Source organism: Megachile rotundata, chromosome 4 (genome assembly GCF_050947335.1).
Source record: "Megachile rotundata isolate GNS110a chromosome 4, iyMegRotu1, whole genome shotgun sequence".
Classification (NCBI taxonomy): domain Eukaryota; kingdom Metazoa; phylum Arthropoda; class Insecta; order Hymenoptera; family Megachilidae; genus Megachile; species Megachile rotundata.
In genome coordinates this window covers 585,086-655,875 of record NC_134986.1, presented here as the reverse complement: position 1 = coordinate 655,875, position 70,790 = coordinate 585,086, and positions in this window count along the sequence as shown.

Genomic DNA, 70,790 nt, shown 5'->3' with positions numbered 1-70,790 from the left:
TGTCGGCCTTATGGATGTCGGCCTTTGGCATATCGACCGTTGGGATTTCGACCTTTGGGATTTCGGCCTTTAAGATATCGGCCTTTGGGATTTCTGCCTTTGGGATGTCGGCCATTGGGATATCGGCCTTTGGGATTACGGCCTTTGGGATTTCGGCCTTTCGGATTTCGGCCTTTGGGATTTCAGCCTTTGGGATGTCGGCCTTGCGATTTCGACATTTGGGATTTCGGCTTTTGGGATTTCGGCCTTTGGGATTTCGCCTTTGGGATGCCGGCTATTGGGATTTTGACCTTTTCTATTTCGACATTTGGGATTACGGCCTTTGGGATTTCGGCCTTTGGGATGTCGACATTTGGGATTTCGGCATTTGGGATTTCGGGCTTTAGGATTTCGGCCTTTGGAATTTCCGCCTTTAGGATATTGGCCTTTGGGATGTCGGTCTTTGGGATGTCGGCCGTTGGGATGTCGCCCTTTGGGATGTCGGCCTTTGGGATTTCAGCCTTTGGGATTTCGGCCTTTGGGATTTCGGCCTTTGGGATGTCGGCCTTTGGGATTTCGGCCTTTGGGATTTGGGCCTTTGGGATTTCGGTCTTTGGGATTTCGGCCTTTGGGATTTCGGCCTTTGGGATGTCGGCCTTGCGATTTCGACATTTGGGATTTCGGCTTTTGGGATTTCGGCCTTTGGGATTTCGCCTTAGGGATGCCGGCTATTGGGATTTTGACCTTTTCTATTTCGACATTTGGGATTACGGCCTTTGGGATTTCGGCGTTTGGGATGTCGGCTATTGGGATTTTGACCTTTGGGATTTCGACATTTGGGATTTCGGCCTTTAGGATGTCGACCTTTGGGATTTCGGACTTTGGGTTTCGGACATTTTAGGATTTCGGCCTTTAGGATTTCGGCCTTTAAGATATCGGCCTTTGGGATTTCGGCCGTAGGGATTTCGGCCTTGGTATTTCCGCCTGTAGGATATCGGCTTTTGGTATTTCGGCCTTTGGGATTTCGGCCTTTGGGATTTCGGCGTTTGGGATTTCGGCCTTTGGAATTTCGGCTATTGAAATTTCCGCCGTTAAGACATCGGCCGTTAAGACATCGGCCTTTGGGATGTCGGCCTTTGGGATGTCGGCCTTTGGGATGTCGGCCTTTGGGATGTCGGCCTTTGGGATGTCGGCCTTTGGGATGTCGGCCTTTGGGATGTCGGCCTTTGGGATGTCGGCCTTTGGGATGTCGGCCTTTGGGATGTCGGCCTTTGGGATTTCGGCCTTTGGGATTTCGCCTTTGGGATGTCGGCTATTGGGATTTTGACCTTTTCTATTTCGACATTTGGGATTACGGCCTTTGGGATTTCGGCCTTTGGGATGTCGGCTATTGGGATTTTGACCTTTGGGATTTCGACATTTGGGATTTCGGCCTTTAGGATGTCGACCTTTGGGATTTCGGACTTTGGGTTTCGGACATTTTAGGATTTCGGCCTTTAAGATATCGGCTTTTGGGATTTCGGCCTTTGGGATTTCGGCCGTAGGGATTTCGGCCGTAGGGATTTCGGCCTTGGTATTTCCGCCTGTAGGATATCGGCTTTTGGTATTTTGGCCTTTGGGATTTCGGCCTTTGGAAATTCGGCCGTTGGGATTTCGGCCTTTGGGATTTCGGCGTTTGGGATTTCGGCCTTTGGAATTTCGGCCTTTGGAATTTCGGCTATTGGCATTTCCGCCGTTAAGACATCGGCCTTTGGGATGTCGGCCTTTGGGATGTCGGCCTTTGGGATTTCGGTCTTTGGGATGTTGGTCTTTGGAATTGTAACCTATGGGATTTCGGGCTTTGGGATTTCGGCCTTTGGGATGTCGGCTATTGGGATTTTGACCTTTTCTATTTCGACATTTGGGATTACGGCCTTTGGGATTTCGGCCTTTGGGATGTCGGCTATTGGGATTTTGACCTTTGGGATTTCGACATTTGGGATTTCGGCCTTTAGGATGTCGACCTCTGGGATTTCGGACTTTGGGTTTCGGACATTTTAGGATTTCGGCCTTTAAGATATCGGCTTTTGGGATTTCGGCCTTTGGGATTTCGGCCGTAGGGATTTCGGCCGTAGGGATTTCGGCCTTGGTATTTCCGCCTGTAGGATATCGGCTTTTGGTATTTTGGCCTTTGATATTTCGGCCTTTGGAAATTCGGCCGTTGGGATTTCGGCCTTTGGGATTTCGGCGTCTGGGATTTCGGCCTTTGGAATTTCGGCCTTTGGAATTTCGGCTATTGGCATTTCCGCCGTTAAGACATCGGCCTTTGGGATGTCGGCCTTTGGGATGTCGGCCTTTGGGATTTCGGTCTTTGGGATGTTGGTCTTTGGAATTGTAACCTATGGGATTTCGGGCTTTGGGATTTCGGCCTTTGGGATTTCGGCCTTTGGGATGTCGGCCTTTGGGATGTCGGCCTTTGGGATTTCGGCCTTTGGGATTTCGCCTTTGGGATGTCGGCTATTGGGATTTTGACTTTTGCTATTTCGACATTTGGGATTACGGCCTTTGGGATTTCGGCCTTTTGGGATGTCGGCTATTGGGATTTTGACCTTTGGGATTTCGACATTTGTGATTTCGGCCTTCGGGATTTCGGGCTTTGGGATTTCGGCCTTTGGAATTTCCGCCATTAGGATATCGGCCTTTGGGATGTCGGCCTTTGTGATGTCGGCCTTTTGGATGTCGGCCTTTAGGATGTCGACCTTTGGGATTTCGGACTTTGGGTTTCGGACATTTTAGGATTTCGGCCTTTAGGATTTCGGCCTTTAAGATATCGGCTTTTGGGATTTCGGTCTTTGGGATTTCGGCCTTTGGGATTTCCGCCTTTGGGATTTCGGCCTTTGGGATTTCGGTCTTTGGGATGTTGGCCTTTGGAATTGTAACCTATGGGATTTCGGGCTTTGGGATTTCGGGCTTTGGGATTTCGGCCTTTGGGATTTCGGCCTTTGGAAATTCGGCTTTTGGGATTTCCGCCTTTGCGATTTCGGCTATTGGGATTTCCGCCTTTGGAAATTCCGCCTTTAGGATATCGGCATTTGGGATGTCGGCCTTTGGGATGTCGGCCTTTGGCATATCGACCGTTGGGATTTCGGCCTTTAAGATATCGGCCTTTGGGATTTCGGCCTTTGGGATGTCGGCCATTGGGATATCGGCCTTTGGGATTACGGCCTTTGGGATTTCGGCCTTTGGGATTTCGGCCTTTGGGATGTCGGCCTTGCGATTTCGACATTTAGGATTTCGGCCTTCGGGAGTTCGGCCTTTGGTATTTCCGCTTGTAGGATATCGGCCTTTGGGATGTCGGCCTTTGGGATGTCGGCCTTTGGGATGTCGGCCTTTGGGATGTCGGCCTTTGCGATGTCGGCCTTTGGGATGTCGACCTTTGGGATTTCGACCTTTAAGATAACGGCTTTTGGTATTTCGGTCTTTGGGTTGTCGGCCTTTGGGATGTCGGCCTTTGGGATGTCGGCCTTTGGGATGTCGGCCTTTGGGATGTCGGCCTTTGGGATGTCGGCCTTTGGGATGTCGGCCTTAGGAATGTCGGCCTTTGGGATTTCGGCCTTTAAGATAACGGCTTTTGGGATTTCGGCCTTTGGGATGTCGGCCTTTGGGATGTCGGCCTTTGGGATTTCGGCCTTTGGAAATTCGGCCTTTCGGATTTCGGCCTTTGGAAATACGGACTTTGGGATTTCGGCCTTTTGGGAATTCAGCCTTTGGAATTTCGGCCTTGGGATTTCGACATTTGGGATTTCGGCATTTCGGATTTCGGCCTTTGGGATTTCGGCCTTTGGAATTTCCGCCATTAGGATATCGGCCTTTGGGATGTCGGCCTTTGTGATGTCGGCCTTTTGGATGTCGGCCTTTAGGATGTCGACCTTTGGGATTTCGGACTTTGGGTTTCGGACATTTTAGGATTTCGGCCTTTAGGATTTCGGCCTTTAAGATATCGGCTTTTGGGATTTCGGTCTTTGGGATTTCGGCCTTTGGGATTTCCGCCTTTGGGATTTCGGCCTTTGGGATTTCGGTCTTTGGGATGTTGGTCTTTGGAATTGTAACCTATGGGATTTCGGGCTTGGGGATTTCGGCCTTTGGCATTTCGGCCTTTGGAAATTCGGCTTTTGGGATTTCCGCCTTTGCGATTTCGGCTATTGGGATTTCCGCCTTTGGAAATTCCGCCTTTAGGATATCGGCATTTGGGATGTCTGCCTTATGGATGTCGGCCTTTGGCATATCGACCGTTGGGATTTCGGCCTTTAAGATATCGGCCTTTGGGATTTCGGCCTTTGGGATGTCGGCCATTGGGATATCGGCCTTTGGGATTACGGCCTTTGGGATTTGGGCCTTTGGGATTTCGGCCTTTGGGATTTCGGCCTTTGGGATGTCGGCCTTGCGATTTCGACATTTGGGATTTCGGCTTTTGGGATTTCGGCCTTTGCGATGTCGGCCTTTTGGATGTCGACCTTTGGGATTTCGGCCTTTAAGATAACGGCTTTTGGGATTTCGGCCTTTGGGATGTCGGCCTTTGGGATGTCGGCCTTTGGGATGTCGGCCTTTGGGATGTCGGCCTTTGGGATGTCGGCCTTTGGGATGTCGGCCTTTGGGATGTCGGCCTTTGGGATGTCGGCCTTTGGGATGTCGGCCTTTGGGATGTCGGCCTTTGGGATGTCGGCCTTTGGGATGTCGGCCTTTGGGATGTCGGCCTTTGGGATGTCGGCCTTTGGGATGTCGGCCTTTGGGATTTCGGCCTTTGGGATTTCGCCTTTGGGATGTCGGCTATTGGGATTTTGACCTTTTCTATTTCGACATTTGGGACTACGGCCTTTGGGATTTCGGCCTTTGGGATGTCGGCTATTGGGATTTTGACCTTTGGGATTTCGACATTTGGGATTTCGGCCTTTAGGATGTCGACAATTGGGATTTCGGACTTTGGGTTTCGGACATTTTAGGATTTCGGCCTTTAGGATTTCGGCCTTTAAGATATCGGCTTTTGGCATTTCGGCCTTTGGGATTTCGGCCTTTGGGATTTCGGCCGTAGGGATTTCGGCCTTGGTATTTCCGCCTGTAGGATATCGGCTTTTGGTATTTCGGCCTTTGGGATTTCGGCCTTTGGAAATTCGGCCGTTGGGATTTCGGCGTTTGGGATTTCGGCCTTTGGAATTTCGGCCTTTGGAATTTCGGCTATTGGCATTTCCGCCGTTAAGACATCGGCCTTTGGGATGTCGGCCTTTGGGATTTCGGTCTTTGGGATGTTGGTCTTTGGAATTGTAACCTATGGGATTTCGGGCTTTGGGACTTCGGCCTTTGGGATATCGGCCTTTGGGATTTCGGCCTTTGGGATGTCGGCCATTGGGATATCGGCCTTTGGGATTACGGCCTTTGGGATTTCGGCCTTTGGGATTTCGGCATTTGGGATTTCGGCCTTTGGGATGTCGGCCTTGCGATTTCGAAATTTGGGATTTCGACTTTTGGGATTTCGGCCTTTGGGATTTCGGCCTTTGGTATTTCCGCCTGTAGGATATCGGCCTTTGGTATTTCGGCCTTTGGGATTTCGGCCTTTGGGATTTCGACCGTAGGGATTTCGGCCTTGGTATTTCCGCCTGTAGGATATCGGCTTTTGGTATTTCGGCCTTTGGGATTTCGGCCTTTGGAAATTCGGCCTTTGGGATTTCGGCCTTTGGGATTTCGGCCTTTGGGATTTCGCCTTTGGGATGTCGGCTATTGGGATTTTGACCTTTTCTATTTCGACATTTGGGACTACGGCCTTTGGGATTTCGGCCTTTGGGATGTCGGCTATTGGGATTTTGACCTTTGGGATTTCGACATTTGGGATTTCGGCCTTTAGGATGTCGACCTTTGGGATTTCGGACTTTGGGTTTCGGACATTTTAGGATTTCGGCCTTTAGGATTTCGGCCTTTAAGATATCGGCTTTTGGGATTTCGGCCTTTGGGATTTCGGCCTTTGGGATTTCGGCCGTAGGGATTTCGGCCTTTGGGATGTTGGTCTTTGGAATTGTAACCTATGGGATTTCGGGCTTTGGGATTTCGGCCTTTGGAAATTCTGCTTTTGGGATTTCCGCCATTGGGATTTCGTCTATTGGGATTTCCGCCTTTGGAAATTCCGCCTTTAGGATATCGGCATTTGGGATGTCGGCCTTTGGGATGTCGGCCTTTGGGATGTCGGCCTTTGGGATGTCGGCCTTTGGTATGTCGGCCTTTGGGATGTCGGGCTTTGGGATGTCGGCCTTTGGGATTTCGGCCTTTGCGATGTCGGCCTTTTGGATGTCGACCTTTGGGATTTCGGCCTTTAAGATAACGGCTTTTGGGATTTCGGCCTTTGGGATGTCGGCCTTTGGGATGTCGGCCTTTGGGATGTCGGCCTTTGGGATGTCGGCCTTTGGGATGTCGGCATTTGGGATTTCGGGCTTTAGGATTTCGGCCTTTGGAATTTCCGCCTTTAGGATATTGGCCTTTGGGATGTCGGTCTTTGGGATGTCGGCCGTTGGGATGTCGCCCTTTGGGATGTCGGCCTTTGGGATTTCAGCCTTTGGGATTTCGGCCTTTGGGATTTCGGTCTTTGGGATGTTCTTCTTTGCAATTGTAACATATGGGATTTCGGCCTTTGGGATGTCGGCCTTTGGGATGTCGACTTTGGGATGTCGGCCTTTGGGATGTCGGCCTTTGGGATGTCGGCCTTTGGGATGTCGGGCTTTGGGATGTCGGCCTTTGGGATGTCGGCCTTTGCGATGTCGGGCTTTAGGATGTCGACCTTTGGGATTTCGGCCTTTAAGATAACGGCTTTTGGGATTTCGGCCTTTGGGATGTCGGCCTTTGGGATGTCGGCCTTTGGGATGTCGGCCTTTGGGATTTCGGCCTTTGGGATTTCAGCCGTAGGGATTTCAGCCTTGGTATTTCCGCCTGTAGGATATCGGCTTTTGGTATTTCGGCCTTTGGGATTTCGGCCTTTGGAAATTCGGCCGTTGGGATTTCGGCCTTTAAGATATCGGCTTTTGGGATTTCGGCCTTTAGGATTTCGGCCTTTGGGATTTCGGCCTTTGGGATTTCGGCCGTAGGGATTTCGGCCTTTGGGATGTTGGTCTTTGGAATTGTAACCTATGGGATTTCGGGCTTTGGGATTTCGGCCTTTGGAAATTCTGCTTTTGGGATTTCCGCCATTGGGATTTCGTCTATTGGGATTTCCGCCTTTGGAAATTCCGCCTTTAGGATATCGGCATTTGGGATGTCGGCCTTTGGGATGTCGGCCTTTGGGATGTCGGCCTTTGGGATGTCGGCCTTTGGGATGTCGGCCTTTGGTATGTCGGCCTTTGGGATGTCGGGCTTTGGGATGTCGGCCTTTGGGATTTCGGCCTTTGCGATGTCGGCCTTTTGGATGTCGACCTTTGGGATTTCGGCCTTTAAGATAACGGCTTTTGGGATTTCGGCCTTTGGGATGTCGGCCTTTGGGATGTCGGCCTTTGGGATGTCGGCCTTTGGGATGTCGGCCTTTGGGATGTCGGCATTTGGGATTTCGGGCTTTAGGATTTCGGCCTTTGGAATTTCCGCCTTTAGGATATTGGCCTTTGGGATGTCGGTCTTTGGGATGTCGGCCGTTGGGATGTCGCCCTTTGGGATGTCGGCCTTTGGGATTTCAGCCTTTGGGATTTCGGCCTTTGGGATTTCGGTCTTTGGGATGTTCTTCTTTGCAATTGTAACATATGGGATTTCGGCCTTTGGGATGTCGGCCTTTGGGATGTCGACTTTGGGATGTCGGCCTTTGGGATGTCGGCCTTTGGGATGTCGGCCTTTGGGATGTCGGGCTTTGGGATGTCGGCCTTTGGGATGTCGGCCTTTGCGATGTCGGGCTTTAGGATGTCGACCTTTGGGATTTCGGCCTTTAAGATAACGGCTTTTGGGATTTCGGCCTTTGGGATGTCGGCCTTTGGGATGTCGGCCTTTGGGATTTCGGCCTTTGGGATTTCAGCCGTAGGGATTTCAGCCTTGGTATTTCCGCCTGTAGGATATCGGCTTTTGGTATTTCGGCCTTTGGGATTTCGGCCTTTGGAAATTCGGCCGTTGGGATTTCGGCCTTTGGGATTTCGGCGTTTGGGATTTCGGCCTTTGGAATTTCGGCCTTTGGAATTTCGGCTATTGGCATTTCCGCCGTTAAGACATCGGCCTTTGGGATGTCGGCCTTTGGGATGTCGGCCTTTGGGATGTCGGCCTTTGGGATGTCGACCTTTGGGATGTCGGCCTTTGGGATGTCGGCCTTTGGGATTTCGGCCTTTGGGATTTCGCCTTTGGGATGTCGGCTATTGGGATTTTGACCTTTTCTATTTCGACATTTGGGATTACGGCCTTTGGGATATCGGCTATTGGGATTTTGACCTTTGGGATTTCGACATTTGGGATTTCGGCCTTTGGGATTTCGGGCTTTGGGATTTCGGCCTTTGGAATTTCCGCCTTTAGGATATCGGCCTTTGGGATGTCGGCCTTTGGGATGCCGGCATTTGGGATGTCGGCCTTATGGATGTCGGCCTTTGGCATATCGACCGTTGGGATTTCGACCTTTGGGATTTCGGCCTTTAAGATATCGGCCTTTAGGGATTTCGGCCTTTGGGATGTCGGCCATTGGGATATCGGCCTTTGGGATTACGGCCTTTGGGATTTCGGCCTTTGGGATTTCGGCCTTTGGGATGTCGGCCTTGCGATTTCGACATTTAGGATTTCGGCTTTTGGGATTTCGGCCTTCGGGAGTTCGGCCTTTGGTATTTCCGCTTGTAGCATATCGGCCTTTGGGATGTCGGCCTTTGGGATGTCGGCCTTTGGGATGTCGGCCTTTGGGATGTCGGCCTTTGCGATGTCGGCCTTTGGGATGTCGACCTTTGGGATTTCGGCCTTTAAGATAACGGCTTTTGGTATTTCGGTCTTTGGGTTGTCGGCCTTTGGGATGTCGGCCTTCGGGATGTCGGCCTTTGGGATTTCGACTTTGGGATGTCGGCCTTTGGCATATCGACCGTTGGGATTTCGACCTTTGGGATTTCGGCCTTTAAGATATCGGCCTTTGGGATTTCGGCCTTTGGGATGTCGGCCATTGGGATATCGGCCTTTGGGATTACGGCCTTTGGGATTTCGGCCTTTGGGATTTCGGCCTTTGGGATTTCGGCCTTTTGGGATGTCGGCTATTGGGATTTTGACCTTTGGGATTTCGACATTTGGGATTTCGGCCTTCGGGATTTCGGGCTTTGGGATTTCGGCCTTTGGAATTTCCGCCATTAGGATATCGGCCTCTGGGATGTCGGCCTTTGTGATGTCGGCCTTTTGGATGTCGGCCTTTAGGATGTCGACCTTTGGGATTTCGGACTTTGGGTTTCGGACATTTTAGGATTTCGGCCTTTAGGATTTCGGCCTTTAAGATATCGGCTTTTGGGATTTCGGTCTTTGGGATTTCGGCCTTTGGGATTTCCGCCTTTGGGATTTCGGCCTTTGGGATTTCGGTCTTTGGGATGTTGGTCTTTGGAATTGTAACCTATGGGATTTCGGGCTTTGGGATTTCGGGCTTTGGGATTTCGGCCTTTGGGATTTCGGCCTTTGGAAATTCGGCTTTTGGGATTTCCGCCTTTGCGATTTCGGCTATTGGGATTTCCGCCTTTGGAAATTCCGCCTTTAGGATATCGGCATTTGGGATGTCGGCCTTTGGGATGTCGGCCTTTGGCATATCGACCGTTGGGATTTCGGCCTTTAAGATATCGGCCTTTGGGATTTCGGCCTTTGGGATGTCGGCCATTGGGATATCGGCCTTTGGGATTACGGCCTTTGGGATTTCGGCCTTTGGGATTTCGGCCTTTGGGATGTCGGCCTTGCGATTTCGACATTTAGGATTTCGGCCTTCGGGAGTTCGGCCTTTGGTATTTCCGCTTGTAGGATATCGGCCTTTGGGATGTCGGCCTTTGGGATGTCGGCCTTTGGGATGTCGGCCGTTGGGATGTCGGCCTTTGGGATGTCGGCCTTTGCGATGTCGGCCTTTGGGATGTCGACCTTTGGGATTTCGGCCTTTAAGATAACGGCTTTTGGTATTTCGGTCTTTGGGTTGTCGGCCTTTGGGATGTCGGCCTTTGGGATGTCGGCCTTTGGGATGTCGGCCTTTGGGATGTCGGCCTTTGGGATGTCGGCCTTTGGGATGTCGGCCTTTGGGATGTCGGCCTTAGGAATGTCGGCCTTTGGGATTTCGGCCTTTAAGATAACGGCTTTTGGGATTTCGGCCTTTGGGATGTCGGCCTTTGGGATGTCGGCCTTTGGGATTTCGGCCTTTGGAAATTCGGCCTTTCGGATTTCGGCCTTTGGAAATACGGACTTTGGGATTTCGGCCTTTTGGGAATTCAGCCTTTGGAATTTCGGCCTTGGGATTTCGACATTTGGGATTTCGGCATTTCGGATTTCGGCCTATGGGATTTCGGCCTTTGGAATTTCCGCCATTAGGATATCGGCCTTTGGGATGTCGGCCTTTGGGATGTCGGCCTTTGTGATGTCGGCCTTTTGGATGTCGGCCTTTAGGATGTCGACCTTTGGGATTTCGGACTTTGGGTTTCGGACATTTTAGGATTTCGGCCTTTAGGATTTCGGCCTTTAAGATATCGGCTTTTGGGATTTCGGTCTTTGGGATTTCGGCCTTTGGGATTTCCGCCTTTGGGATTTCGGCCTTTGGGATTTCGGTCTTTGGGATGTTGGTCTTTGGAATTGTAACCTATGGGATTTCGGGCTTTGGGATTTCGGCCTTTGGGATTTCGGCCTTTGGAAATTCGGCTTTTGGGATTTCCGCCTTTGCGATTTCGGCTATTGGGATTTCCGCCTTTGGAAATTCCGCCTTTAGGATATCGGCATTTGGGATGTCTGCCTTTGGGATGTCGGCCTTATGGATGTCGGCCTTTGGCATATCGACCGTTGGGATTTCGGCCTTTAAGATATCGGCCTTTGGGATTTCGGCCTTTGGGATGTCGGCCATTGGGATATCGGCCTTTGGGATTACGGCCTTTGGGATTTGGGCCTTTGGGATTTCGGCCTTTGGGATTTCGGCCTTTGGGATTTCGGCCTTTGGGATGTCGGCCTTGCGATTTCGACATTTGGGATTTCGGCTTTTGGGATTTCGGCCTTTGGGATTTCGCCTTAGGGATGCCGGCTATTGGGATTTTGACCTTTTCTATTTCGACATTTGGGATTACGGCCTTTGGGATTTCGGCCTTTGGGATGTCGGCTATTGGGATTTTGACCTTTGGGATTTCGACATTTGGGATTTCGGCCTTTAGGATGTCGACCTTTGGGATTTCGGACTTTGGGTTTCGGACATTTTAGGATTTCGGCCTTTAGGATTTCGGCATTTAAGATATCGGCCTTTGGGATTTCGGCCGTAGGGATTTCGGCCTTGGTATTTCCGCCTGTAGGATATCGGTTTTTGGTATTTCGGCCTTTGGGATTTCGGCCTTTGGGATTTCGGCCTTTGGGATTTCGGCGTTTGGGATTTCGGCCTTTGGAATTTCGGCTATTGAAATTTCCGCCGTTAAGACATCGGCCGTTAAGACATCGGCCTTTGGGATGTCGGCCTTTGGGATGTCGGCCTTTGGGATGTCGGCCTTTGGGATGTCGGCCTTTGGGATGTCGGCCTTTGGGATGTCGGCCTTTGGGATGTCGGCCTTTGGGATGTCGGCCTTTGGGATTTCGGCCTTTGGGATTTCGCCTTTGGGATGTCGGCTATTGGGATTTTGACCTTTTCTATTTCGACATTTGGGATTACGGCCTTTGGGATTTCGGCCTTTGGGATGTCGGCTATTGGGATTTTGACCTTTGGGATTTCGACATTTGGGATTTCGGCCTTTAGGATGTCGACCTTTGGGATTTCGGACTTTGGGTTTCGGACATTTTAGGATTTCGGCCTTTAAGATATCGGCTTTTGGGATTTCGGCCTTTGGGATTTCGGCCTTTGGGATTTCGGCCGTAGGGATTTCGGCCGTAGGGATTTCGGCCTTGGTATTTCCGCCTGTAGGATATCGGCTTTTGGTATTTTGGCCTTTGGGATTTCGGCCTTTGGAAATTCGGCCGTTGGGATTTCGGCCTTTGGGATTTCGGCGTTTGGGATTTCGGCCTTTGGAATTTCGGCCTTTGGAATTTCGGCTATTGGCATTTCCGCCGTTAAGACATCGGCCTTTGGGATGTCGGCCTTTGGGATTTCGGTCTTTGGGATGTTGGTCTTTGGAATTGTAACCTATGGGATTTCGGGCTTTGGGATTTCGGCCTTTGGGATTTCGGCCTTTGGGATGTCGGCCTTTGGGATGTCGGCCTTTAGGATGTCGACCTTTGGGATTTCGGACTTTGGGTTTCGGACATTTTAGGATTTCGGCCTTTAGGATTTCGGCCTTTAAGATATCGGCTTTTGGGATTTCGGTCTTTGGGATTTCGGCCTTTGGGATTTCCGCCTTTGGGATTTCGGCCTTTGGGATTTCGGTCTTTGGGATGTTGGTCTTTGGAATTGTAACCTATGGGATTTCGGGCTTTGGGATTTCGGGCTTTGGGATTTCGGCCTTTGGGATTTCGGCCTTTGGAAATTCGGCTTTTGGGATTTCCGCCTTTGCGATTTCGGCTATTGGGATTTCCGCCTTTGGAAATTCCGCCTTTAGGATATCGGCATTTGGGATGTCGGCCTTTGGGATGTCGGCCTTTGGCATATCGACCGTTGGGATTTCGGCCTTTAAGATATCGGCCTTTGGGATTTCGGCCTTTGGGATGTCGGCCATTGGGATATCGGCCTTTGGGATTACGGCCTTTGGGATTTCGGCCTTTGGGATTTCGGCCTTTGGGATGTCGGCCTTGCGATTTCGACATTTAGGATTTCGGCCTTCGGGAGTTCGGCCTTTGGTATTTCCGCTTGTAGGATATCGGCCTTTGGGATGTCGGCTTTTGGGATGTCGGCCTTTGGGATGTCGGCCTTTGGGATGTCGGCCTTTGCGATGTCGGCCTTTGGGATGTCGACCTTTGGGATTTCGGCCTTTAAGATAACGGCTTTTGGTATTTCGGTCTTTGGGTTGTCGGCCTTTGGGATGTCGGCCTTTGGGATGTCGGCCTTTGGGATGTCGGCCTTTGGGATGTCGGCCTTTGGGATGTCGGCCTTTGGGATGTCGGCCTTTGGGATGTCGGCCTTAGGAATGTCGGCCTTTGGGATTTCGGCCTTTAAGATAACGGCTTTTGGGATTTCGGCCTTTGGGATGTCGGCCTTTGGGATGTCGGCCTTTGGGATTTCGGCCTTTGGAAATTCGGCCTTTCGGATTTCGGCCTTTGGAAATACGGACTTTGGGATTTCGGCCTTTTGGGAATTCAGCCTTTGGAATTTCGGCCTTGGGATTTCGACATTTGGGATTTCGGCATTTCGGATTTCGGCCTTTGGGATTTCGGCCTTTGGAATTTCCGCCATTAGGATATCGGCCTTTGGGATGTCGGCCTTTGTGATGTCGGCCTTTTGGATGTCGGCCTTTAGGATGTCGACCTTTGGGATTTCGGACTTTGGGTTTCGGACATTTTAGGATTTCGGCCTTTAGGATTTCGGCCTTTAAGATATCGGCTTTTGGGATTTCGGTCTTTGGGATTTCGGCCTTTGGGATTTCCGCCTTTGGGATTTCGGCCTTTGGGATTTCGGTCTTTGGGATGTTGGTCTTTGGAATTGTAACCTATGGGATTTCGGGCTTGGGGATTTCGGCCTTTGGCATTTCGGCCTTTGGAAATTCGGCTTTTGGGATTTCCGCCTTTGCGATTTCGGCTATTGGGATTTCCGCCTTTGGAAATTCCGCCTTTAGGATATCGGCATTTGGGATGTCTGCCTTATGGATGTCGGCCTTTGGCATATCGACCGTTGGGATTTCGGCCTTTAAGATATCGGCATTTGGGATGTCGGCCTTTGGGATGTCGGCCTTTGGGATTTCGGCCTTTGGGATTTCGCCTTTGGGATGTCGGCTATTGGGATTTTGACCTTTTCTATTTCGACATTTGGGACTACGGCCTTTGGGATTTCGGCCTTTGGGATGTCGGCTATTGGGATTTTGACCTTTGGGATTTCGACATTTGGGATTTCGGCCTTTAGGATGTCGACCTTTGGGATTTCGGACTTTGGGTTTCGGACATTTTAGGATTTCGGCCTTTAGGATTTCGGCCTTTAAGATATCGGCTTTTGGGATTTCGGCCTTTGGGATTTCGGCCGTAGGGATTTCGGCCTTGGTATTTCCGCCTGTAGGATATCGGCTTTTGGTATTTCGGCCTTTGGGATTTCGGCCTTTGGAAATTCGGCCGTTGGGATTTCGGCGTTTGGGATTTCGGCCTTTGGAATTTCGGCCTTTGGAATTTCGGCTATTGGCATTTCCGCCGTTAAGACATCGGCCTTTGGGATGTCGGCCTTTGGGATTTCGGTCTTTGGGATGTTGGTCTTTGGAATTGTAACCTATGGGATTTCGGGCTTTGGGATTTCGGCCTTTGGGATATCGGCCTTTGGGATTTCGGCCTTTGGGATGTCGGCCATTGGGATATCGGCCTTTGGGATTACGGCCTTTGGGATTTCGGCCTTTGGGATTTCGGCATTTGGGATTTCGGCCTTTGGGATGTCGGCCTTGCGATTTCGAAATTTGGGATTTCGACTTTTGGGATTTCGGCCTTTGGGATTTCGGCCTTTGGTATTTCCGCCTGTAGGATATCGGCCTTTGGTATTTCGGCCTTTGGGATTTCGGCCTTTGGGATTTCGACCGTAGGGATTTCGGCCTTGGTATTTCCGCCTGTAGGATATCGGCTTTTGGTATTTCGGCCTTTGGGATTTCGGCCTTTGGAAATTCGGCCTTTGGGATTTCGGCCTTTGGGATTTCGGCCTTTGGGATTTCGCCTTTGGGATGTCGGCTATTGGGATTTTGACCTTTTCTATTTCGACATTTGGGACTACGGCCTTTGGGATTTCGGCCTTTGGGATGTCGGCTATTGGGATTTTGACCTTTGGGATTTCGACATTTGGGATTTCGGCCTTTAGGATGTCCACCTTTGGGATTTCGGACTTTGGGTTTCGGACATTTTAGGATTTCGGCCTTTAGGATTTCGGCCTTTAAGATATCGGCTTTTGGGATTTCGGCCTTTGGGATTTCGGCCTTTGGGATTTCGGCCTTTGGGATTTCGGCCGTAGGGATTTCGGCCTTTGGGATGTTGGTCTTTGGAATTGTAACCTATGGGATTTCGGGCTTTGGGATTTCGGCCTTTGGAAATTCTGCTTTTGGGATTTCCGCCATTGGGATTTCGTCTATTGGGATTTCCGCCTTTGGAAATTCCGCCTTTAGGATATCGGCATTTGGGATGTCGGCCTTTGGGATGTCGGCCTTTGGGATGTCGGCCTTTGGGATGTCGGCCTTTGGGATGTCGGCCTTTGGGATGTCGGCCTTTGGGATGTCGGCCTTTGGTATGTCGGCCTTTGGGATGTCGGGCTTTGGGATGTCGGCCTTTGGGATTTCGGCCTTTGCGATGTCGGCCTTTTGGATGTCGACCTTTGGGATTTCGGCCTTTAAGATAACGGCTTTTGGGATTTCGGCCTTTGGGATGTCGGCCTTTGGGATGTCGGCCTTTGGGATGTCGGCCTTTGGGATGTCGGCCTTTGGGATGTCGGCCTTTGGGATGTCGGTCTTTGGGATGTCGGCCTTTGGGATGTCGGCCTTTGGGATGTCGGCCTTTGGGATGTCGGCCTTTGGGATGTCGGCCTTTGGGATGTCGGCCTTTGGGATGTCGGCCTTTGGGATGTCGGCCTTTGGGATGTCGGCCTTTGGGATGTCGGCCTTTGGGATGTCGGCCTTTGGGATGTCGGCCTTTGGGATGTCGGCCTTTGGGATGTCGGCCTTTGGGATTTCGCCTTTGGGATGTCGGCTATTGGGATTTTGACCTTTTCTATTTCGACATTTGGGACTACGGCCTTTGGGATTTCGGCCTTTGGGATGTCGGCTATTGGGATTTTGACCTTTGGGATTTCGACATTTGGGATTTCGGCCTTTAGGATGTCGACCTTTGGGATTTCGGACTTTGGGTTTCGGACATTTTAGGATTTCGGCCTTTAGGATTTCGGCCTTTAAGATATCGGCTTTTGGGATTTCGGCCTTTGGGATTTCGGCCGTAGGGATTTCGGCCTTGGTATTTCCGCCTGTAGGATATCGGCTTTTGGTATTTCGGCCTTTGGGATTTCGGCCTTTGGAAATTCGGCCGTTGGGATTTCGGCGTTTGGGATTTCGGCCTTTGGAATTTCGGCCTTTGGAATTTCGGCTATTGGCATTTCCGCCGTTAAGACATCGGCCTTTGGGATGTCGGCCTTTGGGATTTCGGTCTTTGGGATGTTGGTCTTTGGAATTGTAACCTATGGGATTTCGGGCTTTGGGATTTCGGCCTTTGGGATATCGGCCTTTGGGATTTCGGCCTTTGGGATGTCGGCCATTGGGATATCGGCCTTTGGGATTACGGCCTTTGGGATTTCGGCCTTTGGGATTTCGGCATTTGGGATTTCGGCCTTTGGGATGTCGGCCTTGCGATTTCGAAATTTGGGATTTCGACTTTTGGGATTTCGGCCTTTGGGATTTCGGCCTTTGGTATTTCCGCCTGTAGGATATCGGCCTTTGGTATTTCGGCCTTTGGGATTTCGGCCTTTGGGATTTCGACCGTAGGGATTTCGGCCTTGGTATTTCCGCCTGTAGGATATCGGCTTTTGGTATTTCGGCCTTTGGGATTTCGGCCTTTGGAAATTCGGCCTTTGGGATTTCGGCCTTTGGGATTTCGGCCTTTGGGATTTCGCCTTTGGGATGTCGGCTATTGGGATTTTGACCTTTTCTATTTCGACATTTGGGACTACGGCCTTTGGGATTTCGGCCTTTGGGATGTCGGCTATTGGGATTTTGACCTTTGGGATTTCGACATTTGGGATTTCGGCCTTTAGGATGTCGACCTTTGGGATTTCGGACTTTGGGTTTCGGACATTTTAGGATTTCGGCCTTTAGGATTTCGGCCTTTAAGATATCGGCTTTTGGGATTTCGGCCTTTGGGATTTCGGCCTTTGGGATTTCGGCCTTTGGGATTTCGGCCGTAGGGATTTCGGCCTTTGGGATGTTGGTCTTTGGAATTGTAACCTATGGGATTTCGGGCTTTGGGATTTCGGCCTTTGGAAATTCTGCTTTTGGGATTTCCGCCATTGGGATTTCGTCTATTGGGATTTCCGCCTTTGGAAATTCCGCCTTTAGGATATCGGCATTTGGGATGTCGGCCTTTGGGATGTCGGCCTTTGGGATGTCGGCCTTTGGGATGTCGGCCTTTGGGATGTCGGCCTTTGGGATGTCGGCCTTTGGGATGTCGGCCTTTGGTATGTCGGCCTTTGGGATGTCGGGCTTTGGGATGTCGGCCTTTGGGATTTCGGCCTTTGCGATGTCGGCCTTTTGGATGTCGACCTTTGGGATTTCGGCCTTTAAGATAACGGCTTTTGGGATTTCGGCCTTTGGGATGTCGGCCTTTGGGATGTCGGCCTTTGGGATGTCGGCCTTTGGGATGTCGGCCTTTGGGATGTCGGCCTTTGGGATGTCGGCCTTTGGGATGTCGGTCTTTGGGATGTCGGCCTTTGGGATGTCGGCCTTTGGGATGTCGGCCTTTGGGATGTCGGCCTTTGGGATGTCGGCCTTTGGGATGTCGACTTTGGGATGTCGGCCTTTGGGATGTCGGCCTTTGGGATGTCGGCCTTTGGGATGTCGGCCTTTGGGATGTCGGCCTTTGGGATGTCGGCCTTTGGGATGTCGGCCTTTGGGATGTCGGCCTTTGTGATGTTGGCCTTTAGGATGTCGACCTTTGGGATTTCGGCCTTTGGGATTTCGGTCTTTGGGATGTTGGTCTTTGGAATTGTAACCTATGGGATTTCGGCCTTTGGGATGTCGGCCTTTGGGATGTCGGCCTTTGGGATGTCGGCCTTTGGGATGTCGGCCTTTGGGATGTCGGCCTTTGGGATGTCGGCCTTTGGGATGTCGACTTTGGGATGTCGGCCTTTGAGATGTCGGCCTTTGGGATGTCGGCCTTTGGGATGTCGGGCTTTGGTATGTCGGCCTTTGGGATGTCGGCCTTTGCGATGTCGGCCTTTAGGATGTCGACCTTTGGGATTTCGGCCTTTAAGATAACGGCTTTTGGGATTTCGGCCTTTGGGATGTCGGCCTTTGGGATGTCGGCCTTTGGGATGTCGGCCTTTGGGATGTCGGCCTTTGGGATGTCGGCCTTTGGGATGTCGGCCTTTGGGATGTCGGCCTTTGGGATGTCGGCCTTTGGGATTTCGGCCTTTGGGATTTCGGCTATTGGGATTTTGACCTTTGGGATTTCGACATTTGGGATTTCGGCCTTTGGGATTTCGGGCTTTGGGATTTCGGCCTTTGGAATTTCCGCCTTTAGGATATCGGCCATTGGGATGTCGGCCTTTGGGATGTCGGTCTTTGGGATGTCGGCCTTTGGGATGTCGACCTTTGGGATTTCGGCCTTGGAATTTCTGCCTTTAGGATATCGGCCTTTGGGATGACGGCCCTTGGGATGTCGGCCTTTGGGATGTCGGCCTTTGGGATGTCGGCCTTTAGAATGTCGACCTTTGGGATTTCGACATTTGGGATTTCGGCCTTTGGGATTTCGGCCTTTGGGATTTCGGCCTTTGGAATTTCCGCCTTTAGGATATCGGCCTTTGGGATGTCGGCCTTTAGAATGTCGACTTTTGGGATTTCGACATTAGGGATTACGGCCTTTGGGATTTCGGCCTTTGGGATGTCGGCTATTTGGATTTTGACCTTTGGGATTTCGACATTTGGGATTTCGGCCTTGGGGATTTCGGTCTTTGGGATGTTGGTCTTTGGAATTGTAACCTATGGGATTTCGGGCTTTGGGATTTCGGCGTTTGGGATTTCGGCCTTTGGAAATTCGGCTTTTGGGATTTCCGCCTTTGCGATTTCGGCTATTGGGATTTCCGCCTTTGGAAATTCCGCCTTTAGGATATCAACCTTTGGGATGTCGGCCTTTGGAATTTCAGCCTTTGGGATTTCGGCCTTTGGGATTTCGGTCTTTGGGATGTTCTTCTTTGGAATTGTAACATATGGGATTTCGGCCTTTGGGATGTCGGCCTTTGGGATGTCGGCCTTTGGGATGTCGACTTTGGGATGTCGGCCTTTGGGATGTCGGCCTTTGGGATGTCGGCCTTTGGGATGTCGGCCTTTGGGATGTCGGCCTTTGGGATGTCGGGCTTTGGGATGTCGGCCTTTGGGATGTCGGCCTTTGCGATGTCGGCCTTTAGGATGTCGACCTTTGGGATTTCGGCCTTTAAGATAACGGCTTTTGGGATTTCGGCCTTTGGGATGTCGGCCTTTTGGATGTCGGCCTTTAGGATGTCGACCTTTGGGATTTCGGACTTTGGGTTTCGGACATTTTAGGATTTCGGCCTTTAGGATTTCGGCCTTTAAGATATCGGCTTTTGGGATTTCGGTCTTTGGTATTTCGGTCTTTGGGATTTCCGCCTTTGGGATTTCGGCCTTTGGGATGTTGGTCTTTGGAATTGTAACCTATGGGATTTCGGGCTTTGGGATTTCGGCCTTTGGAAATTCCGCCTTTAGGATATCGGCATTTGCGATGTCGGCCTTTGGGATATCGGCATTTGCGATGTCGGCCTTTGGGATGTCGGCCTTTGGGATTTCGACATTTGGGATTTCGGCTTTTGGGATTTCGGCCTTTGGAATTTCCGCCTTTAGGATATCGGCCTTTGGGATGTCGGCCTTTGGGATGCCGGCATTTGGGATGTCGGCCTTATGGATGTCGGCCTTTGGCATATCGACCGTTGGGATTTCGACCTTTGGGATTTCGGCCTTTAAGATATCGGCCTTTGGGATTTCGGCCTTTGGGATGTCGGCCATTGGGATATCGGCATTTGGGATTACGGCCTTTGGGATTTCGGCCTTTGGGATTTCGGCCTTTGGGATGTCGGCCTTGCGATTTCGACATTTAGGATTTCGGCTTTTGGGATTTCGGCCTTCGGGAGTTCGGCCTTTGGTATTTCCGCTTGTAGGATATCGGCCTTTGGGATGTCGGCCTTTGGGATGTCGGCCTTTGCGATGTCGGCCTTTGGGATGTCGACCTTTGGGATTTCGGCCTTTAAGATAACGGCTTTTGGTATTTCGGTCTTTGGGTTGTCGGCCTTTGGGATGTCGGCCTTTGGGATGTCGGCCTTTGGGATGTCGGCCTTTGGGATGCCGGCCTTTGGGATGCCGGCCTTTGGGATGTCGGCCTTTGGGATGTCGGCCTTTGGGATGTCGGCCTTTGGGATGTCGACTTTGGGATGTCGGCCTTTGGGATGTCGGCCTTTGGGATGTCGGCCTTTGGGATGTCGGCCTTTCGGATGTCGGCCTTTGGGATGTCGGGCTTTGGGATGTCGGCCTTTGCGATGTTGGCCTTTAGGATGTCGACCTTTGGGATTTCGGCCTTTAAGATAACGGCTTTTGGGATTTCGGCCTTTGGGATGTCGGCCTTTGGGATGTCGGCCTTTGGGATGTCGGCCTTTGGGATGTCGGCCTTTGGGATGTCGGCCTTTGGGATGTCGGCCTTTGGGATGTCGGCCTTTGGGATGTCGGCCTTTGGGATTTCGGCCTTTGGGATTTCGGCTATTGGGATTTTGACCTTTGGGATTTCGACATTTGGGATTTCGGCCTTTGGGATTTCGGGTTTTGGGATTTCGGCCTTTGGAATTTCCGCCTTTAGGATATCGGCCATTGGGATGTCGGCCTTTGGGATGTCGGTCTTTGGGATGTCGGCCTTTGGGATGTCGACCTTTGGGATTTCGGCCTTTGGAATTTCTGCGTTTAGGATATCGGCCTTTGGGATGTCGGCCTTTGGGATGTCGGCCTTTGGGATGTCGGCCTTTGGGATGTCGGCCTTTGGGATGTCGGCCTTTGGGATGCCGGCCTTTGGGATGCCGGCCTTTGGGATGCCGGCCTTTGGGATTTCGGCTATTGGGATTTCCGCCTTTGGAAATTCCGCCTTTAGGATATCGGCATTTGGGATGTCGGCCTTTGGGATGTCGGCCTTTGGGATGTCGGCCTTTGGGATGTCGGCCTTTGGGATGTCGGCCTTTGGGATGTCGGCCTTTGGGATGTCGGCCTTTGGGATGTCGGCCTTTGGGATGTCGGCCTTTGGGATGTCGGCCTTTGGGATGTCGGCCTTTGGGATTTCGGCCTTTGGGATTTCGGCTATTGGGATTTTGACCTTTGGGATTTCGACATTTGGGATTTCGGCCTTTGGGATTTCGGGCTTTGGGATTTCGGCCTTTGGAATTTCCGCCTTTAGGATATCGGCCTTTGGGATGTCGGCCTTTGTGATGTCGGCCTTTTGGATGTCGGCCTTTAGGATGTCGACCTTTGGGATTTCGGACTTTGGGATTCGGACATTTTAGGATTTCGGCCTTTAGGATTTCGGCCTTTAAGATATCGGCTTTTGGGATTTCGGTCTTTGGTATTTCGGTCTTTGGGATTTCCGCCTTTGGGATTTCGGCCTTTGGGATGTTGGTCTTTGGAATTGTAACCTATGGGATTTCGGGCTTTGGGATTTCGGCCTTTGGAAATTCCGCCTTTAGGATATCGGCATTTGCGATGTCGGCCTTTGGGATGTCGGCCTTTGGGTTTTCGACATTTGGGATTTCAGCCTTTGGGATTTCGGCTTTTGGGATTTCGGCCTTTGGAATTTCCGCCTTTAGGATATCGGCCTTTGGGATGTCGGCCTTTGGGATGCTTGCATTTGGGATGTCGGCCTTATGGATGTCGGCCTTTGGCATATCGACCGTTGGGATTTCGACCTTTGGGATTTCGGCCTTTAAGATATCGGCCTTTGGGATTTCGGCCTTTGGGATGTCGGCCATTGGGATATCGGCCTTTGGGATTACGGCCTTTGGGATTTCGGCCTTTGGGATTTCGGCCTTTGGCATGTCGGCCTTGCGATTTCGACATTTAGGATTTCGGCTTTTGGGATTTCGGCCTTCGGGAGTTCGGCCTTTGGTATTTCCGCTTGTAGGATATCGGCCTTTGGGATGTCGGCCTTTGGGATGTCGGCCTTAGGAATGTCGGCCTTTAAGATAACGGCTTTTGGGATTTCGGCCTTTGGGATGTCGGCCTTTGGGTTTTCGGCCTTTGGAAATTCGGCCTTTCGGATTTCGGCCTTTGGAAATACGGACTTTGGGATTTCGGCCTTTTGGGAATTCAGCCTTTGGAATTTCGGCCTTGGGATTTCGACATTTGGGATTTCGGCATTTCGGATTTCGGCCTTTTCGGATTTCGGCCTTTGGGATGTCAGCTATTGGGATTTTGACCTTTGGGGTTTCGACATTTGGGATTTCAGCCTTTGGGATGTCGGCTATTGGGATTTTGACCTTTAGGATTTCGACATTTGGGATTTCGGCATTTGGGATTTCGGGCTTTAGGATTTCGGCCTTTGGAATTTCCGCCTTTAGGATATCGGCCTTTGGGATGTCGGTCTTTGGGATGTCGGCCGTTGGGATGTCGCCCTTTGGGATGTCGGCCTTTGGGATTTCAGCCTTTGGGATTTCGGCCTTTGGGATTTCGGTCTTTAAGATAACGGCTTTTGCTATTTCGGTCTTTGGGTTGTCGGCCTTTGGGATGTCGGCCTTTGGGATGTCGGCCTTTGGGATGCCGGCCTTTGGGATGCCGGCCTTTGGGATGTCGGCCTTTGGGATGTCGGCCTTTGGGATGTCGGCCTTTGGGATGTCGGCCTTTGGGATGTCGACTTTGGGATGTCGGCCTTTGGGATGTCGGCCTTTGGGATGTCGGCCTTTGGGATGTCGGCCTTTCGGATGTCGGCCTTTGGGATGTCGGGCTTTGGGATGTCGGCCTTTGGGATGTCGGCCTTTGCGATGTCGGCCTTTAGGATGTCGACCTTTGGGATTTCGGCCTTTAAGATAACGGCATTTGGGATTTCGGCCTTTGGGATGTCGGCCTTTGGGATGTCGGCCTTTGGGATGTCGGCCTTTGGGATGTCGGCCTTTGGGATTTCGGCCTTTGGGATTTCGGCTATTGGGATTTTGACCTTTGGGATTTCGACATTTGGGATTTCGGCCTTTGGGATTTCGGGTTTTGGGATTTCGGCCTTTGGAATTTCCGCCTTTAGGATATCGGCCATTGGGATGTCGGCCTTTGGGATGTCGGTCTTTGGGATGTCGGCCTTTGGGATGTCGACCTTTGGGATTTCGGCCTTTGGAATTTCTGTGTTTAGGATATCGGCCTTTGGGATGTCGGCCTTTGGGATGTCGGCCTTTGGGATGTCGGCCTTTGGGATGTCGGCCTTTGGGATGTCGGCCTTTGGGATGTCGGCCTTTGGGATGTCGGCCTTTGGGATGTCGGCCTTTGGGATGCCGGCCTTTGGGATGCCGGCCTTTCGGATGCCGGCCTTTGGGATGTCGGCCTTTGGGATGTCGGCCTTTGGGATGTCGGCCTTTGGGATTTCGGCTATTGGGATTTCCGCCTTTGGAAATTCCGCCTTTAGGATATCGGCATTTGGGATGTCGGCCTTTGGGATGTCGGCCTTTGGGATGTCGGCCTTTGGGATGTCGGCCTTTGGGATGTCGGCCTTTGGGATGTCGGCCTTTGGGATGTCGGCCTTTGGGATGTCGGCCTTTGGGATGTCGGCCTTTGGGATGTCGGCCTTTGGGATGTCGGGCTTTGGGATGTCGGCCTTTGGGATGTCGGCCTTTGCGATGTCGGCCTGTAGGATGTCGACCTTTGGGATTTCGGCCTTTAAGATAACGGCTTTTGGGATTTCGGCCTTTGGGATGTCGGCCTTTGGGATGTCGGCCTTTGGGATGTCGGCCTTTGGGATTTCGGCCTTTGGGATGTCGGCCTTTGGGATGTCGGCCTTTGGGATGTCGGCCTTTGGGATGTCGGCCTTTGGGATTTCGGCTATTGGGATTTCCGCCTTTGGAAATTCCGCCTTTAGGATATCGGCATTTGGGATGTCCGCCTTTGGGATGTCGGCCTTTGGGATGTCGGCCTTTGGGATGTCGGCCTTTGGGATGTCGGCCTTTGGGATGTCGGCCTTTGGGATGTCGGCCTTTGGGATGTCGGCCTTTGGGATGTCGGCCTTTGGGATGTCGGCCTTTGGGATGTCGGCCTTTGGGATGTCGGCCTTTGGGATGTCGACCTTTGGGATTTCGACAATTGGGATTTCGGCCTTTGGGATTTCCGCCTTTAGGATATCGGCCATTGGGATGTCGGCCTTTGGGATGTCGGCTTTTGGGATTTCCGCCTTTGGGATTTCCGCCTTTGGAAATTCCGCCTTTGGGATATCGGCATTTGGGATGTCGGCCTTTGGAATTTCCGCCTTTAGGATATCGGCCTTTGGGATGTCGGCCTTTTTGATGTCGGCCTTTTGGATGTCGGCCTTTAGGATGTCGACCTTTGGGATTTCGGACTTTGGGTTTCGGACATTTTAGGATTTCGGCCTTTAGGATTTCGGCCTTTAAGATATCGGCTTTTGGGATTTCGGTCTTTGGTATTTCGGCCTTTGGGATTTCCGCCTTTGGGATTTCGGCCTTTGGGATGTTGGTCTTTGGAATTGTAACCTATGGGATTTCGGGCTTTGGGATTTCGGCCTTTGGAAATTCCGCCTTTAGGATATCGGCATTTGCGATGTCGGCCTTTGGGATTTCGACATTTGGGATTTCAGCCTTTGGGATTTCGGCTTTTGGGATTTCGGCCTTTGGAATTTCCGCCTTTAGGATATCGGCCTTTGGGATGTCGGCCTTTGGGATGCCGGCATTTGGGACGTCGGCCTTATGGATGTCGGCCTTTGGCATATCGACCGTTGGGATTTCGACCTTTGGGATTTCGGCCTTTAAGATATCGGCCTTTGGGATTTCGGCCTTTGGGATGTCGGCCATTGGGATATCGGCCTTTGGGATTACGGCCTTTGGGATTTCGGCCTTTGGGATTTCGGCCTTTGGTATTTCCGCTTGTAGGATATCGGCCTTTGGGATGTCGGCCTTTGGGATGTCGGCCTTAGGAATGTCGGCCTTTAAGATAACGGCTTTTGGGATTTCGGCCTTTGGGATGTCGGCCTTTGGGATTTCGGCCTTTGGAAATTCGGCCTTTCGGATTTCGGCCTTTGGAAATACGGACTTTGGGATTTCGGCCTTTTGGGAATTCAGCCTTTGGAATTTCGGCCTTGGGATTTCGACATTTGGGATTTCGGCATTTCGGATTTCGGCCTTTGGGATTTCGGCCTTTGGGATGTCGGCTATTGGGATTTTGACCTTTAGGATTTCGACATTTGGGATTTCGGCATTTGGGATTTCGGGCTTTAGGATTTCGGCCTTTGGAATTTCCGCCTTTAGGATATCGGCCTTTGGGATGTCGGTCTTTGGGATGTCGGCCGTTGGGATGTCGCCCTTTGGGATGTCGGCCTTTGGGATTTCAGCCTTTGGGATTTCGGCCTTTGGGATTTCGGTCTTTGGGATGTTCTTCTTTGGAATTGTAACATATGGGATTTCGGCCTTTGGGATGTCGGCCTTTGGGATGTCGGCCTTTGGGATGTCGGCCTTTGGGATGTCGGCCTTTGGAATGTCGGCCTCTGGGATTTCGGCCTTTGGGATTTCGGCTATTGGGATTTTGACCTTTGGGATTTCGACATTTGGGATTTCGGACTTTGGGATTTCGGGCTTTGGGATTTCGGCCTTTGGAATTTCTGCCTTTAGGATATCGGCCTTTGGGATGTCGGGCTTTGTGATGTCGGCCTTTTGGATGTCGGCCTTTAGGATGTCGATCTTTGGGATTTCGGACTTTGGGTTTCGGACATTTTAGGATTTCGGCCTTTAGGATTTCGGCCTTTAAGATGTCGGCTTTTGGGATTTCGGTCTTTGGTATTTCGGCCTTTGGGACTTCCGCCTTTGGGATTTCGGCCTTTGGGATGTTGGTCTTTGGAATTGTAACCTATGGGATTTCGGGCTTTGGGATTTCGGCCTTTGGAAATTCCGCCTTTAGGCTATCGGCATTTGCGATGTCGGCCTTTGGGATGTCGGCCTTTGGGATTTGGACATTTGGGATTTCAGCCTTTGGGATTTCGGCTTTTGGGATTTCGGCCTTTGGAATTTCCGCCTTTAGGATATCGGCCTTTGGGATGTCGGCCTTTGGGATGCCGGCATTTGGGATGTCGGCCTTATGGATGTCGGCCTTTGGCATATCGACCGTTGGGATTTCGACCTTTGGGATTTCGGCCTTTAAGATATCGGCCTTTGGGATTTCGGCCTTTGGGATTTCGGCCTTTGGGATGTCGGCCATTGGGATATCGGCCTTTGGGATTACGGCCTTTGGGATTTCGGCCTTTGGGATTTCGGCCTTTGGGATGTCGGCCTTGCGATTTCGACATTTAGGATTTCGGCTTTTGGGATTTCGGCCTTCGGGAGTTCGGCCTTTGGTATTTCCGCTTGTAGGATATCGGCCTTTGGGATGTCGGCCTTTGGGATGTCGGCCTTTGCGATGTCGGCCTTTGGGATGTCGACCTTTGGGATTTCGGCCTTTAAGATAACGGCTTTTGGTATTTCGGTCTTTGGGTTGTCGGCCTTTGGGATGTCGGCCTTTGGGATGTCGGCCTTTGGGATGTCGGCCTTTGGGATGCCGGCCTTTGGGATGCCGGCCTTTGGGATGTCGGCCTTTGGGATTTCGGCCTTTGGGATTTCGGCTATTGGGATTTTGACCTTTGGGATTTCGACATTTGGGATTTCGGCCTTTGGGATTTCGGGCTTTGGGATTTCGGCCTTTGGAATTTCCGCCTTTAGGATATCGGCCATTGGGATGTCGGCCTTTGGGATTTCGGCCTTTGGAATTTCTGCGTTTAGGATATTGGCCTTTGGGATGTCGGCCTTTGGGATTTCGGCCTTTGGGATTTCGGCTATTGGGATTTTGACCTTTGGGATTTCGACATTTGGGATTTCGGCCTTTGGGATTTCGGGCTTTGGGATTTCGGCCTTTGGAATTTCCGCCTTTAGGATATCGGCCATTGGGATGTCGACCTTTGGGATTTCGGCCTTTGGAATTTCTGCGTTTAGGATATTGGCCTTTGGGATGTCGGCCTTTGGGATGTCGGCCTTTGGGATGTCGGCCACTGGGATGTCGGCCTTTGGGATGTCGGCCTTTGGGATGTCGGCCTTTGGGATGTCGGCCTTTGGGATGTCGGCCTTTGGGATGTCGGCCTTTGGGATGTCGGCCTTTGGGATGTCGGCCTTTGGGATGTCGACCTTTGGGATTTCGACAATTGGGATTTCGGCCTTTGGGATTTCCGCCTTTAGGATATCGGCCATTGGGATGTCGACCTTTGGGATTTCGGCTTTTGGGATTTCCGCCTTTGGGATTTCCGCCTTTGGGATATCGGCATTTGGGATGTCGGCCTTTGGAATTTCCGCCTTTAGGATATCGGCCTTTGGGATGTCGGCCTTTGTGATGTCGGCCTTTTGGATGTCGGCCTTTAGGATGTCGACCTTTGGGATTTCGGACTTTGGGTTTCGGACATTTTAGGATTTCGGCCTTTAGGATTTCGGCCTTTAAGATATCGGCTTTTGGGATTTCGGTCTTTGGTATTTCGGCCTTTGGGATTTCCGCCTTTGGGATTTCGGCCTTTGGGATGTTGGTCTTTGGAATTGTAACCTATGGGATTTCGGGCTTTGGGATTTCGGCCTTTGGAAATTCCGCCTTTAGGATATCGGCATTTGCGATGTCGGCCTTTGGGATGTCGGCCTTTGGGATTTCGACATTTGGGATTTCAGCCTTTGGGATTTCGGCTTTTGGGATTTCGGCCTTTGGAATTTCCGCCTTTAGGATATCGGCCTTTGGGATGTCGGCCTTTGGGATGTCGGCCTTTGGGATGCCGGCATTTGGGATGTCGGCCTTATGGATGTCGGCCTTTGGCATATCGACCGTTGGGATTTCGGCCTTTAAGATATCGGCCTTTGGGATTTCGGCCTTTGGGATGTCGGCCATTGGGATATCGGCCTTTGGGATTACGGCCTTTGGGATTTCGGCCTTTGGGATTTCGGCCTTTGGGATGTCGGCCTTGCGATTTCGACATTTAGGATTTCGGCTTTTGGGATTTCGGCCTTCGGGAGTTCGGCCTTTGGTATTTCCGCTTGTAAGATATCGGCCTTTGGGATGTCGGCCTTTGGGATGTCGGCCTTAGGAATGTCGGCCTTTAAGATAACGGCTTTTGGGATTTCGGCCTTTGGGATGTCGGCCTTTGTGTTTTCGGCCTTTGGAAATTCGGCCTTTCGGATTTCGGCCTTTAGGATATCGGCCATTGGGATGTCGGCCTTTGGGATGTCGGTCTTTGGGATGTCGGCCTTTGGGATGTCGACCTTTGGGATTTCGGCCTTTGGAATTTCTGCGTTTAGGATATCGGCCTTTGGGATGTCGGCCTTTGGGATGTCGGCCACTGGGATGTCGGCCTTTGGGATTTCGACATTTGGGATTTCAGCCTTTGGGATTTCGGCTTTTGGGATTTCGGCCTTTGGAATTTCCGCCTTTAGGATATCGGCCTTTGGGATGTCGGCCTTTGGGATGTCGGCCTTTGGGATGTCGGCCTTTGGGATGCCGGCATTTGGGATGTCGGCCTTATGGATGTCGGCCTTTGGCATATCGACCGTTGGGATTTCGGCCTTTAAGATATCGGCCTTTGGGATTTCGGCCTTTGGGATGTCGGCCATTGGGATATCGGCCTTTGGGATTACGGCCTTTGGGATTTCGGCCTTTGGGATTTCGGCCTTTGGGATGTCGGCCTTGCGATTTCGACATTTAGGATTTCGGCTTTTGGGATTTCGGCCTTCGGGAGTTCGGCCTTTGGTATTTCCGCTTGTAAGATATCGGCCTTTGGGATGTCGGCCTTTGGGATGTCGGCCTTAGGAATGTCGGCCTTTAAGGTAACGGCTTTTGGGATTTCGGCCTTTGGGATGTCGGCCTTTGGGTTTTCGGCCTTTGGAAATTCGGCCTTTCGGATTTCGGCCTTTGGAAATACGGACTTTGGGATTTCGGCCTTTTGGGAATTCAGCCTTTGGAATTTCGGCCTTGGGATTTCGACATTTGGGATTTCGGCATTTCGGATTTCGGCCTTTGGGATTTCGGCCTTTGGGATGTCGGCTATTGGGATTTTGACCTTTGGGGTTTCGACATTTGGGATTTCGGCCGATGGGATGTCGGCTATTGGGATTTTGACCTTTAGGATTTCGACATTTGGGATTTCGGCATTTGGGATTTCGGGCTTTAGGATTTCGGCCTTTGGAATTTCCGCCTTTAGGATATCGGCCTTTGGGATGTCGGTCTTTGGGATGTCGGCCGTTGGGATGTCGCCCTTTGGGATGTCGGCCTTTGGGATTTCAGCCTTTGGGATTTCGGCCTTTGGGATTTCGGTCTTTGGGATGTTCTTCTTTGGAATTGTAACATATGGGATTTCGGCCTTTGGGATGTCGGCCTTTGGGATGTCGGCCCTTGGGATGTCGACTTTGGGATGTCGGCCTTTGGGATGTCGGCCTTTGGGATGTCGGCCTTTGGGATGTCGGGCTTTGGGATGTCGGGCTTTGGGATGTCGGCCTTTGGGATGTCGGCCTTTGCGATGTCGGCCTTTAGGATGTCGACCTTTGGGATTTCGGCCTTTAAGATAACGGCTTTTGGGATTTCGGCCTTTGGGATGTCGGCCTTTGGGATGTCGGCCTTTGGGATGTCGGCCTTTGGGATGTCGGCCTTTGGGATGTCGGCCTTTGGGATGTCGGCCTTTGGGATGTCGGCCTTTGGGATGTCGGCCTTTGGGATGTCGGCCTTTGGGATGTCGGCCTTTGGGATGTCGGCCTTTGGGATGTCGGCCTTTGGGATGTCGGCCTTTGGGATGTCGGCCTCTGGGATTTCGGTTATTGGGATTTCGACATTTGGGATTTCGGCCTTTGGGATTTCGGGCTTTGGGATTTCGGCCTTTGGAATTTCCGTCTTTAGGATATCGGCCTTTGGGATGTCGGCCTTTGTGATGTCGGCCTTTTGGATGTCGGCCTTTAGGATGTCGACCTTTGGGATTTCGAAATTTGGGTTTCGGACATTTTAGGATTTCGGCCTTTAGGATTTCGGCCTTTAAGATATCGGCTTTTGGGATTTCGGTCTTTGGTATTTCGGCCTTTGGGACTTCCGCCTTTGGGATGTTGGTCTTTGGAATTGTAACCTATGGGATTTCGGGCTTTGGGATTTCGGCCTTTGGAAATTCCGCCTTTAGGATATCGGCATTTGCGATGTCGGCCTTTGGGATGTCGGCCTTTGGGATTTCGACATTTGGGATTTCAGCCTTTGGGATTTCGGCTTTTGGGATTTCGGCCTTTGGAATTTCCGCCTTTAGGATATCGGCCTTTGGGATGTCGGCCTTTGGGATGTCGGCCTTTGGGATGCCGGCATTTGGGATGTCGGCCTTATGGATGTCGGCCTTTGGCATATCGACCGTTGGGATTTCGACCTTTGGGATTTCGGCCTTTAAGATATCGGCCTTTGGGATTTCGGCCTTTGGGATGTCGGCCATTGGGATATCGGCCTTTGGGATTACGGCCTTTGGGATTTCGGCCTTTGGGATTTCGGCCTTTGGGATTTCGGCCTTTGGGATGTCGGCCTTGCGATTTCGACATTTAGGATTTCGGCTTTTGGGATTTCGGCCTTCGGGAGTTCGGTCTTTGGTATTTCCGCTTGTAGGATATCGGCCTTTGGGATGTCGGCCTTTGGGATGTCGGCCTTTGCGATGTCGGCCTTTGGGATGTCGACCTTTGGGATTTCGGCCTTTAAGATAACGGCTTTTGGTATTTCGGTCTTTGGGTTGTCGGCCTTTGGGATGTCGGCCTTTGGGATGTCGGCCTTTGGGATGCCGGCCTTTGGGATGCCGGCCTTTGGGATGTCGGCCTTTGGGATGTCGGCCTTTGGGATGTCGGCCTTTGGGATGTCGACTTTGGGATGTCGGCCTTTGGGATGTCGGCCTTTGGGATGTCGGCCTTTGGGATGTCGGCCTTTCGGATGTCGGCCTTTGGGATGTCGGGCTTTGGGATGTCGGCCTTTGAGATGTCGGCCTTTGCGATGTCGGCCTTTAGGATGTCGACCTTTGGGATTTCGGCCTTTAAGATAACGGCTTTTGGGATTTCGGCCTTTGGGATGTCGGCCTTTGGGATGTCGGCCTTTGGGATGTCGGCCTTTGGGATGTCGGCCTTTGGGATGTCGGCCTTTGGGATTTCGGCCTTTGGGATTTCGGCTATTGGGATTTTGACCTTTGGGATTTCGACATTTGGGATTTCGGCCTTTGGGATTTCGGGCTTTGGGATTTCGGCCTTTGGAATTTCCGCCTTTAGGATATCGGCCATTGGGATGTCGGCCTTTGGGATGTCGGTCTTTGGGATGTCGGCCTTTGGGATGTCGACCTTTGGGATTTCGGCCTTTGGAATTTCTGCGTTTAGGATATCGGCCTTTGGGATGTCGGCCTTTGGGATGTCGGCCTTTGGGATGTCGGCCTTTGGGATGTCGGCCTTTGGGATGTCGGCCTTTGGGATGTCGGCCTTTGGGATGTCGGCCTTTGGGATGTCGGCCTTTGGGATGTCCGCCTTTGGGATGTCGGCCTTTGGGATGTCGGCCTTTGGGATGCCGTCCTTTGGGATGCCGGCCTTTGGGATGTCGGCCTTTGGGATGTCGGCCTTTGGGATGTCGGCCTTTGGGATGTCGGCCTTTGGGATTTCGGCTATTGGGATTTCCGCCTTTGGAAATTCCGCCTTTAGGATATCGGCATTTGGGATGTCGGCCTTTGGGATGTCGGCCTTTGGGATGTCGGCCTTTGGGATGTCGGCCTTTGGGATGTCGACTTTGGGATGTCGGCCTTTGGGATGTCGGCCTTTGGGATGTCGGCCTTTGGGATGTCGGCCTTTGGGATGTCGGCCTTTGGGATGTCGGGCTTTGGGATGTCGGCCTTTGGGATGTCGGCCTTTGCGATGTCGGCCTTTAGGATGTCGACCCTTGGGATTTCGGCCTTTAAGATAACGGCTTTTGGGATGTCGGCCTTTGGGATGTCGGCCTTTGGGATGTCGGCCTTTGGGATTTCGGCTATTGGGATTTCCGCCTTTGGAAATTCCGCCTTTTGGATATCGGCATTTGGGATGTCCGCCTTTGGGATGTCGGCCTTTGGGATGTCGGCCTTTGGGATGTCGGCCTTTGGGATGTCGGCCTTTGGGATGTCGGCCTTTGGGATGTCGGCCATTGGGATGTCGGCCTTTGGGATGTCGGCCTTTGGGATGTCGGCCTTTGGGATGTCGGCCTTTGGGATGTCGGCCTTTGGGATGTCGGCCTTTGGGATGTCGGCCTTTGGGATGTCGACCTTTGGGATTTCGACAATTGGGATTTCGGCCTTTGGGATTTCCGCCTTTAGGATATCGGCCATTGGGATGTCGGCCTTTGGGATGTCGGCCTTTGGGATGTCGGCTTTTGGGATTACCGCCTTTGGGATTTCGGCTATTGGGATTTCCGCCTTTGGAAATTCCGCCTTTGGGATGTCGGCCTTTGGGATGTCGGCCTTTGGGATGTCGGCCTTTGGGATGTCGGCCTTTGGGATGTCGGCCTTTGGGATGTCGGCCTTTGGGATGCCGGCCTTTGGGATGCCGGCCTTTGGGATGCCGGCCTTTGGGATGCCGGCCTTTGGGATGCCGGCCTTTGGGATGCCGGCCTTTGGGATGCCGGCCTTTGGGATGCCGGCCTTTGGGATGCCGGCCTTTGGGATGCCGGCCTTTGGGATGCCGGCCTTTGGGATGCCGGCCTTTGGGATGCCGGCCTTTGGGATGCCGGCCTTTGGGATGCCGGCCTTTGGGATGCCGGCCTTTGGGATGCCGGCCTTTGGGATGCCGGCCTTTGGGATGCCGGCCTTTGGGATGCCGGCCTTTGGGATGCCGGCCTTTGGGATGCCGGCCTTTGGGATGCCGGCCTTTGGGATGTCGGCCTTTGGGATGTCGGCCTTTGGGATGTCGGCCTTTGGGATTTCGGCCTTTGGGATTTCGGCCTTTGGGATTTCGGGCTTTGGGATTTCGGCCTTTGGAATTTCCGCCTTTAGGATATCGGCCTTTGGGATGTCGGCCTTTGTGATGTCGGCCTTTTGGATGTCGGCCTTTAGGATGTCGACCTTTGGGATTTCGGACTTTGGGTTTCGGACATTTTAGGATTTCGGCCTTTAGGATTTCGGCCTTTAAGATATCGGCTTTTGGGATTTCGGTCTTTGGTATTTCGGCCTTTGGGATTTCCGCCTTTGGGATTTCGGCCTTTGGGATGTTGGTCTTTGGAATTGTAACCTATGGGATTTCGGGCTTTGGGATTTCGGCCTTTGGAAATTCCGCCTTTAGGATATCGGCATTTGCGATGTCGGCCTTTGGGATGTCGGCCTTTGGGATTTCGACATTTGGGATTTCAGCCTTTGGGATTTCGGCTTTTGGGATTTCGGCCTTTGGAATTTCCGCCTTTAGGATATCGGCCTTTGGGATGTCGGCCTTTGGGATGCCGGCATTTGGGATGTCGGCCTTATGGATGTCGGCCTTTGGCATATCGACCGTTGGGATTTCGACCTTTGGGATTTCGGCCTTTAAGATATCGGCCTTTGGGATTTCGGCCTTTGGGATGTCGGCCATTGGGATATCGGCCTTTGGGATTACGGCCTTTGGGATTTCGTCCTCTGGGATTTCGGCCTTTGGGATGTCGGCCTTGCGATTTCGACATTTAGGATTTCGGCTTTTGGGATTTCGGCCTTTGGTATTTCCGCTTGTAGGATATCGGCCTTTGGGATGTCGGCCTTTGGGATGTCGGCCTTTGGGATTTCGGCCATTGGAATTTCTGCGTTTAGGATATCGGCCTTTGGGATGTCGGCCTTTGGGATGTCGGCCTTTGGGATGTCGGCCTTTGGGATGTCGGCCTTTGGGATGTCGGCCTTTGGGATGTCGGCCTTTCGGATGTCGGCCTTTCGGATGTCGGCCTTTCGGATGTCGGCCTTTCGGATGTCGGCCTTTGGGATTTCGGCCTTTGGGATGTCGGCCTTTGGTATTTCGGCCTTTGGGATTTCGGCTATTGAGATTTTGACCTTTGGGATTTCGACATTTGGGATTTCGGCCTTTGGGATTTCGGGCTTTGGGATTTCGGCCTTTGGAATTTCCGCCTTTAGGATATCGGCCATTGGGATGTCGGCCTTTGGGATGTCGGTCTTTGGGATGTCGGCCTTTGGGATGTCGACCTTTGGGATTTCGGCCTTTGGAATTTCTGCGTTTAGGATATCGGCCTTTGGGATGACGGCCTTTGGGATGTCGGCCTTTGGGATGTCGGCCTTTGGGATGTCGGCCTTTGGGATGTCGACTTTGGGATGTCGGCCTTTGGGATGTCGGCCTTTGGGATGTCGGCCTTTGGGATGTCGGCCTTTGGGATGTCGGCCTTTGGGATGTCGGGCTTTGGGATGTCGGCCTTTGGGATGTCGGCCTTTGCGATGTCGGCCTTTAGGATGTCGACCCTTGGGATTTCGGCCTTTAAGATAACGGCTTTTGGGATGTCGGCCTTTGGGATGTCGGCCTTTGGGATGTCGGCCTTTGGGATGTCGGCCTTTGGGATGTCGGCCTTTGGGATTTCGGCTATTGGGATTTCCGCCTTTGGAAATTCCGCCTTTTGGATATCGGCATTTGGGATGTCCGCCTTTGGGATGTCGGCCTTTGGGATGTCGGCCTTTGGGATGTCGGCCTTTGGGATGTCGGCCTTTGGGATGTCGGCCTTTGGGATGTCGGCCATTGGGATGTCGGCCTTTGGGATGTCGGCCTTTGGGATGTCGGCCTTTGGGATGTCGGCCTTTGGGATGTCGGCCTTTGGGATGTCGGCCTTTGGGATGTCGGCCTTTGGGATGTCGACCTTTGGGATTTCGACAATTGGGATTTCGGCCTTTGGGATTTCCGCCTTTAGGATATCGGCCATTGGGATGTCGGCCTTTGGGATGTCGGCCTTTGGGATGTCGGCTTTTGGGATTACCGCCTTTGGGATTTCGGCTATTGGGATTTCCGCCTTTGGAAATTCCGCCTTTGGGATGTCGGCCTTTGGGATGTCGGCCTTTGGGATGTCGGCCTTTGGGATGTCGGCCTTTGGGATGTCGGCCTTTGGGATGTCGGCCTTTGGGATGCCGGCCTTTGGGATGCCGGCCTTTGGGATGCCGGCCTTTGGGATGCCGGCCTTTGGGATGCCGGCCTTTGGGATGCCGGCCTTTGGGATGCCGGCCTTTGGGATGCCGGCCTTTGGGATGCCGGCCTTTGGGATGCCGGCCTTTGGGATGCCGGCCTTTGGGATGCCGGCCTTTGGGATGCCGGCCTTTGGGATGCCGGCCTTTGGGATGCCGGCCTTTGGGATGCCGGCCTTTGGGATGCCGGCCTTTGGGATGCCGGCCTTTGGGATGCCGGCCTTTGGGATGCCGGCCTTTGGGATGCCGGCCTTTGGGATGCCGGCCTTTGGGATGCCGGCCTTTGGGATGCCGGCCTTTGGGATGCCGGCCTTTGGGATGTCGGCCTTTGGGATGTCGGCCTTTGGGATTTCGGCCTTTGGGATTTCGGCCTTTGGGATTTCGGGCTTTGGGATTTCGGCCTTTGGAATTTCCGCCTTTAGGATATCGGCCTTTGGGATGTCGGCCTTTGTGATGTCGGCCTTTTGGATGTCGGCCTTTAGGATGTCGACCTTTGGGATTTCGGACTTTGGGTTTCGGACATTTTAGGATTTCGGCCTTTAGGATTTCGGCCTTTAAGATATCGGCTTTTGGGATTTCGGTCTTTGGTATTTCGGCCTTTGGGATTTCCGCCTTTGGGATTTCGGCCTTTGGGATGTTGGTCTTTGGAATTGTAACCTATGGGATTTCGGGCTTTGGGATTTCGGCCTTTGGAAATTCCGCCTTTAGGATATCGGCATTTGCGATGTCGGCCTTTGGGATGTCGGCCTTTGGGATTTCGACATTTGGGATTTCAGCCTTTGGGATTTCGGCTTTTGGGATTTCGGCCTTTGGAATTTCCGCCTTTAGGATATCGGCCTTTGGGATGTCGGCCTTTGGGATGCCGGCATTTGGGATGTCGGCCTTATGGATGTCGGCCTTTGGCATATCGACCGTTGGGATTTCGACCTTTGGGATTTCGGCCTTTAAGATATCGGCCTTTGGGATTTCGGCCTTTGGGATGTCGGCCATTGGGATATCGGCCTTTGGGATTACGGCCTTTGGGATTTCGTCCTCTGGGATTTCGGCCTTTGGGATGTCGGCCTTGCGATTTCGACATTTAGGATTTCGGCTTTTGGGATTTCGGCCTTTGGTATTTCCGCTTGTAGGATATCGGCCTTTGGGATGTCGGCCTTTGGGATGTCGGCCTTTGGGATTTCGGCCATTGGAATTTCTGCGTTTAGGATATCGGCCTTTGGGATGTCGGCCTTTGGGATGTCGGCCTTTGGGATGTCGGCCTTTGGGATGTCGGCCTTTGGGATGTCGGCCTTTGGGATGTCGGCCTTTGGGATGTCGGCCTTTCGGATGTCGGCCTTTCGGATGTCGGCCTTTCGGATGTCGGCCTTTCGGATGTCGGCCTTTGGGATTTCGGCCTTTGGGATGTCGGCCTTTGGTATTTCGGCCTTTGGGATTTCGGCTATTGAGATTTTGACCTTTGGGATTTCGACATTTGGGATTTCGGCCTTTGGGATTTCGGGCTTTGGGATTTCGGCCTTTGGAATTTCCGCCTTTAGGATATCGGCCATTGGGATGTCGGCCTTTGGGATGTCGGTCTTTGGGATGTCGGCCTTTGGGATGTCGACCTTTGGGATTTCGGCCTTTGGAATTTCTGCGTTTAGGATATCGGCCTTTGGGATGACGGCCTTTGGGATGTCGGCCTTTGGGATGTCGGCCTTTAGAATGTCGACCTTTGGGATTTCGACATTTGGGATTTCGGCCTTTGGAATTTCCGCCTTTAGGATATCGGCCTTTGGGATGTCGGCCTTTGGGATGTCGGCCATTAGGATGTCGACCTTTGGGATTTCGGACTTTGGGTTTCGGACATTTTAGGATTTCGGCCTTTAGGATTTCGGCCTTTAAGATATCGGCTTTTGGGATTTCGGTCTTTGGGATTTCGGCCTTTGGGATTTCCGCCTTTGGGATTTCGGCCTTTGGGATTTCGGTATTTGGGATGTTGGTCTTTGGAATTGTAACCTATGGGATTTCGGGCTTTGGGATTTCGGGCTTTGGGATTTCGGGCTTTGGGATTTCGGGCTTTGGGATTTCGGCCTTTGGGATTTCGGCCTTTGGGATGTCGGCCTTGCGATTTCGACATTTAGGATTTCGGCTTTTGGGATTTCGGCCTTCGGGAGTTCGGCCTTTGGTATTTCCGCTTGTAGGATATCGGCCTTTGGGATGTCGGCCTTTGGGATTTCGGCCTTTGGAAATTCGGCCTTTCGGATTTCGGCCTTTGGAAATACGGACTTTGGGATTTCGGCCTTTTGGGAATTCAGCCTTTGGAATTTCGGCCTTGGGATTTCGACATTTGGGATTTCGGCATTTCGGATTTCGGCCTTTGGGATTTCGGCCTTTGGGATGTCGGCTATTGGGATTTTGACCTTTGGGGTTTCGACATTTGGGATTTCGGCCTTTGGGATGTCGGCTATTGGGATTTTGACCTTTAGGATTTCGACATTTGGGATTTCGGCATTTGGGATTTCGGGCTTTAGGATTTCGGCCTTTGGAATTTCCGCCTTTAGGATATCGGCCTTTGGGATGTCGGTCTTTGGGATGTCGGCCGTTGGGATGTCGCCCTTTGGGATGTCGGCCTTTGGGATTTCAGCCTTTGGGATTTCGGCCTTTGGGATTTCGGTCTTTGGGATGTTCTTCTTTGGAATTGTAACATATGGGATTTCGGCCTTTGGGATGTCGGCCTTTGGGATGTCGGCCTTTGGGATGTCGGCCTTTGGGATGTCGGCCTTTGGGATGTCGGGCTTTGGGATGTCGGCCTTTGGGATGTCGGCCTTTGCGATGTCGGCCTTTAGGATGTCGACCTTTGGGATTTCGGCCTTTAAGATAACGGCTTTTGGGATTTCGGCCTTTGGGACGTCGGCCTTTGGGATGTCGGCCTTTGGGATGTCGGCCTTTGGGATGTCGGCCTTTGGGATGTCGGCCTTTGGGATTTCGGCCTTTGGGATTTCGGCTATTGGGATTTTGACCTTTGGGATTTCGACATTTGGGATTTCGGCCTTTGGGATTTCGGGCTTTGGGATTTCGGCCTTTGGAATTTCCGCCTTTAGGATATCGGCCTTTGGGATGTCGGCCTTTGTGATGTCGGCCTTTTGGATGTCGGCCTTTAGGATGTCGACCTTTGGGATTTCGGACTTTGGGTTTCGGACATTTTAGGATTTCGGCCTTTAGGATTTCGGCCTTTGGAATTTCCGCCTTTAGGATATCGGCCTTTGGGATGTCGGTCTTTGGGATGTCGGCCGTTGGGATGTCGCCCTTTGGGATGTCGGCCTTTGGGATTTCAGCCTTTGGGATTTCCGCCTTTGGGATTTCGGCCTTTGTGATGTTGGTCTTTGGAATTGTAACCTATGGGATTTCGGGCTTTGGGATTTCGGCCTTTGGAAATTCCGCCTTTAGGATATCGGCATTTGCGATGTCGGCCTTTGGGATGTCGGCCTTTGGGATTTCGACATTTGGGATTTCAGCCTTTGGGATTTCGGCCTTTGGGATGTCGGCCTTTGGAATTTCTGCGTTTAGGATATCGGCCTTTGGGATGTCGGCCTTTGCGATGTCGGCCTTTGGGATGTCGGCCTTTGGGATGCCGGCCTTTGGGATGCCGGCCTTTGGGATGCCGGCCTTTGGGATGTCGGCCTTTGGGATGTCGGCCTTTGGGATGTCGGCCTTTGGGATGTCGGCCTTTGGGATGTCGGCCTTTCGGATGTCGGCCTTTCGGATGTCGGCCTTTCGGATGTCGGCCTTTCGGATGTCGGCCTTTCGGATGTCGGCCTTTGGGATTTCGGCCTTTGGGATGTCGGCCTTTGGTATTTCGGCCTTTGGGATTTCGGCTATTGAGATTTTGACCTTTGGGATTTCGACATTTGGGATTTCGGCCTTTGGGATTTCGGGCTTTGGGATTTCGGCCTTTGGAATTTCCGCCTTTAGGATATCGGCCATTGGGATGTCGGCCTTTGGGATGTCGGTCTTTGGGATATCGGCCTTTGGGATGTCGACCTTTGGGATTTCGGCCTTTGGAATTTCTGCGTTTAGGATATCGGCCTTTGGGATGACGGCCTTTGGGATGTCGGCCTTTGGGATGTCGGCCTTTAGAATGTCGACCTTTGGGATTTCGACATTTGGGATTTCGGCCTTTGGAATTTCCGCCTTTAGGATATCGGCCTTTGGGATGTCGGCCTTTGGGATGTCGGCCATTAGGATGTCGACCTTTGGGATTTCGGACTTTGGGTTTCGGACATTTTAGGATTTCGGCCTTTAGGATTTCGGCCTTTAAGATATCGGCTTTTGGGATTTCGGTCTTTGGGATTTCGGCCTTTGGGATTTCCGCCTTTGGGATTTCGGCCTTTGGGATTTCGGTATTTGGGATGTTGGTCTTTGGAATTGTAACCTATGGGATTTCGGGCTTTGGGATTTCGGGCTTTGGGATTTCGGCCTTTGGGATTTCGGCCTTTGGGATGTCGGCCTTGCGATTTCGACATTTAGGATTTCGGCTTTTGGGATTTCGGCCTTCGGGAGTTCGGCCTTTGGTATTTCCGCTTGTAGGATATCGGCCTTTGGGATGTCGGCCTTTGGGATTTCGGCCTTTGGAAATTCGGCCTTTCGGATTTCGGCCTTTGGAAATACGGACTTTGGGATTTCGGCCTTTTGGGAATTCAGCCTTTGGAATTTCGGCCTTGGGATTTCGACATTTGGGATTTCGGCATTTCGGATTTCGGCCTTTGGGATTTCGGCCTTTGGGATGTCGGCTATTGGGATTTTGACCTTTGGGGTTTCGACATTTGGGATTTCGGCCTTTGGGATGTCGGCTATTGGGATTTTGACCTTTAGGATTTCGACATTTGGGATTTCGGCATTTGGGATTTCGGGCTTTAGGATTTCGGCCTTTGGAATTTCCGCCTTTAGGATATCGGCCTTTGGGATGTCGGTCTTTGGGATGTCGGCCGTTGGGATGTCGCCCTTTGGGATGTCGGCCTTTGGGATTTCAGCCTTTGGGATTTCGGCCTTTGGGATTTCGGTCTTTGGGATGTTCTTCTTTGGAATTGTAACATATGGGATTTCGGCCTTTGGGATGTCGGCCTTTGGGATGTCGGCCTTTGGGATGTCGGCCTTTGGGATGTCGGCCTTTGGGATTTCGGCCTTTGGGATTTCGGCTATTGGGATTTTGACCTTTGGGATTTCGACATTTGGGATTTCGGCCTTTGGGATTTCGGGCTTTGGGATTTCGGCCTTTGGAATTTCCGCCTTTAGGATATCGGCCTTTGGGATGTCGGCCTTTGTGATGTCGGCCTTTTGGATGTCGGCCTTTAGGATGTCGACCTTTGGGATTTCGGACTTTGCGTTTCGGACATTTTAGGATTTCGGCCTTTAGGATTTCGGCCTTTAAGATATCGGCTTTTGGGATTTCGGTCTTTGGTATTTCGGCCTTTGGGACTTCCGCCTTTGGGATTTCGGCCTTTGTGATGTTGGTCTTTGGAATTGTAACCTATGGGATTTCGGGCTTTGGGATTTCGGCCTTTGGAAATTCCGCCTTTAGGATATCGGCATTTGCGATGTCGGCCTTTGGGATGTCGGCCTTTGGGATTTCGACATTTGGGATTTCAGCCTTTGGGATTTCGGCCTTTGGGATGTCGGCCTTTGGAATTTCTGCGTTTAGGATATCGGCCTTTGGGATGTCGGCCTTTGCGATGTCGGCCTTTGGGATGTCGGCCTTTGGGATGCCGGCCTTTGGGATGCCGGCCTTTGGGATGCCGGCCTTTGGGATGTCGGCCTTTGGGATGTCGGCCTTTGGGATGTCGGCCTTTGGGATGTCGGCCTTTGGGATGTCGGCCTTTCGGATGTCGGCCTTTGGGATGTCGGCCTTTGGGATGTCGGCCTTTGGGATGTCGGCCTTTGGGATGTCGGCCTTTGGGATTTCGACAATTGGGATTTCGGCCTTTGGGATTTCCGCCTTTAGGATATCGGCCATTGGGATGTCGGCCTTTGGGATGTCGGCTTTTGGGATTTCCGCCTTTGGGTTTTCGGCTATTGGGATTTCCGCCTTTGGAAATTCCGCCTTTAGGATATCGGCATTTGGGATGTCGGCCTTTGGGATGTCGGCCTTTGGGATGTCGGCCTTTGGGATGTCGACTTTGGGATGTCGGCCTTTGGGATGTCGGCCTTTGGGATGTCGGCCTTTGGGATGCCGGGCTTTGGGATGTCGGCCTTTGGGATGTCGGCCTTTGGGATGTCGGCCTTTGCGATGTCGGCCTTTAGGATGTCGACCTTTGGGATTTCGGCCCTTAAGATAACGGCTTTTGGGATTTCGGCCTTTGGGATGTCGGCCTTTCGGATGTCGGCCTTTGGGATGTCGGCCTTTGGGATGTCGGCCTTTGGGATTTCGGCTATTGGGATTTCCGCCTTTGGAAATTCCGCCTTTAGGATATCGGCATTTGGGATGTCGGCCTTTGGGATGTCGGCCTTTGGGATGTCGGCCTTTGGGATGTCGGCCATTGGGATGTCGGCCTTTGGGATGTCGGCCTTTGGGATGTCGGCCTTTGGGATGTCGGCCTTTGGGATGTCGGCCTTTGGGATGTCGGCCTTTGGGATGTCGGCCTTTGGGATGTCGACCTTTGGGATTTCGACAATTGGGATTTCGGCCTTTGGGATTTCCGCCTTTAGGATATCGGCCATTGGGATGTCGGCCTTTGGGATGTCGGCTTTTGGGATTGCCGCCTTTGGGATTTCGGCTATTGGGATTTCCGCCTTTGGAAATTCCGCCTTTGGGATATCGGCATTTGGGATGTCGGCCTTTGGGATGTCGGCCTTTGGGATGTCGGCCTTTGGGATGTCGGCCTTTGGGATGTCGACTTTGGGATGTCGGCCTTTGGGATGTCGGCCTTTGGGATGTCGGCCTTTGGGATGTCGGGCTTTGGGATGTCGGGCTTTGGGATGTCGGCCTTTGGGATGTCGGCCTTTGCGATGTCGGCCTTTAGGATGTCGACCTTTGGGATTTCGGCCTTTAAGATAACGGCTTTTGGGATTTCGGCCTTTGGGATGTCGGCCTTTGGGATGTCGGCCTTTGGGATGTCGGCCTTTGGGATGTCGGCCTTTGGGATGTCGGCCTTTGGGATGTCGGCCTGTGGGATGTCGGCCTTTGGGATTTCGGCTATTGGGATTTCCGCCTTTGGAAATTCCGCCTTTAGGATATCGGCATTTGGGATGTCCGCCTTTGGGATGTCGGCCTTTGGGATGTCGGCCTTTGGGATGTCGGCCATTGGGATGTCGGCCTTTGGGATGTCGGCCTTTGGGATGTCGGCCTTTGGGATGTCGGCCTTTGGGATGTCGGCCTTTGGGATGTCGGCCTTTGGGATGTCGGCCTTTGGGATGTCGGCCTTTGGGATGTCGGCCTTTGGGATGTCGGCCTTTGGGATGTCGGCCTTTGGGATGTCGGCCTTTGGGATGTCGGCCTTTGGGATTTCGGCCTTTGGGATTTCGGCTATTGGGATTTTGACCTTTGGGATTTCGACATTTGGGATTTCGGCCTTTGGGATTTCGGGCTTTGGGATTTCGGCCTTTGGAATTTCCGCCTTTAGGATATCGGCCTTTGGGATGTCGGCCTTTGTGATGTCGGCCTTTTGGATGTCGGCCTTTAGGATGTCGACCTTTGGGATTTCGGACTTTGGGTTTCGGACATTTTAGGATTTCGGCCTGTAGGATTTCGGCCTTTAAGATATCGGCTTTTGGGATTTCGGTCTTTGGTATTTCGGCCTTTGGGACTTCCGCCTTTGGGATTTCGGCCTTTGGGATGTTGGTCTTTGGAATTGTAACCTATGGGATTTCGGGCTTTGGGATTTCGGCCTTTGGAAATTCCGCCTTTAGGATATCGGCATTTGCGATGTCGGCCTTTGGGATGTCGGCCTTTGGGATTTCGACATTTGGGATTTCAGCCTTTGGGATTTCGGCCTTTGGGATGTCGGCCTTTGGAATTTCTGCGTTTAGGATATCGGCCTTTGGGATGTCGGCCTTTGCGATGTCGGCCTTTGGGATGTCGGCCTTTGGGATGCCGGCCTTTGGGATGCCGGGCTTTGGGATGTCGGGCTTTGGGATGTCGGCCTTTGGGATGTCGGCCTTTGCAATGTCGGCCTTTAGGATGTCGACCTTTGGGATTTCGGCCTTTAAGATAACGGCTTTTGGGATTTCGGCCTTTGGGATGTCGGCCTTTGGGATGTCGGCCTTTGGGATGTCGGCCTTTGGGATGTCGGCCTTTGGGATTTCCGCTATTGGGATTTCCGCCTTTGGAAATTCCGCCTTTAGGATATCGGCATTTGGGATGTCGGCCTTTGGGATGTCGGCCTTTGGGATGTCGGCCTTTGGGATGTCGGCCTTTGGGATGTCGGCCATTGGGATGTCGGCCTTTGGGATGTCGGCCTTTGGGATGTCGGCCTTTGGGATGTCGGCCTTTGGGATGTCGGCCTTTGGGATTTCGGCCTTTGGGATGTCGGCCTTTGGGATGTCGGCCTTTGGGATGTCGGCCTTTGGGATGTCGGCCTTTGGGATGTCGGCCTGTGGGATGTCGGCCTTTGGGATTTCGGCTATTGGGATTTCCGCCTTTGGAAATTCCGCCTTTAGGATATCGGCATTTGGGATGTCCGCCTTTGGGATGTCGGCCTTTGGGATGTCGGCCTTTGGGATGTCGGCCTTGGGGATGTCGGCCTTCGGGATGTCGGCCTTTGGGATGTCGGCCTTTGGGATGTCGGCCTTTGGGATGTCGGCCTTTGGGATGTCGACCTTTGGGATTTCGACAATTGGGATTTCGGCCTTTGGGATTTCCGCCTTTAGGATATCGGCCATTGGGATGTCGGCCTTTGGGATGTCGGCCTTTGGGATGTCGGCTTTTGGGTTTTCCGCCTTTGGGATTTCGGCTATTGGGATTTCCGCCTTTGGAAATTCCGCCTTTGGGATATCGGCATTTGGGATGTCGGCCTTTGGGATGTCGGCCTTTGGGATGTCGGCCTTTGGGATGTCCGCCTTTGGGATGCCGGCCTTTGGGATGCCGGCCTTTGGGATGCCGGCCTTTGGGATGCCGGCCTTTGGGATGCCGGCCTTTGGGATGCCGGCCTTTGGGATGCCGGCCTTTGGGATGTCGGCCTTTGGGATGTCGGCCTTTGGGATGTCGGCCTTTGGGATGTCGGCCTTTGGGATGTCGGCCTTTGGGATGTCGGCCTTTGGGATGTCGGCCTTTGGGATGTCGGCCTTTGGGATGTCGGCCTTTGGGATGTCGGCCTTTGGGATGTCGGCCTTTGGGATGTCGGCCTTTGGGATGTCGGCCTTTGGGATGTCGGCCTTTGGGATGTCGGCCTTTGGTATGTCGGCCTTTGGGATGTCGGCCTTTGGGATGTCGGCCTTTGGGATGTCGGCCTTTGGGATGTCGGCCTTTGGGATTTCGGCCTTTGGGATTTCGGCTATTGGGATTTTGACCTTTGGGATTTCGACATTTGGGATTTCGGCCTTTGGGATTTCGGGCTTTGGGATTTCGGCCTTTGGAATTTCCGCCTTTAGGATATCGGCCTTTGGGATGTCGGCCTTTGTGATGTCGGCCTTTTGGATGTCGGCCTTTAGGATGTCGACCTTTGGGATTTCGGACTTTGGGTTTCGGACATTTTAGGATTTCGGCCTTTAGGATTTCGGCCTTTAAGATATCGGCTTTTGGGATTTCGGTCTTTGGTATTTCGGCCTTTGGGACTTCCGCCTTTGGGATTTCGGCCTTTGGGATGTTGGTCTTTGGAATTGTAACCTATGGGATTTCGGGCTTTGGGATTTCGGCCTTTGGAAATTCCGCCTTTAGGATATCGGCATTTGCGATGTCGGCCTTTGGGATGTCGGCCTTTGGGATTTCGACATTTGGGATTTCAGCCTTTGGGATTTCGGCCTTTGGGATGTCGGCCTTTGGAATTTCTGCGTTTAGGATATCGGCCTTTGGGATGTCGGCCTTTGCGATGTCGGCCTTTGGGATGTCGGCCTTTGGGATGCCGGCCTTTAGGATATCGGCCTTTGGGATGCCGGCCTTTGGGATGTCGGCCTTTGGGATGTCGGCCTTTGGGATGTCGGCCTTTGGGATGTCGGCCTTTCGGATGTCGGCCTTTGGGATGTCGGCCTTTGGGATGTCGGCCTTTGGGATGTCGGCCTTTGGGATGTCGACCTTTGGGATTTCGACAATTGGGATTTCGGCCTTTGGGATTTCCGCCTTTAGGATATCGGCCATTGGGATGTCGGCTTTTGGGATTTCCGCCTTTGGGTTTTCGGCTATTGGGATTTCCGCCTTTGGAAATTCCGCCTTTAGGATATCGGCATTTGGGATGTCGGCCTTTGGGATGTCGGCCTTTGGGATGTCGGCCTTTGGAATTTCTGCGTTTAGGATATCGGCCTTTGGGATGTCGGCCTTTGCGATGTCGGCCTTTGGGATGTCGGCCTTTGGGATGCCGGCCTTTAGGATATCGGCCTTTGGGATGCCGGCCTTTGGGATGTCGGCCTTTGGGATGTCGGCCTTTGGGATGTCGGCCTTTGGGATGTCGGCCTTTGGGATGTCGGCCTTTCGGATGTCGGCCTTTGGGATGTCGGCCTTTGGGATGTCGGCCTTTGGGATGTCGGCCTTTGGGATGTCGACCTTTGGGATTTCGACAATTGGGATTTCGGCCTTTGGGATTTCCGCCTTTAGGATATCGGCCATTGGGATGTCGGCCTTTGGGATGTCGGCTTTTGGGATTTCCGCCTTTGGGTTTTCGGCTATTGGGATTTCCGCCTTTGGAAATTCCGCCTTTAGGATATCGGCATTTGGGATGTCGGCCTTTGGGATGTCGGCCTTTGGGATGTCGGCCTTTGGGATGTCGACTTTGGGATGTCGGCCTTTGGGATGTCGGCCTTTGGGATGCCGGGCTTTGGGATGTCGGGCTTTGGGATGTCGGCCTTTGGGATGTCGGCCTTTGCGATGTCGGCCTTTAGGATGTCGACCTTTGGGATTTCGGCCTTTAAGATAACGGCTTTTGGGATTTCGGCCTTTGGGATGTCGGCCTTTGGGATGTCGGCCTTTGGGATGTCGGCCTTTGGGATGTCGGCCTTTGGGATGTCGGCCTTTGGGATTTCGGCTATTGGGATTTCCGCCTTTGGAAATTCCGCCTTTAGGATATCGGCATTTGGGATGTCGGCCTTTGGGATGTCGGCCTTTAGGATGTCGACCTTTGGGATTTCGGCCTTTAAGATAACGGCTTTTGGGATTTCGGCCTTTGGGATGTCGGCCTTTGGGATGTCGGCCTTTGGGATGTCGGCCTTTGGGATGTCGGCCTTTGGGATGTCGGCCTGTGGGATGTCGGCCTTTGGGATTTCGGCTATTGGGATTTCCGCCTTTGGAAATTCCGCCTTTAGGATATCGGCATTTGGGATGTCCGCCTTTGGGATGTCGGCCTTTGGGATGTCGGCCTTTGGGATGTCGGCCTTTGGGATGTCGGCCATTGGGATGTCGGCCTTTGGGATGTCGGCCTTTGGGATGTCGGCCTTTGGGATGTCGGCCTTTGGGATGTCGGCCTTTGGGATGTCGGCCTTTGGGATGTCGGCCTTTGGGATGTCGGCCTTTGGGATGTCGGCCTTTGGGATGTCGGCCTTTGGGATGTCGGCCTTTGGGATTTCGGCCTTTGGGATTTCGGCTATTGGGATTTTGACCTTTGGGATTTCGACATTTGGGATTTCGGCCTTTGGGATTTCGGGCTTTGGGATTTCGGCCTTTGGAATTTCCGCCTTTAGGATATCGGCCTTTGGGATGTCGGCCTTTGTGATGTCGGCCTTTTGGATGTCGGCCTTTAGGATGTCGACCTTTGGGATTTCGGACTTTGGGTTTCGGACATTTTAGGATTTCGGCCTTTAGGATTTCGGCCTTTAAGATATCGGCTTTTGGGATTTCGGTCTTTGGTATTTCGGCCTTTGGGACTTCCGCCTTTGGGATTTCGGCCTTTGGGATGTTGGTCTTTGGAATTGTAACCTATGGGATTTCGGGCTTTGGGATTTCGGCGTTTGGAAATTCCGCCTTTAGGATATCGGCATTTGCGATGTCGGCCTTTGGGATGTCGACCTTTGGGATTTCGACAATTGGGATTTCGGCCTTTGGGATTTCCGCCTTTAGGATATCGGCCATTGGGATGTCGGCCTTTGGGATGTCGGCTTTTGGGATTTCCGCCTTTGGGTTTTCGGCTATTGGGATTTCCGCCTTTGGAAATTCCGCCTTTAGGATATCGGCATTTGGGATGTCGGCCTTTGGGATGTCGGCCTTTGGGATGTCGGCCTTTGGGATGTCGACTTTGGGATGTCGGCCTTTGGGATGTCGGCCTTTGGGATGCCGGGCTTTGGGATGTCGGGCTTTGGGATGTCGGCCTTTGGGATGTCGGCCTTTGCGATGTCGGCCTTTAGGATGTCGACCTTTGGGATTTCGGCCTTTAAGATAACGGCTTTTGGGATTTCGGCCTTTGGGATGTCGGCCTTTGGGATGTCGGCCTTTGGGATGTCGGCCTTTGGGATGTCGGCCTTTGGGATGTCGGCCTTTGGGATTTCGGCTATTGGGATTTCCGCCTTTGGAAATTCCGCCTTTAGGATATCGGCATTTGGGATGTCGGCCTTTGGGATGTCGGCCTTTAGGATGTCGACCTTTGGGATTTCGGCCTTTAAGATAACGGCTTTTGGGATTTCGGCCTTTGGGATGTCGGCCTTTGGGATGTCGGCCTTTGGGATGTCGGCCTTTGGGATGTCGGCCTTTGGGATGTCGGCCTGTGGGATGTCGGCCTTTGGGATTTCGGCTATTGGGATTTCCGCCTTTGGAAATTCCGCCTTTAGGATATCGGCATTTGGGATGTCCGCCTTTGGGATGTCGGCCTTTGGGATGTCGGCCTTTGGGATGTCGGCCTTTGGGATGTCGGCCATTGGGATGTCGGCCTTTGGGATGTCGGCCTTTGGGATGTCGGCCTTTGGGATGTCGGCCTTTGGGATGTCGGCCTTTGGGATGTCGGCCTTTGGGATGTCGGCCTTTGGGATGTCGGCCTTTGGGATGTCGGCCTTTGGGATGTCGGCCTTTGGGATGTCGGCCTTTGGGATTTCGGCCTTTGGGATTTCGGCTATTGGGATTTTGACCTTTGGGATTTCGACATTTGGGATTTCGGCCTTTGGGATTTCGGGCTTTGGGATTTCGGCCTTTGGAATTTCCGCCTTTAGGATATCGGCCTTTGGGATGTCGGCCTTTGTGATGTCGGCCTTTTGGATGTCGGCCTTTAGGATGTCGACCTTTGGGATTTCGGACTTTGGGTTTCGGACATTTTAGGATTTCGGCCTTTAGGATTTCGGCCTTTAAGATATCGGCTTTTGGGATTTCGGTCTTTGGTATTTCGGCCTTTGGGACTTCCGCCTTTGGGATTTCGGCCTTTGGGATGTTGGTCTTTGGAATTGTAACCTATGGGATTTCGGGCTTTGGGATTTCGGCGTTTGGAAATTCCGCCTTTAGGATATCGGCATTTGCGATGTCGGCCTTTGGGATGTCGGCCTTTGGGATTTCGACATTTGGGATTTCAGCCTTTGGGATTTCGGCCTTTGGGATGTCGGCCTTTGGAATTTCTGCGTTTAGGATATCGGCCTTTGGGATGTCGGCCTTTGCGATGTCGGCCTTTGGGATGTCGGCCTTTGGGATGCCGGCCTTTGGGATGCCGGCCTTTGGGATGCCGGCCTTTGGGATGCCGGCCTTTGGGATGTCGGCCTTTGGGATGTCGGCCTTTGGGATGTCGGCCTTTGGGATGTCGGCCTTTCGGATGTCGGCCTTTGGGATGTCGGCCTTTGGGATGTCGGCCTTTGGGATGTCGGCCTTTGGGATGTCGACCTTTGGGATTTCGACAATTGGGATTTCGGCCTTTGGGATTTCCGCCTTTAGGATATCGGCCATTGGGATGTCGGCCTTTGGGATGTCGGCTTTTGGGATTTCCGCCTTTGGGTTTTCGGCTATTGGGATTTCCGCCTTTGGAAATTCCGCCTTTAGGATATCGGCATTTGGGATGTCGGCCTTTGGGATGTCGGCCGTTGGGATGTCGGCCTTTGGGATGTCGGCCTTTGGGATGTCGACTTTGGGATGTCGGCCTTTGGGATGTCGGCCTTTGGGATGTCGGCCTTTGGGATGCCGGGCTTTGGGATGTCGGGCTTTGGGATGTCGGCCTTTGGGATGTCGGCCTTTGCGATGTCGGCCTTTAGGATGTCGGCCTTTGGGATTTCGGCCTTTAAGATAACGGCTTTTGGGATTTCGGCCTTTGGGATGTCGGCCTTTGGGATGTCGGCCTTTGGGATGTCGGCCTTTGGGATGTCGGCCTTTGGGATTTCCGCTATTGGGATTTCCGCCTTTGGAAATTCCGCCTTTAGGATATCGGCATTTGGGATGTCGGCCTTTGGGATGTCGGCCTTTGGGATGTCGGCCTTTGGGATGTCGGCCATTGGGATGTCGGCCTTTGGGATGTCGGCCTTTGGGATGTCGGCCTTTGGGATGTCGGCCTTTGGGATGTCGGCCTTTGGGATTTCGGCCTTTGGGATGTCGGCCTTTGGGATGTCGGCCTTTGGGATGTCGGCCTTTGGGATGTCGGCCTGTGGGATGTCGGCCTTTGGGATTTCGGCTATTGGGATTTCCGCCTTTGGAAATTCCGCCTTTAGGATATCGGCATTTGGGATGTCCGCCTTTGGGATGTCGGCCTTTGGGATGTCGGCCTTTGGGATGTCGGCCTTGGGGATGTCGGCCTTCGGGATGTCGGCCTTTGGGATGTCGGCCTTTGGGATGTCGGCCTTTGGGATGTCGGCCTTTGGGATGTCGACCTTTGGGATTTCGACAATTGGGATTTCGGCCTTTGGGATTTCCGCCTTTAGGATATCGGCCATTGGGATGTCGGCCTTTGGGATGTCGGCTTTTGGGATTTCCGCCTTTGGGATTTCGGCTATTGGGATTTCCGCCTTTGGAAATTCCGCCTTTGGGATATCGGCATTTGGGATGTCGGCCTTTGGGATGTCGGCCTTTGGGATGTCGGCCTTTGGGATGTCCGCCTTTGGGATGCCGGCCTTTGGGATGCCGGCCTTTGGGATGCCGGCCTTTGGGATGCCGGCCTTTGGGATGCCGGCCTTTGGGATGTCGGCCTTTGGGATGTCGGCCTTTGGGATGTCGGCCTTTGGGATGTCGGCCTTTGGGATGTCGGCCTTTGGGATGTCGGCCTTTGGGATGTCGGCCTTTGGGATGTCGGCCTTTGGTATGTCGGCCTTTGGGATGTCGGCCTTTGGGATGTCGGCCTTTGGGATGTCGGCCTTTGGGATTTCGGCCTTTGGGATTTCGGCTATTGGGATTTTGACCTTTGGGATTTCGACATTTGGGATTTCGGCCTTTGGGATTTCGGGCTTTGGGATTTCGGCCTTTGGAATTTCCGCCTTTAGGATATCGGCCTTTGGGATGTCGGCCTTTGTGATGTCGGGCTTTTGGATGTCGGCCTTTAGGATGTCGACCTTTGGGATTTCGGACTTTGGGTTTCGGACATTTTAGGATTTCGGCCTTTAGGATTTCGGCCTTTAAGATATCGGCTTTTGGGATTTCGGTCTTTGGTATTTCGGCCTTTGGGACTTCCGCCTTTGGGATTTCGGCCTTTGGGATGTTGGTCTTTGGAATTGTAACCTATGGGATTTCGGGCTTTGGGATTTCGGCCTTTGGAAATTCCGCCTTTAGGATATCGGCATTTGCGATGTCGGCCTTTGGGATGTCGGCCTTTGGGATTTCGACATTTGGGATTTCAGCCTTTGGGATTTCGGCCTTTGGGATGTCGGCCTTTGGAATTTCTGCGTTTAGGATATCGGCCTTTGGGATGTCGGCCTTTGCGATGTCGGCCTTTGGGATGTCGGCCTTTGGGATGCCGGCCTTTAGGATATCGGCCTTTGGGATGCCGGCCTTTGGGATGTCGGCCTTTGGGATGTCGGCCTTTGGGATGTCGGCCTTTGGGATGTCGGCCTTTGGGATGTCGGCCTTTCGGATGTCGGCCTTTGGGATGTCGGCCTTTGGGATGTCGGCCTTTGGGATGTCGGCCTTTGGGATGTCGACCTTTGGGATTTCGACAATTGGGATTTCGGCCTTTGGGATTTCCGCCTTTAGGATATCGGCCATTGGGATGTCGGCCTTTGGGATGTCGGCTTTTGGGATTTCCGCCTTTGGGTTTTCGGCTATTGGGATTTCCGCCTTTGGAAATTCCGCCTTTAGGATATCGGCATTTGGGATGTCGGCCTTTGGGATGTCGGCCTTTGGGATGTCGGCCTTTGGAATTTCTGCGTTTAGGATATCGGCCTTTGGGATGTCGGCCTTTGCGATGTCGGCCTTTGGGATGTCGGCCTTTGGGATGCCGGCCTTTAGGATATCGGCCTTTGGGATGCCGGCCTTTGGGATGTCGGCCTTTGGGATGTCGGCCTTTGGGATGTCGGCCTTTGGGATGTCGGCCTTTCGGATGTCGGCCTTTGGGATGTCGGCCTTTGGGATGTCGGCCTTTGGGATGTCGGCCTTTGGGATGTCGACCTTTGGGATTTCGACAATTGGGATTTCGGCCTTTGGGATTTCCGCCTTTAGGATATCGGCCATTGGGATGTCGGCCTTTGGGATGTCGGCTTTTGGGATTTCCGCCTTTGGGTTTTCGGCTATTGGGATTTCCGCCTTTGGAAATTCCGCCTTTAGGATATCGGCATTTGGGATGTCGGCCTTTGGGATGTCGGCCTTTGGGATGTCGGCCTTTGGGATGTCGGCCTTTGGGATGTCGGCCTTTGGGATGTCGACTTTGGGATGTCGGCCTTTGGGATGTCGGCCTTTGGGATGTCGGCCTTTGGGATGCCGGGCTTTGGGATGTCGGGCTTTGGGATGTCGGCCTTTGGGATGTCGGCCTTTGCGATGTCGGCCTTTAGGATGTCGACCTTTGGGATTTCGGCCTTTAAGATAACGGCTTTTGGGATTTCGGCCTTTGGGATGTCGGCCTTTGGGATGTCGGCCTTTGGGATGTCGGCCTTTGGGATGTCAGCCTTTGGGATTTCGGCTATTGGGATTTCCGCCTTTGGAAATTCCGCCTTTAGGATATCGGCATTTGGGATGTCGGCCTTTGGGATGTCGGCCTTTGGGATGTCGGCCTTTGGGATGTCGGCCTTTGGGATGTCGGCCATTGGGATGTCGGCCTTTGGGATGTCGGCCTTTGGGATGTCGGCCTTTGGGATGTCGGCCTTTGGGATGTCGGCCTTTGGGATGTCGGCCTTTGGGATGTCGGCCTTTGGGATGTCGGCCTTTGGGATGTCGGCCTTTGGGATGTCGACCTTTGGGATTTCGACAATTGGGATTTCGGCCTTTGGGATTTCCGTCTTTAGGATATCGGCCATTGGGATGTCGGCCTTTGGGATGTCGGCTTTTGGGATTGCCGCCTTTGGGATTTCGGCTATTGGGATTTCCGCGTTTGGAAATTCCGCCTTTGGGATATCGGCATTTGGGATGTCGGCCTTTGGGATGTCGGCCTTTGGGATGTCGACTTTGGGATGTCGGCCTTTGGGATGTCGGCCTTTGGGATGTCGGCCTTTGGGATGTCGGCCTTTGGGATGTCGGCCTTTGGGATGTCGGGCTTTGGGATGTCGGCCTTTGGGATGTCGGCCTTTGCGATGTCGGCCTTTAGGATGTCGACCTTTGGGATTTCGGCCTTTAAGATAACGGCTTTTGGGATTTCGGCCTTTGGGATGTCGGCCTTTGGGATGTCGGCCTTTGGGATGTCGGCCTTTGGGATGTCGGCCTTTGGGATGTCGGCCTTTGGGATGTCGGCCTGTGGGATGTCGGCCTTTGGGATTTCGGCTATTGGGATTTCCGCCTTTGGAAATTCCGCCTTTAGGACATCGGCATTTGGGATGTCCGCCTTTGGGATGTCGGCCTTTGGGATGTCGGCCTTTGGGATGTCGGCCATTGGGATGTCGGCCTTTGGGATGTCGGCCTTTGGGATGTCGGCCTTTGGGATGTCGGCCTTTGGGATGTCGGCCTTTGGGATGTCGGCCTTTGGGATGTCGGCCTTTGGGATGTCGGCCTTTGGGATGTCGGCCTTTGGGATGTCGACCTTTGGGATTTCGACAATTGGGATTTCGGCCTTTGGGATTTCCGCCTTTAGGATATCGGCCATTGGGATGTCGGCCTTTGGGATGTCGGCCTTTGGGATGTCGGCCTTTGGGATGTCGGCCTTTGGGATGTCGGCTTTTGGGATTTCCGCCTTTGGGATTTCGGCTATTGGGATTTCGGCCTTTGGGATGTCGGCCTTTGGGATGTCGGCCTTTGGGATGTCGGCCTTTGGGATGTCGGCCTTTGGGATGTCGGCCTTTGGGATGTCGGCCTTTGGGATGTCGACCTTTGGGATTTCGACAATTGGGATTTCGGCCTTTGGGATTTCCGCCTTTAGGATATCGGCCATTGGGATGTCGGCCTTTGGGATGTCGGCCTTTGGGATGTCGGCCTTTGGGATGTCGGCCTTTGGGATGTCGACCTTTGGGATTTCGACAATTGGGATTTCGGCCTTTGGGATTTCCGCCTTTAGGATATCGGCCATTGCGATGTCGGCCTTTGGGATGTCGGCTTTTGGGATTGCCGCCTTTGGGATTTCGGCTATTGGGATTTCCGCCTTTGGAAATTCCGCCTTTGGGATATCGGCATTTGGGATGTCGGCCTTTGGGATGTCGGCCTTTGGGATGTCGGCCTTTGGGATGTCGGCCTTTGGGATGTCGACTTTGGGATGTCGGCCTTTGGGATGTCGGCCTTTGGGATGTCGGCCTTTGGGATGTCGGGCTTTGGGATGTCGGGCTTTGGGATGTCGGCCTTTGGGATGTCGGCCTTTGCGATGTCGGCCTTTAGGATGTCGACCTTTGGGATTTCGGCCTTTAAGATAACGGCTTGTGGGATTTCGGCCTTTGGGATGTCGGCCTTTGGGATGTCGGCCTTTGGGATGTCGGCCTGTGGGATGTCGGCCTTTGGGATTTCGGCTATTGGGATTTCCGCCTTTGGAAATTCCGCCTTTAGGATATCGGCATTTGGGATGTCCGCCTTTGGGATGTCGGCCTTTGGGATGTCGGCCTTTGGGATGTCGGCCATTGGGATGTCGGCCTTTGGGATGTCGGCCTTTGGGATGTCGGCCTTTGGGATGTCGGCCTTTGGGATGTCGGCCTTTGGGATGTCGGCCTTTGGGATGTCGGCCTTTGGGATGTCGGCCTTTGGGATGTCGGCCTTTGGGATGTCGGCCTTTGGGATGTCGGTCTTTGGTATTTCGGCCTTTGGGACTTCCGCCTTTGGGATTTCGGCCTTTGGGATGTTGGTCTTTGGAATTGTAACCTATGGGATTTCGGGCTTTGGGATTTCGGCCTTTGGAAATTCCGCCTTTAGGATATCGGCATTTGCGATGTCGGCCTTTGGGATGTCGGCCTTTGGGATTTCGACATTTGGGATTTCAGCCTTTGGGATTTCGGCCTTTGGGATGTCGGCCTTTGGAATTTCTGCGTTTAGGATATCGGCCTTTGGGATGTCGGCCTTTGCGATGTCGGCCTTTGGGATGTCGGCCTTTGGGATGCCGGCCTTTGGGATGCCGGCCTTTGGGATGCCGGCCTTTGGGATGCCGGCCTTTGGGATGTCGGCCTTTGGGATGTCGGCCTTTGGGATGTCGGCCTTTGGGATGTCGGCCTTTCGGATGTCGGCCTTTGGGATGTCGGCCTTTGGGATGTCGGCCTTTGGGATGTCGGCCTTTGGGATGTCGACCTTTGGGATTTCGACAATTGGGATTTCGGCCTTTGGGATTTCCGCCTTTAGGATATCGGCCATTGGGATGTCGGCCTTTGGGATGTCGGCTTTTGGGATTTCCGCCTTTGGGTTTTCGGCTATTGGGATTTCCGCCTTTGGAAATTCCGCCTTTAGGATATCGGCATTTGGGATGTCGGCCTTTGGGATGTCGGCCTTTGGGATGCCGGGCTTTGGGATGTCGGGCTTTGGGATGTCGGCCTTTGGGATGTCGGCCTTTGCAATGTCGGCCTTTAGGATGTCGACCTTTGGGATTTCGGCCTTTAAGATAACGGCTTTTGGGATTTCGGCCTTTGGGATGTCGGCCTTTGGGATGTCGGCCTTTGGGATGTCGGCCTTTGGGATGTCGGCCTTTGGGATTTCCGCTATTGGGATTTCCGCCTTTGGAAATTCCGCCTTTAGGATATCGGCATTTGGGATGTCGGCCTTTGGGATGTCGGCCTTTGGGATGTCGGCCTTTGGGATGTCGGCCTTTGGGATGTCGGCCATTGGGATGTCGGCCTTTGGGATGTCGGCCTTTGGGATGTCGGCCTTTGGGATGTCGGCCTTTGGGATGTCGGCCTTTGGGATTTCGGCCTTTGGGATGTCGGCCTTTGGGATGTCGGCCTTTGGGATGTCGGCCTTTGGGATGTCGGCCTTTGGGATGTCGGCCTTTGGGATGTCGGCCTGTGGGATGTCGGCCTTTGGGATTTCGGCTATTGGGATTTCCGCCTTTGGAAATTCCGCCTTTAGGATATCGGCATTTGGGATGTCCGCCTTTGGGATGTCGGCCTTTGGGATGTCGGCCTTTGGGATGTCGGCCTTGGGGATGTCGGCCTTCGGGATGTCGGCCTTTGGGATGTCGGCCTTTGGGATGTCGGCCTTTGGGATGTCGGCCTTTGGGATGTCGACCTTTGGGATTTCGACAATTGGGATTTCGGCCTTTGGGATTTCCGCCTTTAGGATATCGGCCATTGGGATGTCGGCCTTTGGGATGTCGGCCTTTGGGATGTCGGCTTTTGGGATTTCCGCCTTTGGGATTTCGGCTATTGGGATTTCCGCCTTTGGAAATTCCGCCTTTGGGATATCGGCATTTGGGATGTCGGCCTTTGGGATGTCGGCCTTTGGGATGTCGGCCTTTGGGATGTCCGCCTTTGGGATGCCGGCCTTTGGGATGCCGGCCTTTGGGATGCCGGCCTTTGGGATGCCGGCCTTTGGGATGCCGGCCTTTGGGATGCCGGCCTTTGGGATGTCGGCCTTTGGGATGTCGGCCTTTGGGATGTCGGCCTTTGGGATGTCGGCCTTTGGGATGTCGGCCTTTGGGATGTCGGCCTTTGGGATGTCGGCCTTTGGGATGTCGGCCTTTGGGATGTCGGCCTTTGGGATGTCGGCCTTTGGGATGTCGGCCTTTGGGATGTCGGCCTTTGGGATGTCGGCCTTTGGGATGTCGGCCTTTGGGATGTCGGCCTTTGGGATGTCGGCCTTTGGGATGTCGGCCTTTGGGATGTCGGCCTTTGGGATGTCGGCCTTTGGGATGTCGGCCTTTGGGATGTCGGCCTTTGGTATGTCGGCCTTTGGGATGTCGGCCTTTGGGATGTCGGCCTTTGGGATGTCGGCCTTTGGGATGTCGGCCTTTGGGATTTCGGCCTTTGGGATTTCGGCTATTGGGATTTTGACCTTTGGGATTTCGACATTTGGGATTTCGGCCTTTGGGATTTCGGGCTTTGGGATTTCGGCCTTTGGAATTTCCGCCTTTAGGATATCGGCCTTTGGGATGTCGGCCTTTGTGATGTCGGCCTTTTGGATGTCGGCCTTTAGGATGTCGACCTTTGGGATTTCGGACTTTGGGTTTCGGACATTTTAGGATTTCGGCCTTTAGGATTTCGGCCTTTAAGATATCGGCTTTTGGGATTTCGGTCTTTGGTATTTCGGCCTTTGGGACTTCCGCCTTTGGGATTTCGGCCTTTGGGATGTTGGTCTTTGGAATTGTAACCTATGGGATTTCGGGCTTTGGGATTTCGGCCTTTGGAAATTCCGCCTTTAGGATATCGGCATTTGCGATGTCGGCCTTTGGGATGTCGGCCTTTGGGATTTCGACATTTGGGATTTCAGCCTTTGGGATTTCGGCCTTTGGGATGTCGGCCTTTGGAATTTCTGCGTTTAGGATATCGGCCTTTGGGATGTCGGCCTTTGCGATGTCGGCCTTTGGGATGTCGGCCTTTGGGATGCCGGCCTTTAGGATATCGGCCTTTGGGATGCCGGCCTTTGGGATGTCGGCCTTTGGGATGTCGGCCTTTGGGATGTCGGCCTTTGGGATGTCGGCCTTTCGGATGTCGGCCTTTGGGATGTCGGCCTTTGGGATGTCGGCCTTTGGGATGTCGGCCTTTGGGATGTCGGCCTTTGGGATGTCGACCTTTGGGATTTCGACAATTGGGATTTCGGCCTTTGGGATTTCCGCCTTTAGGATATCGGCCATTGGGATGTCGGCTTTTGGGATTTCCGCCTTTGGGTTTTCGGCTATTGGGATTTCCGCCTTTGGAAATTCCGCCTTTAGGATATCGGCATTTGGGATGTCGGCCTTTGGGATGTCGGCCTTTGGGATGTCGGCCTTTGGAATTTCTGCGTTTAGGATATCGGCCTTTGGGATGTCGGCCTTTCGGATGTCGGCCTTTGGGATGTCGGCCTTTGGGATGTCGGCCTTTGGGATGTCGGCCTTTGGGATGTCGACCTTTGGGATTTCGACAATTGGGATTTCGGCCTTTGGGATTTCCGCCTTTAGGATATCGGCCATTGGGATGTCGGCCTTTGGGATGTCGGCTTTTGGGATTTCCGCCTTTGGGTTTTCGGCTATTGGGATTTCCGCCTTTGGAAATTCCGCCTTTAGGATATCGGCATTTGGGATGTCGGCCTTTGGGATGTCGGCCTTTGGGATGTCGGCCTTTGGGATGTCGGCCTTTGGGATGTCGACTTTGGGATGTCGGCCTTTGGGATGTCGGCCTTTGGGATGTCGGCCTTTGGGATGCCGGGCTTTGGGATGTCGGGCTTTGGGATGTCGGCCTTTGGGATGTCGGCCTTTGCGATGTCGGCCTTTAGGATGTCGACCTTTGGGATTTCGGCCTTTAAGATAACGGCTTTTGGGATTTCGGCCTTTGGGTTGTCGGCCTTTGGGATGTCGGCCTTTGGGATGTCGGCCTTTGGGATGTCGGCCTTTGGGATTTCGGCTATTGGGATTTCCGCCTTTGGAAATTCCGCCTTTAGGATATCGGCATTTGGGATGTCGGCCTTTGGGATGTCGGCCTTTAGGATGTCGACCTTTGGGATTTCGGCCTTTAAGATAACGGCTTTTGGGATTTCGGCCTTTGGGATGTCGGCCTTTGGGATGTCGGCCTTTGGGATGTCGGCCTTTGGGATGTCGGCCTTTGGGATGTCGGCCTGTGGGATGTCGGCCTTTGGGATTTCGGCTATTGGGATTTCCGCCTTTGGAAATTCCGCCTTTAGGATATCGGCATTTGGGATGTCCGCCTTTGGGATGTCGGCCTTTGGGATGTCGGCCTTTGGGATGTCGGCCTTTGGGATGTCGGCCATTGGGATGTCGGCCTTTGGGATGTCGGCCTTTGGGATGTCGGCCTTTGGGATGTCGGCCTTTGGGATGTCGGCCTTTGGGATGTCGGCCTTTGGGATGTCGGCCTTTGGGATGTCGGCCTTTGGGATGTCGGCCTTTGGGATGTCGGCCTTTGGGATGTCGGCCTTTGGGATGTCGGCCTTTGGGATTTCGGCCTTTGGGATTTCGGCTATTGGGATTTTGACCTTTGGGATTTCGACATTTGGGATTTCGGCCTTTGGGATTTCGGGCTTTGGGATTTCGGCCTTTGGAATTTCCGCCTTTAGGATATCGGCCTTTGGGATGTCGGCCTTTGTGATGTCGGCCTTTTGGATGTCGGCCTTTAGGATGTCGACCTTTGGGATTTCGGACTTTGGGTTTCGGACATTTTAGGATTTCGGCCTTTAGGATTTCGGCCTTTAAGATATCGGCTTTTGGGATTTCGGTCTTTGGTATTTCGGCCTTTGGGACTTCCGCCTTTGGGATTTCGGCCTTTGGGATGTTGGTCTTTGGAATTGTAACCTATGGGATTTCGGGCTTTGGGATTTCGGCGTTTGGAAATTCCGCCTTTAGGATTTCGGCATTTGCGATGTCGGCCTTTGGGATGTCGGCCTTTGGGATTTCGACATTTGGGATTTCAGCCTTTGGGATTTCGGCCTTTGGGATGTCGGCCTTTGGAATTTCTGCGTTTAGGATATCGGCCTTTGGGATGTCGGCCTTTGCGATGTCGGCCTTTGGGATGTCGGCCTTTGGGATGCCGGCCTTTGGGATGCCGGCCTTTGGGATGCCGGCCTTTGGGATGCCGGCCTTTGGGATGTCGGCCTTTGGGATGTCGGCCTTTGGGATGTCGGCCTTTGGGATGTCGGCCTTTCGGATGTCGGCCTTTGGGATGTCGGCCTTTGGGATGTCGGCCTTTGGGATGTCGGCCTTTGGGATGTCGACCTTTGGGATTTCGACAATTGGGATTTCGGCCTTTGGGATTTCCGCCTTTAGGATATCGGCCATTGGGATGTCGGCCTTTGGGATGTCGGCTTTTGGGATTTCCGCCTTTGGGTTTTCGGCTATTGGGATTTCCGCCTTTGGAAATTCCGCCTTTAGGATATCGGCATTTGGGATGTCGGCCTTTGGGATGTCGGCCGTTGGGATGTCGGCCTTTGGGATGTCGGCCTTTGGGATGTCGACTTTGGGATGTCGGCCTTTGGGATGTCGGCCTTTGGGATGTCGGCCTTTGGGATGCCGGGCTTTGGGATGTCGGGCTTTGGGATGTCGGCCTTTGGGATGTCGGCCTTTGCGATGTCGGCCTTTAGGATGTCGGCCTTTGGGATTTCGGCCTTTAAGATAACGGCTTTTGGGATTTCGGCCTTTGGGATGTCGGCCTTTGGGATGTCGGCCTTTGGGATGTCGGCCTTTGGGATGTCGGCCTTTGGGATTTCCGCTATTGGGATTTCCGCCTTTGGAAATTCCGCCTTTAGGATATCGGCATTTGGGATGTCGGCCTTTGGGATGTCGGCCTTTGGGATGTCGGCCTTTGGGATGTCGGCCATTGGGATGTCGGCCTTTGGGATGTCGGCCTTTGGGATGTCGGCCTTTGGGATGTCGGCCTTTGGGATGTCGGCCTTTGGGATTTCGGCCTTTGGGATGTCGGCCTTTGGGATGTCGGCCTTTGGGATGTCGGCCTTTGGGATGTCGGCCTGTGGGATGTCGGCCTTTGGGATTTCGGCTATTGGGATTTCCGCCTTTGGAAATTCCGCCTTTAGGATATCGGCATTTGGGATGTCCGCCTTTGGGATGTCGGCCTTTGGGATGTCGGCCTTTGGGATGTCGGCCTTGGGGATGTCGGCCTTCGGGATGTCGGCCTTTGGGATGTCGGCCTTTGGGATGTCGGCCTTTGGGATGTCGGCCTTTGGGATGTCGACCTTTGGGATTTCGACAATTGGGATTTCGGCCTTTGGGATTTCCGCCTTTAGGATATCGGCCATTGGGATGTCGGCCTTTGGGATGTCGGCCTTTGGGATGTCGGCTTTTGGGATTTCCGCCTTTGGGATTTCGGCTATTGGGATTTCCGCCTTTGGAAATTCCGCCTTTGGGATATCGGCATTTGGGATGTCGGCCTTTGGGATGTCGGCCTTTGGGATGTCGGCCTTTGGGATGTCCGCCTTTGGGATGCCGGCCTTTGGGATGCCGGCCTTTGGGATGCCGGCCTTTGGGATGCCGGCCTTTGGGATGCCGGCCTTTGGGATGCCGGCCTTTGGGATGTCGGCCTTTGGGATGTCGGCCTTTGGGATGTCGGCCTTTGGGATGTCGGCCTTTGGGATGTCGGCCTTTGGGATGTCGGCCTTTGGGATGTCGGCCTTTGGTATGTCGGCCTTTGGGATGTCGGCCTTTGGGATGTCGGCCTTTGGGATGTCGGCCTTTGGGATTTCGGCCATTGGGATTTCGGCTATTGGGATTTTGACCTTTGGGATTTCGACATTTGGGATTTCGGCCTTTGGGATTTCGGGCTTTGGGATTTCGGCCTTTGGAATTTCCGCCTTTAGGATATCGGCCTTTGGGATGTCGGCCTTTGTGATGTCGGGCTTTTGGATGTCGGCCATTAGGATGTCGACCTTTGGGATTTCGGACTTTGGGTTTCGGACATTTTAGGATTTCGGCCTTTAGGATTTCGGCCTTTAAGATATCGGCTTTTGGGATTTCGGTCTTTGGTATTTCGGCCTTTGGGACTTCCGCCTTTGGGATTTCGGCCTTTGGGATGTTGGTCTTTGGAATTGTAACCTATGGGATTTCGGGCTTTGGGATTTCGGCCTTTGGAAATTCCGCCTTTAGGATATCGGCATTTGCGATGTCGGCCTTTGGGATGTCGGCCTTTGGGATTTCGACATTTGGGATTTCAGCCTTTGGGATTTCGGCCTTTGGGATGTCGGCCTTTGGAATTTCTGCGTTTAGGATATCGGCCTTTGGGATGTCGGCCTTTGCGATGTCGGCCTTTGGGATGTCGGCCTTTGGGATGCCGGCCTTTAGGATATCGGCCTTTGGGATGCCGGCCTTTGGGATGTCGGCCTTTGGGATGTCGGCCTTTGGGATGTCGGCCTTTGGGATGTCGGCCTTTGGGATGTCGGCCTTTCGGATGTCGGCCTTTGGGATGTCGGCCTTTGGGATGTCGGCCTTTGGGATGTCGACCTTTGGGATTTCGACAATTGGGATTTCGGCCTTTGGGATTTCCGCCTTTAGGATATCGGCCATTGGGATGTCGGCCTTTGGGATGTCGGCTTTTGGGATTTCCGCCTTTGGGTTTTCGGCTATTGGGATTTCCGCCTTTGGAAATTCCGCCTTTAGGATATCGGCATTTGGGATGTCGGCCTTTGGGATGTCGGCCTTTGGGATGTCGGCCTTTGGAATTTCTGCGTTTAGGATATCGGCCTTTGGGATGTCGGCCTTTGCGATGTCGGCCTTTGGGATGTCGGCCTTTGGGATGCCGGCCTTTAGGATATCGGCCTTTGGGATGCCGGCCTTTGGGATGTCGGCCTTTGGGATGTCGGCCTTTGGGATGTCGGCCTTTGGGATGTCGGCCTTTGGGATGTCGGCCTTTCGGATGTCGGCCTTTGGGATGTCGGCCTTTGGGATGTCGGCCTTTGGGATGTCGGCCTTTGGGATGTCGACCTTTGGGATTTCGACAATTGGGATTTCGGCCTTTGGGATTTCCGCCTTTAGGATATCGGCCATTGGGATGTCGGCCTTTGGGATGTCGGCTTTTGGGATTTCCGCCTTTGGGTTTTCGGCTATTGGGATTTCCGCCTTTGGAAATTCCGCCTTTAGGATATCGGCATTTGGGATGTCGGCCTTTGGGATGTCGGCCTTTGGGATGTCGGCCTTTGGGATGTCGGCCTTTGGGATGTCGACTTTGGGATGTCGACTTTGGGATGTCGGCCTTTGGGATGTCGGCCTTTGCGATGTCGGCCTTTAGGATGTCGACCTTTGGGATTTCGGCCTTTAAGATAACGGCTTTTGGGATTTCGGCCTTTGGGATGTCGGCCTTTGGGATGTCGGCCTTTGGGATGTCGGCCTTTGGGATGTCGGCCTTTGGGATTTCGGCTATTGGGATTTCCGCCTTTGGAAATTCCGCCTTTAGGATATCGGCATTTGGGATGTCGGCCTTTGGGATGTCGGCCTTTGGGATGTCGGCCTTTGGGATGTCGGCCTTTGGGATGTCGGCCATTGGGATGTCGGCCTTTGGGATGTCGGCCTTTGGGATGTCGGCCTTTGGGATGTCGGCCTTTGGGATGTCGGCCTTTGGGATGTCGGCCTTTGGGATGTCGGCCTTTGGGATGTCGGCCTTTGGGATGTCGACCTTTGGGATTTCGACAATTGGGATTTCGGCCTTTGGGATTTCCGTCTTTAGGATATCGGCCATTGGGATGTCGGCCTTTGGGATGTCGGCTTTTGGGATTGCCGCCTTTGGGATTTCGGCTATTGGGATTTCCGCGTTTGGAAATTCCGCCTTTGGGATATCGGCATTTGGGATGTCGGCCTTTGGGATGTCGGCCTTTGGGATGTCGACTTTGGGATGTCGGCCTTTGGGATGTCGGCCTTTGGGATGTCGGCCTTTGGGATGTCGGCCTTTGGGATGTCGGGCTTTGGGATGTCGGCCTTTGGGATGTCGGCCTTTGCGATGTCGGCCTTTAGGATGTCGACCTTTGGGATTTCGGCCTTTAAGATAACGGCTTTTGGGATTTCGGCCTTTGGGATGTCGGCCTTTGGGATGTCGGCCTTTGGGATGTCGGCCTTTGGGATGTCGGCCTTTGGGATGTCGGCCTTTGGGATGTCGACCTTTGGGATTTCGACAATTGGGATTTCGGCCTTTGGGATTTCCGCCTTTAGGATATCGGCCATTGGGATGTCGGCCTTTGGGATGTCGGCCTTTGGGATGTCGGCCTTTGGGATGTCGGCCTTTGGGATGTCGGCTTTTGGGATTTCCGCCTTTGGGATTTCGGCTATTGGGATTTCCGCCTTTGGAAATTCCGCCTTTGGGATATCGGCATTTGGGATGTCGGCCTTTGGGATGTCGGCCTTTGGGATGTCCGCCTTTGGGATGTCCGCCTTTGGGATGCCGGCCTTTGGGATGCCGGCCTTTGGGATGCCGGCCTTTGGGATGCCGGCCTTTGGGATGCCGGCCTTTGGGATGCCGGCCTTTGGGATGTCGGCCTTTGGGATGTCGGCCTTTGGGATGTCGGCCGTTGGGATGTCGGCCTTTGGGATGTCGGCCTTTGGGATGTCGGCCTTTGGGATGTCGGCCTTTGGGATGTCGGCCTTTGGGATGTCGGCCTTTGGGATGTCGGCCTTTGGGATGTCGGCCTTTGGGATGTCGGCCTTTGGGATGTCGGCCTTTGGGATGTCGGCCTTTGGGATGTCGGCCTTTGGGATGTCGGCCTTTGGGATGTCGGCCTTTGGGATGTCGGCCTTTGGGATGTCGGCCTTTGGGATGTCGGCCTTTGGGATGTCGGCCTTTGGGATGTCGGCCTTTGGGATGTCGGCCTTTGGGATGTCGGCCTTTGGGATGTCGGCCTTTGGGATGTCGGCCTTTGGGATGTCGGCCTTTGGGATGTCGGCCTTTGGGATGTCGGCCTTTGGGATGTCGGCCTTTGGGATGTCGGCCTTTGGGATGTCGGCCTTTGGGATGTCGGCCTTTGGGATGTCGGCCTTTGGGATGTCGGCCTTTGGGATGTCGGCCTTTGGGATGTCGGCCTTTGGGATGTCGGCCTTTGGGATGTCGGCCTTTGGGATTTCGGCCTTTGGGATTTCGGCTATTGGGATTTTGACCTTTGGGATTTCGACATTTGGGATTTCGGCCTTTGGGATTTCGGGCTTTGGGATTTCGGCCTTTGGAATTTCCGCCTTTAGGATATCGGCCTTTGGGATGTCGGCCTTTGGGATGTCGGCCTTTGGGATGTCGGCCTTTGGGATGTCGGCCTTTGGGATGTCGACTTTGGGATGTCGACTTTGGGATGTCGGCCTTTGGGATGTCGGCCTTTGGGATGTCGGCCTTTGGGATGCCGGGCTTTGGGATGTCGGGCTTTGGGATGTCGGCCTTTGGGATGTCGGCCTTTGCGATGTCGGCCTTTAGGATGTCGACCTTTGGGATTTCGGCCTTTAAGATAACGGCTTTTGGGATTTCGGCCTTTGGGATGTCGGCCTTTGGGATGTCGGCCTTTGGGATGTCGGCCTTTGGGATGTCGGCCTTTGGGATTTCGGCTATTGGGATTTCCGCCTTTGGAAATTCCGCCTTTAGGATATCGGCATTTGGGATGTCGGCCTTTGGGATGTCGGCCTTTGGGATGTCGGCCTTTGGGATGTCGGCCTTTGGGATGTCGGCCATTGGGATGTCGGCCTTTGGGATGTCGGCCTTTGGGATGTCGGCCTTTGGGATGTCGGCCTTTGGGATGTCGGCCTTTGGGATGTCGGCCTTTGGGATGTCGGCCTTTGGGATGTCGGCCTTTGGGATGTCGGCCTTTGGGATGTCGACCTTTGGGATTTCGACAATTGGGATTTCGGCCTTTGGGATTTCCGTCTTTAGGATATCGGCCATTGGGATGTCGGCCTTTGGGATGTCGGCTTTTGGGATTGCCGCCTTTGGGATTTCGGCTACTGGGATTTCCGCGTTTGGAAATTCCGCCTTTGGGATATCGGCATTTGGGATGTCGGCCTTTGGGATGTCGGCCTTTGGGATGTCGACTTTGGGATGTCGGCCTTTGGGATGTCGGCCTTTGGGATGTCGGCCTTTGGGATGTCGGCCTTTGGGATGTCGGGCTTTGGGATGTCGGCCTTTGGGATGTCGGCCTTTGCGATGTCGGCCTTTAGGATGTCGACCTTTGGGATTTCGGCCTTTAAGATAACGGCTTTTGGGATTTCGGCCTTTGGGATGTCGGCCTTTGGGATGTCGGCCTTTGGGATGTCGGCCTTTGGGATGTCGGCCTTTGGGATGTCGGCCTTTGGGATGTCGACCTTTGGGATTTCGACAATTGGGATTTCGGCCTTTGGGATTTCCGCCTTTAGGATATCGGCCATTGGGATGTCGGCCTTTGGGATGTCGGCCTTTGGGATGTCGGCCTTTGGGATGTCGGCCTTTGGGATGTCGGCTTTTGGGATTTCGGCCTTTAAGATAACGGCTTTTGGGATTTCGGCCTTTGGGATGTCGGCCTTTGGGATGTCGGCCTTTGGGATGTCGGCCTTTGGGATGTCGGCCTTTGGGATGTCGGCCTGTGGGATGTCGGCCTTTGGGATTTCGGCTATTGGGATTTCCGCCTTTGGAAATTCCGCCTTTAGGATATCGGCATTTGGGATGTCCGCCTTTGGGATGTCGGCCTTTGGGATGTCGGCCATTGGGATGTCGGCCTTTGGGATGTCGGCCTTTGGGATGTCGGCCTTTGGGATGTCGGCCTTTGGGATGTCGGCCTTTGGGATGTCGGCCTTTGGGATGTCGGCCTTTGGGATGTCGACCTTTGGGATTTCGACAATTGGGATTTCGGCCTTTGGGATTTCCGCCTTTAGGATATCGGCCATTGGGATGTCGGCCTTTGGGATGTCGGCCTTTGGGATGTCGGCTTTTGGGATTTCCGCCTTTGGGATTTCGGCTATTGGGATTTCCGCCTTTGGAAATTCCGCCTTTGGGATATCGGCATTTGGGATGTCGGCCTTTGGGATGTCGGCCTTTGGGATGTCGGCCTTTGGGATGTCCGCCTTTGGGATGTCCGCCTTTGGGATGCCGGCCTTTGGGATGCCGGCCTTTGGGATGCCGGCCTTTGGGATGCCGGCCTTTGGGATGCCGGCCTTTGGGATGTCGGCCTTTGGGATGTCGGCCTTTGGGATGTCGGCCTTTGGGATGTCGGCCTTTGGGATGTCGGCCTTTGGGATGTCGGCCTTTGGGATGTCGGCCTTTGGGATGTCGGCCTTTGGGATGTCGGCCTTTGGGATGTCGGCCGTTGGGATGTCGGCCTTTGGGATGTCGGCCTTTGGGATGTCGGCCTTTGGGATGTCGGCCTTTGGGATGTCGGCCTTTGGGATGTCGGCCTTTGGGATGTCGGCCTTTGGGATGTCGGCCTTTGGGATGTCGGCCTTTGGGATGTCGGCCTTTGGGATGTCGGCCTTTGGGATGTCGGCCTTTGGGATGTCGGCCTTTGGGATGTCGGCCTTTGGGATGTCGGCCTTTGGGATGTCGGCCTTTGGGATGTCGGCCTTTGGGATGTCGGCCTTTGGGATGTCGGCCTTTGGGATGTCGGCCTTTGGGATGTCGGCCTTTGGGATGTCGGCCTTTGGGATGTCGGCCTTTGGGATGTCGGCCTTTGGGATGTCGGCCTTTGGGATGTCGGCCTTTGGGATGTCGGCCTTTGGGATGTCGGCCTTTGGGATGTCGGCCTTTGGGATGTCGGCCTTTGGGATGTCGGCCTTTGGGATGTCGGCCTTTGGGATGTCGGCCTTTGGGATGTCGGCCTTTGGGATGTCGGCCTTTGGGATGTCGGCCTTTGGGATGTCGGCCTTTGGGATGTCGGCCTTTGGGATGTCGGCCTTTGGGATGTCGGCCTTTGGGATGTCGGCCTTTGGGATGTCGGCCTTTGGGATTTCGGCCTTTGGGATTTCGGCTATTGGGATTTTGACCTTTGGGATTTCGACATTTGGGATTTCGGCCTTTGGGATTTCGGGCTTTGGGATTTCGGGCTTTGGGATTTCGGCCTTTGGAATTTCCGCCTTTAGGATATCGGCCTTTGGGATGTCGGCCTTTGTGATGTCGGCCTTTTGGATGTCGGCCTTTAGGATGTCAACCTTTGGGATTTCGGACTTTGGGTTTCGGACATTTTAGGATTTCGGCCTTTAGGATTTCGGCCTTTAAGATATCGGCTGTTGGGATTTCGGTCTTTGGTATTTCGGCCTTTGGGATTTCCGCCTTTGGGATTTCGGCCTTTGGGATGTTGGTCTTTGGAATTGTAACCTATGGGATTTCGGGCTTTGGGATTTCGGCCTTTGGAAATTCCGCCTTTAGGATATCGGCATTTGCGATGTCGGCCTTTGGGATGTCGGCCTTTGGGATTTCGACATTTGGGATTTCAGCCTTTGGGATATCGGCTTTTGGGATTTCGGCCTTTGGAATTTCCGCCTTTAGGATATCGGCCTTTGGGATGTCGGCCTTTGGGATGCCGGCATTTGGGATGTCGGCCTTATGGATGTCGGCCTTTGGCATATCGACCGTTGGGATTTCGACCTTTGGGATTTCGGCCTTTAAGATATCGGCCTTTGGGATTTCGGCCTTTGGGATGTCGGCCATTGGGATATCGGCCTTTGGGATTACGGCCTTTGGGATTTCGGCCTTTGGGATTTCGGCCTTTGGGATGTCGGCCTTGCGATTTCGACATTTAGGATTTCGGCTTTTGGGATTTCGGCCTTCGGGAGTTCGGCCTTTGGTATTTCCGCTTGTAGGATATCGGCCTTTGGGATGTCGGCCTTTGGGATGTCGGCCTTTGCGATGTCGGCCTTTGTGATGTCGACCTTTGGGATTTCGGCCTTTAAGATAACGGCTTTTGGTATTTCGGTCTTTGGGTTGTCGGCCTTTGGGATGTCGGCCTTTGGGATGTCGGCCTTTGGGATATCGGCCTTTGGGATGCCGGCCTTTGGGATGTCGGCCTTTGCGATGTCGGCCTTTAGGATGTCCACCTTTGGGATTTCGGCCTTTAAGATAACGGCTTTTGGGATTTCGGCCTTTGGGATGTCGGCCTTTGGGATGTCGGCCTTTGGGATGTCGGCCTTTGGGATGTCGGCCTTTGGGATGTCGGCCTTTGGGATGTCGGCCTTTGGGATGTCGGCCTTTGGGATGTCGGCCTTTGGGATTTCGGCCTTTGGGATTTCGGCTATTGGGATTTTGACCTTTGGGATTTCGACATTTGGGATTTCGGCCTTTGGGATTTCGGCCTTTGGAATTTCCGCCTTTAGGATATCGGCCATTGGGATGTCGGCCTTTGGGATGTCGGTCTTTGGGATGTCGGCCTTTGGGATGTCGACCTTTGGGATTTCGGCCTTTGGAATTTCTGCGTTTATGATATCGGCCTTTGGGATGTCGGCCTTTGGGATGTCGGCCTTTGGGATGTCGGCCTTTGGGATGTCGGCCATTAGGATGTCGACCTTTGGGATTTCGGACTTTGGGTTTCGGACATTTTAGGATTTCGGCCTTTACGATTTCGGCCTTTAAGATATCGGCTTTTGGGATTTCGGTCTTTGGGATTTCGGCCTTTGGGATTTCCGCCTTTGGGATTTCGGCCTTTGGGATTTCGGTATTTGGGATGTTGGTCTTTGGAATTGTAACCTATGGGATTTCGGGCTTTGGGATTTCGGGCTTTGGGATTTCGGCCTTTGGGATTTCGGCCTTTGGAAATTCGACTTTTGGGATTTCCGCCTTTGGGATTTCGGCTGTTGGGATTTCCGCCTTTGGAAATTCCGCCTTTAGGATATCGGCATTTGTGATGTCGGCCTTTGGGATGTCGGCCTTTGGGATGTCGGCCTTTGGGATGTCGGCCTTTGGGATGTCGGCCTTTGGGATGTCGGCCTTTGGGATGTCGGCCTTTGGGATTTCGGCTATTGGGATTTCCGCCTTTGGAAATTCCGCCTTTAGGATATCGGCATTTGGGATGTCCACCTTTGGGATGTCGACCTTTGGGATGTCGGCCTTTCGGATGTCGGCCTTTGGGATGTCGGCCTTTGGGATGTCGGCCTTTGGGATGTCTGCCTTTGGGATGTCGACCTTTGGGATTTCGACAATTGGGATTTCGGCCTTTGGGATTTCCGCCTTTAGGATATCGGCCATTGGGATGTCGGCCTTTGGGATGTCGGCTTTTGGGATTTCGGCTATTGGGATTTCCGCCTTTGGAAATTCCGCTTTTAGGATATCGGCATTTGGGATGTCGGCCTTTGGGATGTCGGCCTTTGGGATGTCGGCCTTTGGGATGTCGGCCTTTGGGATGTCGGCCTTTGGGATGTCGGCCTTTGGGATGTCGGCCTTTGGGATGTCGGCCTTTGGGATGTCGGCCTTTGGGATGTCGGCCTTTGGGATGTCGGCCTTTGGGATGTCGGCCTTTGGGATTTCGGCCTTTGGGATTTCGGCTATTGGGATTTTGACCTTTGGGATTTCGACATTTGGGATTTCGGCCTTTGGGATTTCGGGCTTTGGGATTTCGGGCTTTGGGATTTCGGCCTTTGGAATTTCCGCCTTTAGGATATCGGCCTTTGGGATGTCGGCCTTTGTGATGTCGGCCTTTTGGATGTCGGCCTTTAGGATGTCGACCTTTGGGATTTCGGACTTTGGGTTTCGGACATTTTAGGATTTCGGCCTTTAGGATTTCGGCCTTTAAGATATCGGCTTTTGGGATTTCGGTCTTTGGTATTTCGGCCTTTGGGACTTCCGCCTTTGGGATTTCGGCCTTTGGGATGTTGGTCTTTGGAATTGTAACCTATGGGATTTCGGGCTTTGGGATTTCGGCCTTTGGAAATTCCGCCTTTAGGATATCGGCATTTGCGATGTCGGCCTTTGGGATGTCGGCCTTTGGGATTTCGACATTTGGGATTTCAGCCTTTGGGATTTCGGCCTTTGGGATGTCGGCCTTTGGAATTTCTGCGTTTAGGATATCGGCCTTTGGGATGTCGGCCTTTGCGATGTCGGCCTTTGGGATGTCGGCCTTTGGGATGCCGGCCTTTAGGATATCGGCCTTTGGGATGCCGGCCTTTGGGATGTCGGCCTTTGGGATGTCGGCCTTTGGGATGTCGGCCTTTGGGATGTCGGCCTTTCGGATGTCGGCCTTTGGGATGTCGGCCTTTGGGATGTCGGCCTTTGGGATGTCGGCCTTTGGGATGTCGACCTTTGGGATTTCGACAATTGGGATTTCGGCCTTTGGGATTTCCGCCTTTAGGATATCGGCCATTGGGATGTCGGCTTTTGGGATTTCCGCCTTTGGGTTTTCGGCT